Genomic DNA, 72,089 nt, shown 5'->3' with positions numbered 1-72,089 from the left:
ATTGGTATGAAATTGAATAGCAGTTTCTATAAGTTTCTTGGAACAAGGTACATATATTAATGTGATTGTTGTTGGTATAAATTGAACCTGATGTTATTTTTCATTTTTGGAGTTGTTTTGTGCCATATTTTATTTTGCATTTCATAATGATTAGTAATGTGATTGTTGTTTGGGATCAAAAAATTTAGTTGATTGCAATAAGACTCAATCACTAACATTTAACGTTTTTAATGATGACATTGAGCAATATAAACGATTGGGAATGAAATTGTAATATTACCCCTTGATCTGGAAGCAAAAATTGAAAAGAACCTTCAATTTAGGTTGCTGTCATGACTTGATATACCCAAGGTGAAAGATAAGAAAGATCTTGGAATCATGAAAGTCAAGGTCTTGTATTACCAGTTTAACAAGGAGGAGGAATTGGTTGCACTAGAAGAAAGGATGAAAAGTGTATGGGAAGGACCATAACATGATATAGTGGCTCAAGAAAGAATGAGCGGCTCTTTGATAATTGACAGATTTTTTTGTAATGTTTTGACTTGGATGCGTAATAGTAAGGTATTGTAAACATTCCTTATTTATTGTAAATGTGATTTAAAGAATAACTATTATGCTAATTCAAAAGAAGCTTAGATCTCCAATGCATATTGCTTATTCATCAAAATAAGAGAGATCTTCAACGATGTATTTAGTTAGTTTGTTGTTGAATAATTATTAATATATATATATATATATGACCACAATTTTTTAGGTGCGTGACCATTATATTCCAGAATTTATAGGTTGTTCGCCCACAGGCGTGCAATACTCGAAGCTTATAAAAGAAGTTGTTATCGGTCCAACATACCTTAACTTCCGTGATAAAACGTGATTCACCGTGCGATTGGCCAAAAATGTCATTATTTTTACCAGGAAAATGATAGTTAACCAAATATTTGGTTTGTGTGACCACAATATTTCAGGTCTGTGACCATTATTTTCCATAATTTATAAGTTGTTCGTTCATATGCGTGCAATACAAGTAGCTTATAAAAGGTGTTAATGACTCGACATACGACCAATTTGGTAAAGTTACGACCAATTTTGAACGAGGGAAAAAACATGGCGACGCGTTTGTAAAATTGTGGTTACACGTTTCAAATATTTGGATATATATAGCTTTCCTGCTAAAACAATATCATTCTATGGAAATTTATCACTGAAATATCAAAACATATAGATTCTATGTTTCTTGAACTCTTAATATCATGTGAAAACTATGTCAATTTAAGCCAATTTACCACATAATTAAATACGAGTAATGACTACCTTGTATGTTTCTTGAATTCCATTTCTATTAATTTTATGTTGTGAGATTGATAAACTTACAAATGAGTAATTTTGAACGAAGGAAGAAAAGATGGCTACAAGTGTGTAAAATTGTGGTTATCAGGAACTATCTTGTGAAAATCTCAATTCCTTTTACTATTAACACATGAATAAGTGAGAAAATCTCAAATTTATACTCTGAAAAATTGCTTTTATTCATTTGTTAAATAGTGGTCAATTGAAGACCAAATTTATTGAAATGAAGAAAAACTTGTCAAATATGGTTAAACCTTAGTTCAAAACCGGTTAAGTGCAACTCCTTTTTGGTCAGTATGCCTAAAACTTGTCAAACATTGAAAATATTGAAGATCATTCGCCTCACTTTATTATCATGACTCAAAAACCACAAGTGTGCCTCAAATATATTCCATTCACTAAAATCGTGTGGAGAAATAGTGATAAAGAGACAATTTGGTCATGAAAATAAAATGTGGTTACACCTTTGTTAAAAAATGGTTAAATGCAAATAATTTTTGGATAGTTTTCCTAAAGCCTGTCAAACAATGAAAATCATTCACCTCCCTTTATTATCATTAGTAAAAAATCACAAGTGTGTCCCATAAAAACATTCCTTTTAATATAATCACATGGAGAAATGGTGAGAAAGAGACAATTGATCATAAAACTAAAACTTGGTTACACCTTTGTTACACGTTTCAAATATTTATCTCTTCTCTCTCCATCTCTCTGTCGTCGCCATCTCCTCCCAGTCTCCGATCTCCGACCGCCATCTCTTTGTAGGAGAATCTTTGTCGGAATCGATTGATAGGAATCTATCTTTTGACAAAGTTGTGAGTTCACTTGGTTAGATGATGTGCTCGCCATTAAAACTTGACATAATTTGGGTTGCGGCTGTTTTGAACAATCATTTGTTTTGACTACACCATCATCGACATTGATTCAGTAAATCTGAAACCTATAAAATAACTTTAGCGTCATTTTTATCTCCTGAAATGGTCTTGATATCCATGTTAAAAGTTAAAATCAGCTAATTGCTAAAGGAAAAAAGGACATTTACAAAGTATAAAATAGGTTTTATAAGGTGCATGAGTGAGCGTAACAAAATGGGAAAGATACAGGGACTTCAAAAATGCAAAAGTATTAATCTTTTCTCTTCAAAAATAACGAAATTTCATGATAAAAATGTAAAATCTAATGAGTCCAACTCTTGCTTATCACGTTATAATAAAAATAGTAAACATAGCTTTCAGTTCAATGATATAAAAATGGGAAGTCAAACCATGTTGTTGGTATTAGAAAAATTAGACAAAGCATTTGGCATGAAAGATGTGAAGCGGAAGTGAAATTGAAGTAGTTTGTAAAACTTAACTTTGATGGATCTTGTGGCGATTTCTGTTAAGAGAAAAAAACGTGGAGTTTTTTTGCATGCATGGATACAGAAAAAAAAAATTGCGGCTTGAATGCTGCTGAATTGGGAGCAGAAACTTGTAAATAAGAGAGAAGGGAGGATATTGGAATCGAGTATCTAGAGATGGGAATCGGTGACTTCAATGTTGTAAATGCAAGAAAGCAAAATGGTGGCTTTGAAATTGGGGTATGGAAGTTAAAGAAGATGAAGAAGTGAATTGAATAAAAACATTTGAATCTGCATGGTGAAGGGGATTGAGTTTTTCTCTTTGGCTTTCCCTTGACTTTACATTGAAAACACGCGTACCGAACCTATGTTTCCAATGTAAGTATTATTTCATTGGGTAAATTACAATAGACTTTTCGATTCATGTATGTTTCAGATGTAAGTGTATTTTCATCAAATTGGTTGAAAAGTAAATAAAGAAACAAAAAGCAGCACTGAGTCTGAGAGTCTTCCCTCTAACGATGTGTCTTCTGTTACAAATTTCAAATCTCCTCCTCTCTATCCAACTCAAATATTAAACAAACCAATCTAATCTTTCTCTCAAGTTCATGTTGGTGAGAACTCAATCAGAACCGCTAAATCATGGTTGTTGACGGCAGAGCTGCCGCAGAGTAGAGGGAGGCGCGCTGGGGTTCGCGTCCTAGAAGGTGGACCGGCTGGTTAGACATAACTTGGACCGGTTTTCCCAGTTTTTACCGATTCAAACCGGTTTATCTGGTTTTCCCCCCGGTTTTTGAGACTAGCGGTTTTGTAAGGCTGTTCAGACCGGACCTTGATACGGTTCATGGTTGAACCGGTCGGTCTGGTTTTTAAAACATTGGTTATCACCCACTTTGTAAACAAAAACATAAAAGGAGAGAGGATTCCCTGCCTCAACCCACTCTCTGGCGAATTTTGCTTGGCTTGGTTAATCAAGATGAGAGTTTTTTATTTCTTTTGAACCATGGATCGATTTATTAATACTTGTATTTTCATCAATTTCCACCTTCAAATACCATGATGCACTTTGTTTTCTATATTGTATTCGTAAAACAGTACTCTCACCCGTTTATTTCTTAAGAGTCAAGCTTCTACGTGATAAATAAATAAGAATATCATTGGTGAAGGAATCCTTTTTCCACTCGTGTTAAACACGTGTATAGAGATGAAATAATGATAAGGACAGCATGGAAATGTTGTAAGAAGTGTAGGATAATTGGATGAAGAGAAATGATAGAAAGAGACCTATATCTTGTTAATTTGTCGTGTAATTCCCATGGTTTTGGTGCCACATGTTTTTCCCATTGCCTCTGGTTTTATTTTGATACGTAGAAGAGGGGACATCTAATTTAATCAAATTGTTCCTACTTCCCATTAATTTATTGGTACACGTCTTGGTCCTTCCTATATCATTTTGCATTGTATTTATTGGTGTTGTGTATATGGTTGTGAAATGTTCGTCTATCATAGAAAAATAAATTAACTAATTATCATAAGATCTAGTTAACCGGTGTTTCTGAGTCAATGAAAAAAAAATTCATAAGAAAATTAAATATTGCAATTTTTAATGTATTCATTACATAAAAAATTTTAAAAAAATTATTAATTAAAAATCTTAAATAGTATTTTGAAGATACTCATTAACATTTTCATTATCATAATCGTCCCCTTTCTCATTCTCTGCTTGTGTGTGGGTGATAAAATCTTAAAAATAATAATACAATGAAAAATACGTAGATGTAACATGGAACAGACTGGAGCAATACTGACGACTGAACCATTGCTAGCTAGACAGCACACCAGACACAAAATTCTGCTAGCTCACAACAATAAAAACAAATTAAATTATGACATGATATGCTATGATTTGAAGTGAATTGGTCAATATGACCCAACAAGCACAGTAGTAAGATGAAAAATCCTACAAACGTCGCATAAAACGATGAAAAATTAAAAAAACAAAAAAAAAAGTCGCAAATATACGTGGATAACCACTTAATTAAATAAATAAAAAAGAGAAACAAATAACTATAAAAGGTAGAATACGGTTAACCCTTGTTGATATATAGTGTTAACAAATGATATTTGTACAATTATTTTTTTATAACTTTTGAAACAATTTTCTCTCTCATATTCATATAGTTTTTTTTTCTCTCTCTATTATTTTTGTCCAATAAAAATAGAGAAAAAATGGTTGTCAGAAAGGTTGTACAAATATCACTCTTCGTGTTAATATTGCCTCATCCGTCATTGAAACCCAGTGTAATTTTCTTTTAACCAACATTTTTTTTAACGAACATCTTGAGTACTATAATATTTTGTTTTCGACAAAAAAAGTATAATATATTGTTTTTATAAATTTAATTTTCTTTAAGATGTTCTGATTTCTGAATGTATATTTGAAAGACTTTGTTGTGTCATTCTAATGGCTATCAAATCAACGAAGATAAGAATATTCTCCCCTGAGACCCTAATCATAATTTTTTTATTTGTTTAACTGTCGTCGACCTAATTTCAAAAAAGACTCAAAACAAGAAAAATAAAACCTACTATAGAAAAAAGAAGTAAAACTGCCTTTTGCCCTTTTTTCCCATTTAGGATTAATTAATTACTGGTATTAATCATATAACTAAACAAATTTTAATTTTACAGAAACTAAAAACACTAACGAAAAATTTTGTAAGGACTAAGAAATGTGATTTATTTTTATAGAGATTAAAAACAAAACTGCAGATATTTATAGGGACCAAAAACTTAATTAACTCAAAAAAGAAATATTCAAGCGAGTGAGATTAAGAGAGGCCAAAGAGTTAAGAGAGGAAATGAGAAAAATGTGAAGGAGTGAATCAACTTATATATCACATATCGTTAAAAATAAAATAAAAATACATCACAATTTGTTTTCTCATATTTTTGACCGGGTCACATTAGTTTGATTATTTAGGATGTTGTCAATCAACCACATATCAACAATTGTGTGATTTAGAGAAGACTTGTGAACGATAGTCGGAGCTGCTGATTTGTGGTAGAAGATAACATTGATCCACCAAAGAGGGTGATTTGCAAACAATGACTCAATCATTCAAGTAATTGAGAGTTCATGAGAATTAATGAGAATTAAAAGGTTCAACCGAACGAGATAGTGTATCTTTATACGAAGAATATTGTATAAATAAATAAGGCATTTGTTACAAATTTGGTGCAAATTAGTGATCAGGATATGAAGAATATCACAGGGTCATGACTAATGAATTAGTTAGAGAGCGCTTCGCATGTCAGTATAGGCTCTAGTCATCTATTGCTAATTGCCAATAATTTACCTATATTTGACCATATATTAAAAATAGTTTGATGAATGAAACGAGTTAAGTTTATTTCCGTAAAATAAAGTACACAAATTAAAGACAACTATTTTTTAGTCATATATTAAAGAGAAGTTATTTTTGTACACATATCATCCATTTAACACCATTTAGAGGTTCCGTCCACAATAGCTATTCATGTTTGAGGCACAATCAAATAAATATAAACATCCACTTTACTTAAAATTCAAGATTTAATTCGTCACGTCGTAGAAAACTATTGTTCTAAAGAAATAAAACTTTTGTTGGTTGATGTTTTAATATTTAAATGAGGAAACTTCTACGGTACATCTGCAAATTAAAGTGTACCAGTATTCTTACTTCAAAATTCTATAAATTAATTGTTATTATTATGAAATAAAGAGTTGTTTGTTGATATTTATATTTTAGAAAATATTATTTCATAAGAAAAAACATCATTTCATTCAGAAAAATAAAATTTTATTTCGTCGACGTTTTTGATAAATAAAATTTATTTATTATAATTATAGGTGATAGTAAACAATTTTTCTCTTAAAAAATACTCCCTCCGTCCCTAATTATAGGACCCTTTTGAAAAAATAACGGGAATTAAGATAGTGAATATTTGTATTAAATATGTTTGTAATTACTATTGTTTTTACAATTTTATCCTTTAAGAGAGAATTAGTTTATGTTTTCAATATGATATTTATTGCTGATTGAAGAAAATTATGTATAATAAATAGGGGCATGCATGTAAAGAAATATTAATGTAGTTGGAAATAGCAAAGGGGTCTTATAAAAAAGGACAAAAAATTTTCTCAAAAGGGTCTTATAATTAGGGACGGAGGGAGTAACACATAATTTATATATTGAATATCCAATCAATCATAAAATTTTTGTGTGTATCATCATCAAATTTGTCTTTAAGGCATTGTTTGGATGAGAAAAGAAAGTATAAGGAAAGAAAGTAAGAGGAAAGATTGGTTAAGGAATGAATGTGAGTAGAAAGTAAATGGAAAGTATGATAATTATTTTAGTTGTTTGGTATGAATGAATGTGAGTAGAAAGTGAAAGGAAAGATATAAGTGCATTTAGAAAATGACACATATATCCCTGGATTAAAAAATTAAAATGAGATACTACAAATTAAAAGTATAAGGGGCAACATATTCGTAAATAAAGTGGCGCCGTATTGGTAAAAAAATCTCTGACGATACAAAATAAAATAGAAATTTCTTTTTGAAAGAAAATAAAAATACAACTATTAAAAACATAAAAATGAAAAAAATAAAGAAACACAAACGTTAAACCAAACTAGTGTATTTATCCGGCGTTGTCCAGGTTAGACATATTCAAGAAGATAAAAAAATTGTATGTATGATACCCGCAAATAAAATTTATCACGGATTTGTATATGATGAATATCTTAATAAATACACACAAATATAATAAAATATACCATATTATAAATACTCGTAAATTTATAGATGCACAAACAGATAAAATTAATTGAATTTAGTAAAAATATTAACACATATAGAATAAAATTAACTTTTCGAAATTTGTGTTATTTCTGTTGAGATATTTCTGTTACATAAAATATTAGGAATTCAATGAAAAAGTTAAGTAAAATATTTAATAGATAAGATAAAAAATTTGTTGAGATATTTATGGCAAATCAAATATTGATTTTAAAAAATAGAAAAATAATAAAAATAATGCGAATAAATGTGAAAGTGACACGTGGCATAAAAAACCTTAGTTTATATATATATATTATTGATTGATTGATTGTTGATTTATAGTTGAAGGGTATCGTATGTAATTTGTTGATATATTTATGTTACATAAAATATTAGGAATTCAATAAAAAAATTTAAGTAAAATATTTAATAGATAAGATCAAAAGTTTGTTGAGATATTTATGCCAAATTAAATATTGGTTTTGAAAAATTAGAAAAATAATAAAAATATTGCGAATAAACATGAAAGTGACACGTGGCATAAAAAACATTATTTTATATATATATTATTGATACCTATCTCCCTCACAAATATGTCTATAAAGCAGGGGTATATACGTCATTTTGCTTAAAAAGATGCAAGTTCCTAACTTTCTTCCCATAATGATGCGGAAAGTTTTCTGAGCATGGGTCCCACTCAAATCAATCTTTCCTTCCTCAATCTATGGAAACCAAACGATGGAAAGCCTACATCCCAAAAAACTTTCCATCTCATAGGCTTCCATCCCTCCACTTTCTCTTGAAACAAACAAGCCCTAAATGATTGCATCAATATTTGAAAGAAAAAGATTTGATCGATGATGTGTACATTTATCCAAAGAAAAAGATTGAGAATAAAATTTAGAGCAGTGATATTTGAACAATCATTTTTGACAATTATCATGACAAATTTTTTTTTCTCTTTTTATTGGTAAAAAATAATGGAGAGAGAAAAAGAAAGAGAGAAAATAAAAACTTAATGTGAGTATTAATAGAAGAGTTGTCGAAAAATTATCACAAAATGGTTGTACGTCAATTTTTCTAAAATATAATACATAATTTATATATTGAATATCCAATCAATCAATCAATTATTAAAAGTATGATTGTAGTGACAGAATAGTCACCCATCCATTTTACATTTACCTTTATCAAAGCAGAGGCAGAGCATGTGTAATTTGTCACCAAACACTTGTTACTTCCACCGCCATAGCTCTTCTGCGTATATATAATAAACCTAAACTTGTCAAGAATTTCAACAAATACTCTCTTTGACTATAGGAAGAAATAGAAATAGAAATAGACATAGACATAGAAATGGGAAGCTTAGAGGAAGATGAGTTGGTACAAATGGTACACGACTTTATAGAGTCTGATCATTCACCTAATTCAGCTACAACTTTCATCACTTCCTCTAATCATCACCCTTTACACAATCGATCCCAATATTTTATTTTGAAGGTACCTTTTGAATTCAAAATCCTTGAAAGAGTTTTTTTGTATCTGGTGCATGACATGTTTTATGTTTTCAGGATATTCTGAGGAGTGATACAACATCAACAGAAGCTAAAGTTATGAAGTATGTGTTGAAGCATCTTAGAGGCAAACATGGTTCTGATAAAACAACAATTCTTAGTAGATGGCTTGTTAAGAGAATGAGAAAAGATGGTCTCATTGCTTCTCTGTATCAAACATCTTGGTCTACCTCCTTAGGATGTCCTGCTGGTGAGTCTTACTATACTTTTTTACCATTAATAATATTATCTTACTATACTTTTTTACCACTAAACATGTTGTTTATATAACAGGTGAATACGAATATATTGAAGTCATAATTGAAGATGAGAACAATATTGATGATCCTATGAGGCTTATAGTAGATATAGACTTTAAGTCCCAATTTGAACTTGCAAGGCCAACACAATACTACAAAGAATTAATAGACTCATTACCATTAATCTTTGTTGGGAGAGAGAACAAATTATGCAAGATAATTTCTTTGCTATGTTCAGCTGCCAAACAGTCCCTAAGAGAAAAGGGTTTACATGTACCACCATGGAGAACAACTACATACATGCAATCAAAATGGCTCTCTGGATGTCGTAAAGAGCCTAATCCTGTTGGTGATGGTTTTGGAATTGGAGATAATATTATTAATGGTAACAGTAACAGTAACAGTAACAGTAACATGGTAGTTTCTATAGTGAAGCCAAATAAAAGAGATTTAGGTGGTGAATCTGGATTGTCTAGTCAATTGTCTAACATGAGCATAAATTGTTGCTAGCTTCTATGTTAGATGATGAGGACTACTCGATTTTGGCGTTTTATTGCTATTCTTAGATCAAATAGTTTCTATCTAATGAATATCTTTTTCTTATGCAAGTCAATTTTTTGTTTTGTTTTAACTTTGCTTAAGAGAAAGTGTGTTAATAATTCCACGTTCGGTTCGGTCCGGAGGTAACTAATTAATGTCTAAAAATTACTCAAGATTCAAAACTTGTATGTTTCAAGATTCGAACAATTCGTTTGACACAAGTTTAATGGATATCATCTAGACTCAGATTCCCTACATTTTAAAAAAATAATTGCATTTGGATTGTATTTTTTATTTTGTATTTCCGAAGATTTTTCTTTCGATGTAGTTCTATTCAAGAAGTGTTGAATATTTTTATACATGAGATTCAAATCGTAATTCGCCCCATCATAAAAGTCTAGCTTCTTATGGGCCAAAGATGCAATTTAATTATTCCAATTCAAGGATCACATTTTTTTATTTTTAATAAATATTGAACTTCTTATATCATTTGTACTGTATTAATCTATTTAGAATTAATCAAATAAAATCACTTACTTTGCATACATAGTAAAGATAACTGTTATTTGATAACTAAGATCACTAACTTTTTGTCAAAAAAAAAAAACTAAAATCACTAACTTTATAATAGAAAATCGTAAACCTTTTTCACTTTGACCCTAAACCGTCACAGTGATGAAATAAATGAAATATGTTGTTTACGGAGCCAATGCTCAATTTATCCTAAGTAAATTGGATCCCCTTCAAGAAAAAATCTTCCAAAAATAAAATAAAAATTGGATCCCCTTCTTCTTCACTAGTCTTGATATCATAGTTTTAAAACCCGGCTCGGACCAGCCGGTCCGACCGTGAATCGGTGGTGTATCCGGTTCGAGCTGTTAATCAGATCGATCATACAATTGAACTGGTTAACACCGGCTTGGCTCGGTAAAAATCGGTGGAAACCGGTGACTCGGCCGGTTTTTTGAGTCAATCCGATTTAGTTTTTTTTTTTTCAATTTTTGTGATAATAATCATTAAGCACACGAATTAATGCCGATAAATGCTTCAACATCTTGGACTTTTGTAGAAAAATCTGAAATATGAAAAAATTAGGGACAATAGGAATCGAACCATGGACATTAAAATGAGTAGTTGGAAGCTTAACCACTACAACAACTTCTAATCTTGATTATAAATTGAAATATATTCTGAGATTGTCTATGCACATCTAAAGGCAACTAAAAGTAATAACTTTTTATTGAAACCAACAATTAATTATTAAAAATCTACATAGTTAATATAAAATGCACAAATTCCAAGTCAAAGTTACTACTTTAAACTTCTTATCATGTGCAAATTTGCACATGATAGAAAAACCCATATACTATATATGTAAATATATTACATTTTAATTTTATAAGAGGAAAGAACACATCATTTTTTTTCTTTTAAAAAGAGAAAATTATTGTTAAAATCTTTACACAATAATAATAATATACACGTCATATTTTTTTAAAAAAAAATCTACATACTATATTAATATTGATATATATGCAAAACAAAATTGATTTCATGTCATTAAAATATAGCTGTAAAAATATTAATATACATATTACATGTTAGTTTTTTTAGTTTTTAAATGAACGAGTGACCAATTAAATTCGATTTAATCGGTTAAATAGCTATATAAATTTAATCTCAAGACCGAGTTATCTAACCAAGTCATCCGAATTGATCCGGTTCAGTCATGCGGTTCGACCAATGACTCAATGACCCAGTACCCCTGTCGAGTTGATGACCGAACCAAGTTTTCAAAATATGCTTGATATCTTTCCTAACTCTCTACATTCACGGATTTGTATATGAAAGATGCTTTATCTTCATCTCTTTCGATCAAAAAGGAAAAGAAACGAGACATGCTTGTATCTTCACGTTTTCTTAAAAACCAGGCTAGTATGTATGTAACTTGTCAGATTGACAAACACACGATTTTGATAAATATTATTTTTTGTTCATCTGGAAATATGACATCGATTTTTTATATAAAAAAAAAAAAAAAATGACGGATAAAAGCATATCTCTTTGTACATTTATCGACCAAAATCTATAACAGTATTGTTTGGAACTGGCTAGAGGTCCATGTCTGATGCTTATGAGGCTCAAATATTACTTCGCCCATGAAGCACCTACGAAATAAAAATTAATCCTGTGAAATTTCATGTTCGAAACTTAGACCCATACGCTCCATGTCAAAACCTATGGATACCAAATCTTCTTCAAAACATTTCAAGGGTTAATGTCAGGTCCTTCGATCTTGTAACCGTGTCCAATGGCTCTTAATTGACATCGTGAATCTGTTGATGAGCACCGATCGTAGCGCTTTCCCCATCATTACTCTATCAAGCTTTGCACCAATATCTATAAAAGGTATCCATCCTTGTCGCCATAAGATACACAATTTCTATCCAAAATAAAAACCTCATATTTTTTTTTATTGTTCTTAGTTATTTAAGGGTTGGAATGTTTGCAGATATCCCCACTCGCATACGACACCATTCTTTTGGTTCAGTCAGATCAGCCACAATTCCACAAAAGTTCAACGAATTGCACATTCATGCTACTCGAAGGGGTAAATTCTCGAGTAGAATGATTTTCATTGTGTTAATCGATGAGTAATGCTAGCAACACTATTTTTTTAACACTCTCTAATACTCATTCTCTTATTGGTGGGACATACATTGATTTCATCCAATAAATAAATGAGTGCTAGAGAGACCGTTAAAACGTGAGTGTTGTTAACATTCCTGATTAATCGATATAGCTAAGACTAACAAGGGAAGAAGACCCCACTCCACCGATTAAAAGTAAACATGTGTTAAATTGCTTATGAAATGATTTATTGCGAAATCATTCAAAGTATATTTAGTCTTTCATTTTTGGCAAAAAAAGTATATAGTCATGGAGAACGTGGAAGTGACATCGAGAGAAATTCATCTAAATCTAATTATGCAATGCTTTGAAATTTCAACAAATAAATGTGTTCCCTCTTGCTAGTAAATGGTACATCCAAAATTTTATTTATGGCCACACATTGAACGATGGTGAGCCAGCTTAGATTACTCCATCATTTATCTCAATTCCATCATCCGGTTTTCTTAATTTGACCTATGACACAAGAATCACAAGGGAGCGGTTATGGTGCATAAGGAAATTCTTATACACCGTGTATAAATCTCAGACTATTAATCGGTAGCTCAACATAATTGCTTCCTACACCCCAAGTGAAACTGAACGAAACAAATCGAAACAACACTACAACCGCAGAAATCATCATTTTAGTTCAATGATGATTTCAGAGTGTTGATTTGATTCAATGACAGTCACAAATGTTCTTATTATAGTATGTTTTGTATAAAATTATTTCAAAACTATTTTGCTGTGGAAATGGTTTCTGTGAGTTGTACTCTAAGACCATTAGATGTACTTAATGGTTTCCAGCAGGTTAAAAAAACTAAGGACTTAGAGCCATTGCCATCATTCAGTTTTGGACTGAAGCAATTGGAGGAGGAGGAAAGAAATGGTTTCTGTGAGTTGTACTCCAAAACCATTAGATGTACTTAATGGTTTTCAGTAGTTTTCCAGCCATAAATCCATCTAACATCACAAAGATTTCGAATCCAGTAACAACTTCATATCTGAAACCGTGAACACAAACACTGACGAAACATTAACATATAGCAATCAACACAGCGCCACTGGATCGAAGAAGAAGAAAACGCGAGGGAAGAAGAGGAGCGAACTGACTCAACAGCAAGTGAAGCAAAGAAAATTTTGTTTGTGTTTTAATCTTTAGATCTACTCTTTCTCGTTGTGTTTTTGCGTGATCCGAGTTCGGATTTGGCTTTAAAACGAAAATGGATGTTGAAAAATGACTTTAGTTTTTAAAAAGGGTGAGTTTGGTTCTCCGGCACGGCGTCGCCGCCGCCTCTGGCCGATGACCACCGCGTCGGAATCATCATGTGTGGCCGGAAGAGATGAAGACTCATCTAAGTTCTTCGTTTTCTTTTCCAGAATGTTGAAAATTGTAGAGAGAGAGGGAGAGCTTTATGTTTTAGTGAGATAAATGTTTGAAGCAAATGAAGTTTGATTTGGTGTAGTTTGAGAAGCCTAGGATTATTACACATGTACACTAGATCTGATGATTGTGAAGTGTTTATGCACGGTGCATAAGGATTTCCTTATGCACCATAACTTTTGCCCAAAGCATACACTTTAGGTACCGCCATTTCTTCTACTTATGATTTTAATTCCTGTTATCAGAAATCATATGCATTCACTCAGTTACATAACAAAGATCGTTGGATCAAAATTAAGCGGTTTATCCTCGTAAATTTAGCTCAGTTGCAGGAACAATACATAATATATACAAGGTTTGAGATTCAAACATTAACCACCGCCAATAAAAAAATTCAAACAGTTCAAACTTAATAATCATATTTTTATATGTACAAACAATAAAAACTGCAATAAAATTTAAACCTTCCAATCTCAATCTAACGGTCATTGATGTGGTGATTGTGTGAGATCCTTGATTACAGGGAATCCGAATTTCACATCCACTTTTCCAGATATGAAGCTCTGAGTTTGTGTGGGGTAGCTTTGGCTATCCAAAAAATTTATTTATTTTTATTTGAATAGGATATTACATTTGATAATTAAGAGAAATGATATTTGTACAACCATTTTGTGATAACTTTTTGACAACTCTCTCTTTCATACTCACATTATGTTTTTATTCTCTCTCTTCATTTTTCTCTCTTCATTGTTTTTGACCAATAGAAATAGACGAAAAAGAAGTTGTCATGATAGTTGTCAAAAATGGTTGTTCAAATATCATTGTAATGCCCTATTTTATTTATTTAATTATTCTATTGAGTTTAGAGTCCTTTAGAGTAATTTGTTTAATTTACTGTGATGTGTGTTATTTTGTGTTATATGTTGGTGTTTTTAGTAGCATATTATATCATATTATATTATGTTATCTGGTGTAGAAATATATTTGTTATTTGGTGTAGAAATATATATGTTATGTGGTGTAGAAATATATTTGTTATTTGGTGTAGAAATATATATGTTATCTGGTGTAGAAATATATTTTTTATTTGGTATAGAAATATATATGTTATCTGGTATAGAAATATATTTGTTATAGAAATATATTTGTTATTTGTTATAGAAATATTTTATATAATTAAAATAGAATATTGAAGCTTTGGGGGCAGATTTGGAAATAAGGGAAAATAAGTAGGTTAATGATTTATATAAAGGGGAGAGTTAGAATTAGAAAATAAGGATTACGTGAAACCTGATTTTAGAGAAAAAGGGAGAAAACTAAGAGAAGAGAAGAGTCAGAGTAGAGAAAGCGGTAGAGTCCTTCGTGTAACGCCCTATTTTATTATTTATTTACTTTAATTGAGTTTATATGTCTTTTTATAATTTAGTCGATTTATTTTGATGAGTGATATTTTGTTATGTTATATGTTGGTATATATTAGTATAAAATATTATGTTATTTGGTGTTGAAATATTATGTTATTTGGTGTGGAAATATATATGTTATGTGGTGTAGAAATATATTTGTTATTCGGTATAGAAATATATTTGTTATTTGGTGAAGAAATATATATGTTATAGATATATATTTGTTATAGAAATATTTTATATTATATTATATATATTAGGATAGAATAATGAGACTTTGAGTAGATAATCCGATGAATTAGGTTGATAATTGATGAATTTCTAAAATAATATTTTGGGTCAAGTTTTATATGGTTTTGAGTGCCTAATCATGTATAGAAATGGTTAGACAAGTTTTTGAATCAAATTTGGGCATTGGGAAGTCAAAATTGGGATTTTGGGGTGAAAAATGGGTTTTTCCCGAGAGCTGCACAGTGACAGCATCTCTTGTTTCATGTTCACACGTTTCTGTTTTGAATTGGCCTTTGGTGTAAACATGAAAATTGTAGATAATTGTGTTAGCTTTCCAGTGGCTTTGGTTTGACTTGAAAATGATTTTTGGTTTTTAGGTTATGATGAAAATACTCCAAGGAGGTCTTAGTGAAATTTTATGAAAATTCCGCATAACTATTTCTAGTTCAACCCAGAACTTATGGATTGTCTCCAAACTTCAAAGCTTGTGTACTATAAGTTCAATTAAGGTGTTTAAGAGTATTTAACCTATGTTATGATGTTATATGATGTTGTTCATGATTGATGAATTATTATATGAATGTATATGTTGATGAATATGATGTTATATGATGATGTTCATGATTGATGAATTATTATATGAATGTATATGTTGATGAATATGATGATGTTCATGATTGATGAATTATTATATGAATTTATATGTTGATGAATATGATGTTATATGATGATGTTCATGATTGATGAATTATTATATGAATGTATATGTTGATGAATATGATGTTACATGATGTTATTCATGATTGATGAATTATTATATGAATGTATATATTGATGAATATGAGGTTACATGATGTTGTTTATAATTGATGAATTATGATATTATGATGCGAAGTCGTCGTTGTTGTCGTTGCCGCTGTTGTCGTCAATGTCGTTAAAGTTGTAAGTTGTTGTCGATGTCGTTAAAGTTGTTGGTAGTTGAGTCCATGCATACTCATTAAAGTTGAGGGTTTGATGCCTTGTGAGCCTTTTTCGCTCTATAAGTTGGGTGCTTGATGCCCTGAGAGCTTATGCTCTATAAGTTGGGGGCTTGATGCCCTGTGAGCCTTTTTCGCTCTATAAGTTGGGGGTTTGATGCCCTGGGAGCCTTATTCGCTCTTAAAGTTGGGGGCTTGATGCCCTGATTGGTACCACATGCATGTTTAAGTCGTTGTCGTTGCATTGTCAAGTTGATGTTGTTGTTGTTGCGTTGTCGTAATGTCGTCAAATTGTCGAAATAATTAGTGAGTTGTTATTGAGAAATTATGTGAACCATTGTTGATGATGATTTGCTGTTGCATTGTGTTGATAAATTCTCTAACTTAAATTATTGTTTATTAGTTTTACTAATGATGAATAGATGTTGTTATGTGTTGTTAAATTCTTTTAAAGAATTATATGCTTATTATTATTATTGAATGTGAAATCTCACCCCTTCTGTTTGAATGTTGCCTCTACGTGGGTAATGTGCAGATAACCAGGATTAGTTGTTGATGTGAGTTGACTCTCTCACGCGTCGTCTTAGGGTCGCTCTGATACGTAACGGGATGTGGATCTTGTTTGAATGTTGCCTCTACGTGGGTAATGTGCAGATAACCAGGATAAGTTGTTTATGTTGAGGCCGTTGTACCATTACGTTGAATAAGAAATGTTTTCCGCTCCGATGTAATTTGTATTATTGATAAAAGATGTTTTGAATAAATAGTAATTTTACTCTATTTATCGTTTAAAGAAGTGTGACATCCTGTTTAAGTTGATTACTCTGATTATTATATAAAAAATTTCAAATTGAAAAAACGGGGTGTTGCAGTCACTGCTCGGTAATTAAGTACCCCAATATATATCACAAACTAGTTTTTTTTTTCTTGAGAGGAGTATAATGAGTTGATTTTTCAAAAATTAATATAAATAAAACATTCAAAAGACATTCATTTATTTGATAGATTTATATTATTTTATTTTGAGACTTCTCATCTCTTCAGTAAGTGCATTTTGCTCGTTACACCATTCAAACTTGCATCATAGCTCCGAGACACCAACCCATAAGTTTAAAAATTGGTTTGGGTGATAGATTTAAGATATTGGTTTGGTAAACCTGATTTATGTACTCTCAAAATGTAATATTATCCAAACTTTAGCTTATTTAGCTATGTGCGCTATCTTTAATGTGTCTTTGGAGAATGTCTCAACAAATAGAATTCAAATAATTTATAATGCTCTTTGTTTCAGTTCAATAAGATTACGTGTTCACCGTAAAAAAAAAAAAAAAAAAAAAAAAATTGTCACTTAACATCAACATAACACACTGCATGACCGCCACAATGAACTAAGATAAACCACACTAGCAATTTAGACTTCACATATTCGCCCAAAACTAAAGGTGTGCCATTATCACTACAACAAACTCGGTGTAACAATTAAAAAGACATAAACCAACTTGTTAGATATTGACCCGAGGACATGTTATTTGATGACATTTTAGCCATGTTTTTGAGTCGTTTTAGAAGAGTTTGAGGTCAATTTAGATATGTTTTAGAGGTGTTGTTCATGGTTTAGGGATATTTCACCTAAGTCCTTGTAATTTTATTTCTTCCCAAAACCGCCAACTACATAGTTGTTTTGAGTCATTTTAGTGAGAAATCATTTTATTCGGCAAATCAAGATATCTCATGGAGTAAGTCATTTTATTTCAGTCTTGTTAGATTATGATTCATCCATTGAGATCTTACTTCCCACCACTCTTGTTAAACACGGTTATCATAAGTAAGTCTATAGATTTAGTCTATATATAGATTTATCATTGTTTCATAATTCAACCATCATTTATCAAGTAGTAATTGGTTATAATTGGTATTGAATATTGAGTTAATCTGACAAAGAAGATAGAAGAGATTCGAAGAATCATTATCACAGTCAAAACTCTGAAACAAAACCTTTATCTTCTACAAATAAACTACTGCTCGCATAGTGCAAGGAATTCAAACTTTGCATCCCTTGATCACATTTACTGTTTTTTTTTTTTTTAAATTTAGATAAGTTTAGTAAATTTTTAAGTTGACAACAGTCCTTGTGAAAATCATAACTTTCGATTTTATTACTTATTATGGGTTTGGTTTGATGTACTTCTCAAGATTATCATCATGACCCGGTCTATTTTAAAACTAAATTATACACAAAATTAGTGTTTATAGTAACCGACAACATATCAGGTCCACGTTTACCCAATTATTTCAGAACAATCACAAACCTAAATCTCAACTGTGAAGAATAGAATCATCCTAGACAAAAGGAAAATTGTACCAAAGTTCATTGTGTGAGATTGCTTCTTAAAGAACCATAAACACCCTTTGCAAAGAACCACATCATTGTCGTTAGTCATTGTGAACAAAGCCTCATAGCGGTGGTTAAGTCGAGTGAAAGAGTTAGTAATGAGTTAGAGAGTTTTAGCGAACGAGTGCATGCAAGTCCGAGGAGGTGGTTATCATCATTGGAGATGGTTTTGTGAACGTCTGAGTTTGGATTCACTAAGAAGTTTTTTATTTGAACGATGGTGATATTTGAGAGAGTTAAAACGACAACATTCGTTTTGATTTGAATGAAGCTTTCTTGTTTAGAAGCTAAGGTTGAATACAAATACCATTCTAGATTCATTAAATCTGTTCAGGTTGTTTTAAACCAATTTAAAAAGGGTTTCAAACGAAAAAAACTACTAGTTTTTTTTTTAACAAATTCAACTAAAATCTGTTTGGTTGAGCCTGATTTAATTTAAACTTTGAACTTGTTCACGTTCCCAAATAAGTTTTTATGATAATGGCTTGGTTTATCAAACTAAATCCATATTGTGGGTTGATTCACATGTTTTCGTTAAACTAGAATACCTCCTAAAATATTAGATATACGAGTTATCTCATTACATAGCTTCAAATTCGATTTTTTATCCAATGTGATATTGTTATTAACGCTTTGATTTTCATGTAATAGAGACTCCTCCTAGGGAGCTTTAAAATATTCTCTTTGATGACAGATACGACGCTTGTATGGCTCAGAATGTTCGTTTAACTTTGTAGTTTTCTTCTTGAGTTTTTGCCCTTTTTTATAAATAAAAAAAAAAAAAAAAGATCGAAGTAATATTTTTCACTTCCATTTTTTTACTTGATCGTGAAATTATTTACAAGTTCTAGCTCCACCAACACAAACAAAGTGCTGCTCGGTTGTCTTGAACATAATCAATCTCTCATTTTATTTGGATTGTTGAATATTTTGGATTTACTTTAATTAATTATTAAAATATAAATGAATTATATAGTATTAAATATTTAAGGTTATTGTATTTGGTATTTCTATTGGGTTTATTGTGAACAGACCGTGATGGGTTGGACCGTTCTTATTAGTCGGTCCATTTGAGAGGTCCTGCCTCCACTAATGAGTATATAAGCTAACTCTCCCATTAGGTTAGCCATCCTGAAAACTGAAAGTACGCTCAATCAGGCGGCAGAAGAGCTCTCAAAATCTAATTCTCTCAAGTCACTTTCAGGTCTCCATGGATTCTTCTTCAACCATTCAAGGTACACAGTTTTGAAGTCAATTAATTAATAACATGCTATATTTCATATCTATGATTTAGGTAATTTTTTTCAATTGGTATCAAAGCCAATTAGATATCTTATATGGCTGCTTGAATAATTATAACCGGTGCAAAATTCTCAATTGAAATTCTCTGTTATTATCACAATTGAACATTCTGCCTGTTTATGTATACATGTCGATAGCGACGGTTACGATAGCAATTACAAGCCGTTATTGAAACTTGAATATTATAAAATATAATTGCCATGTACAGTAGTATGAGATATGCACAATCCTGTTATCCATGTGACCATGTCTACTAATTGAACGATTTGTTTTCTTTATTAAAATCTCTATGTATATACATGAAAATCGATTGCCTGCATTTTTTTCGCATATTGCATGGTACGACTTGATTATTAAAACTTTTGATTCATGTACTCCTTGTTTTGATTGCTATAGTCTGGCATAATCAAGCTTTGCTTGTCATTAATTATAATGAATTTTTTGTTTCAAATCTATGTTTCGGCCTTGCCGCACCATGAAAGAGAGAGATCCAAACGGTTCGATTTTGGGTCGTTTCGACCCGTTTCAGAAAATAATATTGTGAGACGTGTGTATCACACGTGTAAGAACCCGGACGCGTGTAACCGTCCAAAGCGTGTGTCACACGTGCGCACTCTTCCTGACGTATTGACATTTGTGGAGAGTGTTTGTGCTCTACACTCACTCAATGAGGAATTTTATATCTATAATTAATTAGTAAATATTATATTATTTTGGGATAAAAGTATAATTTCTCTTGTATCCAAAATATTCTTAAGAATTTAATTTATTTTATACCCTTAAAATTTGGGATTTAAATTACTTTATGAGAATCGTATACTCTTTCAAATCACATATTCTCAATATTTGAGTCTAAACTGTTTTGAAAATCCTCTCTTATATTAGTAACACTAACTATCTAATCAATTAAAATGTTACTATTGTGAATTTATAGTAGGCTCAATTTTATTAATTTTAATGTCAAATATAATTAATTTAAATCTTATGATTTTAAATATTTTTGGCATTATAAATATTCTAATTTAATCTATTCTTTAATTTATATTTTCTTAGCATAAAGATCCAAAGTTTAGTACTTAATCATTCTTTTGGCGACATATTTAAACTTAGACACTTGTCTCTGATTTTTGTCACAAATTAATTTAAAGGGTCCTAATAATATTTTGTTTTCAAAATGAGGATAGTGAGTTGTATATTATATATGTTATTTATATTAATTGAATCTAAAATTGACATATTTCTCTTTAATATACATTCTTATAGTTTCTACTATACTCTCTAACCCAGACCTGTAATTTATCACTCTAAATTTTGTGACAAACACTATTACCTATCTAATTATGTGTCTTGTTGCAATTTTGAGATGACTTATTATCTGTTCATGATTATTTTGAGATGACTATATTATAAGATAGGGTTAATATGTCTTTACCCCCCTGTAATTTGGGCGAGTTCCGGTTTTCCCCCCTGTAAAAAAAAAAGTTTAGATTCCAACCCTGTAAAATAAGATTCTTTGATTTTAGCCCCTGACCCATGTGACTGTGCATAATTGCTGACGTGGCGAGCTGAGTGGCATGCTGACTGTGCATATTTGATTATGTGGCGTGCTGACTGTATAATTAATTTTTTTATTTATTTAAAAAATATATAAAAATTAAAAAAAATCATTTTTTTTTATTACGAATTTTTTTTTCTGAAATATATATTTTTCGAAAATTCCAAAATTTATAATTTACGAAAAAATATATATTTCAAAAATTTTTAAAATTATTTTCGAAAATGTTGAAATATATATTTCAAAAAAAAAAAAATCAAATTATTTTCGAAAATATGGAATATATATTTTTTGAAGTTTAAAACAGATTTTTTTTCGAAAAATAAGTTTTTTAAATTTTCTCAACAAAAAAAAAATCTGGATACAAATTTATTTAAAAATTTAAGAAAATTTAGATTTTTATCACGATGTGTTACAGATTTGAATATTTTTTAATATTTAAAAATTGAGGATAAAAAAAAATCTGGAAATTTTTTTAATATGTGTTATTTATATTGAAAATTGTGCGTATTTGTGAAAAGAAACAGGCACAGCCAACCCAAAAGCTGAAAGAGGTTGTTTTCTTTATATATATTTCCAAAAATATTATGTAAAAAAATTCATACACTTACTATAATTTGAAACTTTCGAATAATTTAAAAAAAATCCAAATTAAATTAAAATTTTAAAAATATTCGAAAAAAATAATATAAGCTAATTTTTGAATGTTTTGGTAAAAAAATTAATATTTTTATTTTTTGTAAAAAAATCCATTTTTTTTTTTTCGTTTTTTAAAAAAATTGTTTTTTTTTCTTGATTTTAAATTGTTGGAAATTAATTTTAAGTTTTTTTTATCTTTTTAAAAATAATTTATTAAACAATTACACACATGTCAAATTTAAAAAAAAATTAAAATTAAAATAATTACACAGTGGCGTGCCACATCAGCGTTTGAATGGGGTCAGGGGTGTTTTGTGAAGAATCTTCATATTACAGGGGTGTTTTGTGGAGAATCTTTATATTATAGGGTTGGAATCTAAACTTTTTTTTTTACAGGGGGGAAAACCGAAACTCGCCCAAATTACAGGGGGGTAAAGACATATTAACCCTATAAGATATTCTTGTTAAGTCATCAAAAGTCATTGACTCTAAGCATAAGGATGAATGTCACACACTACGAAGTAAGTCATGATTTAATTATTTTATCCTCTTGTGATTTATCGTATATTATTGCACATATGAAAACATTTATTCATTTTTCTCATTTGTTGTGCAATTATGATATCCTATATAGAAGTGAAATCCCTTTTCCATAATTGACACACTTGTGTTCTAAATAATAACCCTTGTTATTATACTATTTCATATAAATAAATTCTAAAGTCATATTTATGATGTTCTAATTTAAAATATTGTTAAGCATGTCTTCCTAATATTTGAATTTGAATATGACCGAAGTTAAGTAAATTAAGTACAATTATTTATGCATGATATTATTTTATCATATTCACTTAAGCACAAACATTATTGATTTGTATAATTGCAATCTCACCTATCGTGGATACAATTATGCAAATTTTGTTAAATAGATTAGCAGTATATTGGTGACATTCATACTCTATCGGTGTATTGTTATTAATATAATTGCTATTATTCAATGTACCTTAATTTTTATACTTATGTCAAATATAATTAGAGTACCCTATCAATATTTAAATTTTTGAGACATAAGAATTGTACATTGTGATGATATAGTTCTTACTTGTTATCCTTAAGCTCCTTGAATGGGATTTCAATAAGCAAGTTACTTTGTTAAAAGTCATGTAGAAAACTATATTTGCAATCCAATATTATTCTAATTTTGAATTAAATTTCTACTAAAATGTTTTTTTTTAGTATATATATATATATATATATATATATATATATTTGGATTGCTACTTTAGCTTTGTTATGTGAGTGACGGACATACCTTATCGGTGTGACGTTACTTAACATATCATTTTGTGATAGAGAAATAGTTGAATATTTTATTTAAAAGATCTTTCAAACCTTTTAATTCAACTCTCATTATTCATTCTCTATCAAGTGGGAATTCTTGTTATGTATTGTGTAATGTGGTGGACATACCATATCGGAATGACATTACTTAACATAATCATCCTTTATGGGTAAGAATCATTCTTCACCAAGTGGAGAAAAATATAATTCTTCAACAAGCGAGGAAAATTCTACATGTTTAATTAACTATATCTCATAAACAAATATATTTATTCGTTTCATACTTCTAGATATAAAAATATTGTAGAGACTTATATTTAGGATATTAATTATATTATTTTCTCATAAATTATTATACACTTCCATATCCTTTGATATTATTGTAAACTTATTTTGTAATTGCAAGATGTCGTAATCTCAAAGTTCTTAACAACTCTTTTGAGAACAAAAAAAAATAAAAAAAAATATTTTACCATTATTCTATATAATTATAAATGGTATATCTGGGTTATTATCATTTTGCTATTTTGACATATTTTATATTATTGCTATTCTTTAATACTTATGGAAGTTTATGACTATTTTCTCTTATATCCTCAGTAATAATAAAATATAAGTCTTATTTATTTCCGCTGCGTGTAACCTAATCTTTTCTCAGAGGTAAGTATAATTGTACGTAGCATTTGAATTTTGAGTGAGTTACTAAAATTGTATAGTCTCATATCCTATTTTATGATTTTAGAGACTAAATCTCACTCATGAGTCTCATATCCTATTCTAGAGATTTAATCTCACTCGTACGATGATAAACCTTTTATATAATCATCACACTCTATCATGTAAAACTATATTTATAAAATTCTTGAAAATTTTACTTGTGAAAAAAGGAGATTTTGTGTTATAAAATTCTTAAATGAAAATTTACATTCTCGTTAATTCTAAATGTAGAATATGTGGTTAACTACGAAAATCAATTCTTAATAATATCTGCCATTAATAAATAATAGGGTTAATAGGTTTTTACCCCCTGTCATTTGGGAGTCTTTTGGTTTACCCCCTATAAAAAAAAAAAGGCTAAAGTGCACTTTTCCCCCCCTAACTTTCAAAACGTTGCGATTTTGGCCCCCCATGTATGAAAACCACAATTTTGGCCCCCTATGTTTTAGCCCCATTGCAGTTTCAGTCCTTTTGGGCAATTTTGAATTGGTCAAAGCTGATATGTCATGCCATGTGTGTATATACTAATTTTCTTTTATTTTAAATGCCATGTATTAAATTACAAGAATTAAAAATAATAAAAAATAAAAAACAAAAGAGACTTGGCACGTGAGAAGAGAAGCAACGGTCATAATTTAGGGATTAAGAAGCCCCAATCTTGACCCCAATCTCCATTGCTCTTCTTCCTTTCTTCTTCCTTCTTCTTTTTCGATTCACCATAATCGATTCATCTTAACCCAATTTCCAGTGCTATTCCTTCTTCCTTCTTCCTTCTTCCTTCTTCCTTGCTTCTCTCGTTTATTCTCCTTCGATTTGTGTTCATCCTGTTCGATTTTTGGTAACTGAAAATGCTTGGAAAATCTTCATCTTCAACCGTGAGTGGGTCATCATTTTTGGTATGTTACTGTGGCGTTGAATCCCCTCTAGTAACAGCTTGGACTGATGAAAATCCAGGAAGGAGATTCCATGGATGTGGGAAGTATTGGCAGAGAAGAAAGTGCAGTTTTTTCCGATGGTTTGATCCAGAAGTTCCTGATAGGCAGAAGAAAGTAATTAAAGGACTGTTAAAGAAGAATGATGCATTGAAGAATAAGGAGAAATTGCTTGTGTTAACTATTGTTATTTTAGGAATGTTGTTGTTTGTAAGTGTGTTGGTAATTATCATAAAGTTTGGATAAGTTATGTAGTGATGTTAGCTTATGTTGTTATGTAATGAAAAGTTATGTACTTATGATGTAAGAAAAGAAATGAATTGAGTTCAATTGTGTTAATGAAAATTTATCAGTTATTGTTATGGTGTAAACAAACTTATTACTTCTTGGTATGATGTAATAAAACTTATGTATTGTTGGTATGATGTAAATTTATAAAAACTTAAGCATTAAGAAATGATATAACCAATTGAAGTACTTGTCATAAACATAATAAAAGTACTTGTCATTGACCAAGTAAATTAAGAGTACATTACCAAAAGTGCATTACTAGAGTATCAAAGCACTTCACATTCAGAGTGCATAACCAAAAGATACTCTTTTGAGTACTTAAACTAAAACAAGCAAAATATAAATATGAGTACTTGACATTACATAACATGACCAAAACCAAAACATCAGTATCATCATTCTCCTTCCTAGCTTCTAGCTTATGTCTTGTTCACAGACTGTTGAGTACCAACATTTCTAACCCCTGTTGTTCTAGATTTTCTAGGCACAAACAAAGCTACCTCACCAACAACATGGTTGCCACCTCTCATTGAACCAGATATGTTGCTTGCAGCAGGGAAAACAGCTGTAACATTTCCAATTGCAGCTTGTGTACCAGTAGCAATGTTGTTCTTAACAGAAGTTGTAGCAGGTCCATAAATGTTGTTGACAGAAGTTGTACCATTTGCAGCACCTGCAGGTGTACCAGCAGCAGTTGATTGCACATTAGATGTGTTAGCTTGTGCAGATTCATTGTTGTTAGGCTGTCCAGCTTGTGCATCAATACCAGTTTGTGCAGATTGTGAAATAATATCCTATCAATTGTTACATAACAAAGTTATTTTAGGGACATTACATAACAAAGTTTATATAATGAATGAAAGTTTAAAAAGAAAATTACATAACAAAGTTACCTTGTTCCCTCCAACAGGAATCCTTCTGTCAGCACCTGTCTTTCCACCACATGTCCTGGTATTATGTCCAAGCTCTTTACACTTTCTACACCTCAAAGTTACCTGATTTCTTTTGCCCTTTTTGCTTGCTGTTTTGGGCTCATCATTCTCCTTCCTTCTTGCCTTTTTAGGCCTCCCAGGTGCCCTTCTGGCACCAGGTGGGAGTATTGGTTCTGTGTTAACTTCTGGCCATAGTTTTGGGCCATTAGAAGGAAGGATCAAATGATCATAAGTATCCAGAAATTTTTGTTTCCTACCAATTTTATACAAACAATTTAAATATTCAGAAAAAATGTAATGAATAATAATAAAGAAACAATAAAAACTTATAAATAAAACTAACCTATACCAGTGTGCCACATAATCATCAACATTAGCTTGATTGTAATAAATTCCAGCAATGGCATGAGGACAAGGGATACCACTTAAATCCCATTTTCTACATGCACATGTTTTGTCTTTGAGATTGACAGCATATGTGTCAGTTCCATCAGTCACAGAAAACATAGAAGACTCCCTATCACCACACCAAATTGGTGTCCAACCAATTGTATCTTTCTTAGCCTTTTCCACAATCTTTCTTATCATTGGACAAATTTCCCCTTCATACCTTAACATGTAATCTCTTAACTTAACTATCCTATTTGTGATATAGAACTTCAATCCCTCAACAAGTGATATAATTGGTAAATCCCTTAACTCTAAGATTGCAGAGTTAAATGCCTCACACATATTATTGACTTGCAAGTCACAATTTGTGTGAGTGCTATATCCTGCCCTAGACCACATACCTGGTGCATACTGCCTCATTTCCTCCCAAGCTGGCACACTTAATCTTTTCAGATCCTCCATAGCTTTGTTGAACTCAGGCATTGTGCAGGCCCTGGCAGCTTTCCACAAAGCTTCTTTCAATTTCTCTCCAGCATGCCTTTTCCTCCAGTTTCCATACAAATGTCTAACACATAACCTGTGTTCAACATGCTCCCCAATAGCAGCTATGGTATTCACCAAACCCTTCACAAAACAATTTATCAATGTAAATCAAAACTAAATTTAATATAACTAAAATTAACTGCATAAATGAAATAAATATTACCTTTTGTTGGTCTGATATGAAAGACCATCTTTTGAATTCTACTCCATTCAAGTCTGATAGAAGCAGATCCATAAACCAATCCCATGAATCTTTTGTTTCAGCTTCCACAACAGCAAAGGCAATGGGTATCATTTGATTGTTACCATCTTTACCAACAGCTGATAACAGATGTCCACCATACCTCCCTTTCAGAAAACATCCATCAAGTCCTATCAATGGCCTACAGTTACTCACAAATGCCCTTTTACAAGCATTGAAACATACATACATTCTCTGAAAAAATACCCCCCCAACACCAGGCTTGCATTGAATCTTAACACTACTCCCAGGATTGCTTCTTAGCAACTCTTCAGCATAGTTTCTTAGATGAGCATATTGTTCATCACAAGCACCATGAATCATTTCTAAAGCACTTAATTTTGCCCTATACACCTGGAAAGAGCTCAACATCACATTCCACCTATTCTTACACTCATCTTTTAGACCCTTAAGGGTCATAGTAGGTGTATGCTTAAGTAGTGGAACCAGTTTTTTTGCCAACAACAGTCCAGATAACACCCTAATTTTACCAGTTGGATAGCATTTGTGCACAGACTTCAAACTAGAGAGAACATAATGACTTTGAGGAGGAACCCTACTAAATCTAATATGATATGGACAACCTTGCATACACTTCACCACAATTCTTTTCTTCTCATTTTTCTGTAGGTACACATTTGTCTTGCTTTGCAAACCATACTCTTTCACAGCAGTTTTAACTAAAACACCACTTGCAAATATCTGACCCTCCTCAAATACTACAGGGTCATTGTTATTGCCCAACTTAAACCTATTCAGCTTCCTCTTTCTTGATCCCTCTTCTTCCTCAGATGCATCAGGACTCTCTAAGAAATCTGAGTCTTCATTCTCATCTTCAAAGTCTTCCAAACTAGTCACTTTAGGGTTCCTAGACACTTCAACTCCAAGTACAGCTTGATTAGAGTTATCTGCTTGACTAGCAAGGGTGGGGTTCAAAGTCTGGTTAGGCAAAATAGTAGTCCAATCAAAGTCTTCATCAAAGTCACTATCATCAACTGAAACATCACCAACACTTCCCTCCTCATCTTCTACTTCATAGTCAGGAATATTTCCTTCATCACCATCACCATTGAAATCAGGATCAGATTCATCCCCTTCATCACTCTCAGCTGCTTGCTTGCCTTTGTCAACTACAACAACCTCTTCAACATCACTATCATACCTGCAATCTTCAACTTCAACATCTTTGGCTTCAACATAAAACTCAGCTCCTGATACATTCCTATGCTCATTTATGAACCTAACCACATCCCTATCACTATTCAGCAACCTTAGGCCATCAACTATGTCAAAACCTGGACATTTATACCACAACTTGTACTCCTCTACCACCCCAATATCTCTGATCAGATTGTCCAGATCTTTTAAGTTCACCTCATCAATGTCCCACTCACCACCATATTCATGTATTTCACCTTTCTTATAAGATACCACAGGGTCAGAAATGAAGTAACCCTTGTAGTGAAACCTTATCTTCAAATAGTGGTTCTCATAAGACCTAAAAGGAAACAAGGAATGTTGTATGATTATTTAATTAATTCAAAGTGTATTTGTACTCATGCATTATACTGTATTCAACTATATACATAATGTATTTATATACACAATATACATACGGTATATACATACTATATACATACTGACATTTTCAATTTTTTAAATAGTCTTCAATACATCCACCAACCCTATTTTATTCACAAACAAACAACAAGCATGTGCTTTCAGGTATAAAACAGACAAAAAGGTCACTTACTTTGATACATTATTGTCACCTCCATTAAACACGTTTTGTTGATAAACCACGTTTCCTTTAGATGTAGAACTCATCTTCTCTGTACCCTTCTTCCTCTTCGCTGCTACTGTCTTCGACTGAATCGTCTTCTCCGAGCACATACTCACCTTTGAGCTTCCATTTTCGACCCACTTCATTTTCGCAAAGCAAAACAACCTACAATCTGGATTTCGTTTTTGGTAAGAACAATCAAATTTGGTAACGATTTTGTTGTGATTAAGAGTTGGATTTGGTTGAATTTTTGATTGATGAAGATAATGCGATTTTAGGGGACCAAAATCGCACTCCCAAAGTTAACCCTAGATTTTGATTCAATTGCTTCTCTTCTCACGTGCCAAGTCTCTTTTGTTTTTTATTTTTTATTATTTTTAATTCTTGTAATTTAATACATGGCATTTAAAATAAAAGAAAATTAGTATATACACACATGGCATGACATATCAGCTTTGACCAATTCAAAATTGCCCAAAAGGACTGAAACTGCAATGGGGCTAAAACATAGGGGGCCAAAATTGTGGTTTTCATACATGGGGGGCCAAAATCGCAACGTTTTGAAAGTTAGGGGGGGAAAAGTGCACTTTAGCCAAAAAAAAACTTGGAGATTCCCCCTTGCAAAATGAAGATTCTTTGATTTTGGACCCTGAATCCATCTGATTGTGTAATTTAGTTGATGTGGCGTGCTGACTGTGTAACGATGGATGAAGTGGCACTGACGCGTCATATTTTTTTAAATTATGTTAAAAATGTGAAATATCTAAAATACCCCTAATGATAAATTAAAAATTCCAAATCTTTTTCTCCCCTTCTTCTCCTCCAGCAGCGACCCTCTTCTTCTATTCTTCTCTACTTCATCATCTACATCAACACAACAACACAGCAATTCAAAACAACAACAACAAACATCTTCTTTTCAAACTCACAGCAACACATCATCAACAACAACCCAAATCACAAATCACAAACATTCATCTTCTCACCCATAAAAGCAAAAGAGTCTCAAAATAGGTCTGAAAATTCTAACCCATAAATCCGAAGAAAAAAAATCCGAAAAATGTTATTGATGTTGTTTATGGGTCGAAAAATGGGTTGGATAAAAAATGGGTTGTTGTTTTTTGAATCTGAATCTGTTTGTATTTGTTTGTGTGTTATTGTTGTTTGATTGGATCCAAAAGTTGTTTTGATTTGTATTGTTTATGTTTTTGGCTATGTTTTTGCCCATAGAAGAGAATAGGAAGGAGGAAATGGGAATGAGAGAGAAGGGAGTAAAAAGAAGAACATGGAGAGAAGGAAGAATGGGGTCGAGAGAGAGAAGGAAGGAGGAAATGGAGGAGAAAAGAAAAAATATTCTTTTTTTTAATGTTTTTAATTTATAAAATTAAGTTTTTAATAAAAGAAATTCAAATAGAAAAAAAAAATTGGAAAAGAAATAAAAAAAGCCACGTCAGCATGCCACCTCCTTAATTAATGCACAATCAGCGTGCCACATCATCCTATTAATCTAGTCATATGGTTTGGGGGGTGTAAACCAAAGAATCTTCATTTTACCGGGAGAATCTCCAAGTTTTTTTTTGACATGGGGGTATACCAAAAAACCCCCAAATGGCAGGGGGTAAAAACCTATTAACCCTAAATAATATATACATAGGTTTCATACTATCATTGAGTTACCATTTGTATTAATAATTCTGCTATACTCATGTGCAAAATATGTGGTTGAGTTCATAAAAGTCTATTATTTAAAATTATATAACCACTCATGTTGATAATCTTGCACTCAAGTATCCCACTGTTGAATTGAATATTACATTATTAAAATATTTCTATATATCAGTGATCACTAATGAGAATTCTACTTACTCTTTTATATATATATATATATATATATATATATATATATGTGGGATCAGTGAGAGTGTGTACACAACACTATATACTATGAGCTACTATGTACACAATATTATACACATACAATTTAAAATTCTCATCATTGCCATATACTTTTGTGTACACTATAAAATATGGCATAACTTAAAGAGACTTTAAACTTTAGTCTCATTCTATTATATTGAGATATATATTAAAATTCTTTTAATCTCAATAAGCATTATAATTTGATGCTTAAATCAATTTTGTTGGAATATGCACAATAACATCTTAGCATGCAAATAAATATTGTGCTTCTCGTTTACCAACATTCCACATTTTATGAGGTAATAAATAATAAGTGCAATGTATAATATCAATACTCTTATCGAGTATGATATTGTGTTTTTGAAGTACTTATAAACTGAGATAATCATATATGTTCTTTCATTATTGACATTCTAGTGGCCACATTAATCCACATTTTTTTTTCTTTAAACTAAGTGTCTATGTTAATCCAATTTGAAGATTGTTGAATTTCCTATTTTATTTTATTTTTATGGATTTTCATATTCACACTTTTGCTAAAACTTGGATTAATTGAATGTCGTAGAACATTTATTGATTTTTGATTAAATGTAATTACACTCTCTTAATAGGCAAACCCTGTAAGTAATTACTATTCTTATACCTATGTGGATATATGACTCTATAAAATTGAAAACTCATTTGCAGAACTACTAACCACATATATATATATATATATATATATATATATATATATATATATATATATATATATATATATATATATATATGAGTATTGTAACTCATTAAGTCTATGATATTTTGGGTTAGTGGGAGTTTATCATAGCATTTTATATCCATGGACCTTTATTGGATTACAAATTCTCAATTTATAATGTTAGTCCATATTCTTTATTCTATGTGAAATGTAAGGTTTAATATGTATGATTTTGTTAGTCCTATCGGATTCAATTTCTGCATTGTTGAATCTTGTGTTTCTTATACTACCTTGATGACAAGTACTATTATAAATATTTGATATACTTCTACAACCATTCTTATATTATCTTTTTAATATTTAATTAAAGTAATCCAAGTGGGAGATTGTTGAATATTTTGGATTTACTTTAATTCATTATTAAAATATAAATGAATTATATAGTATTAAATATTTAATGTTATTGTACTTGGTATTTCTATTGGGTTTATTGTGAACGGACCGTGATGGGTTGAACCGTTCTTATTAGTCGGCCCATTTGAGAGGTCCCTGCCTCCACTGATGAGTATATAAGCTAACTATCCCATTAGGTTAGCCATCCCGAAAACTGAAAGTACGCTCAATCAATAAGGTGGCAGAAGAGCTCTCAAAATCTAATTCTCTCAAGTCACTTTCAGGTCTCCATGGATTCTTCTTCAACCATTCAAGATACACAGTTTTAAAGTCAATTAATTTAATAACATGCTATATTTCATATCTATGATTTAGGTAATTTTCTTCATGGATTAAATGTGTAAAGAGTTGTATACGTTTTTTTTTAAAATAAGTTTTATACTCCCGCTGTATACCAATTGAATGCATAAAGTACAATTATGCACGATTTAATCTTAATAATGGAACTTCTATAGTACACTCACAATTTTGAGTGTACCGGTACTCTTGTTTCACAAAATATATAAATTAAAGATCACTTTAATGAAATAAAAAGGTATTTGTCAATATTTATATTTTAGAAAACATTATTTCATAAGAAAAACCATCATTTCATTGTTTATAAGGATCATATTACAAAATTTACATTTTGTCATAAAAAATAATCAATATTCATTGTTATGAGTAATAAAAATTCTTAAAAATTTTATTTTATTTCGTCGAAACTTTTGGTATATAAAATTTAATTATTTTAGTTGTCAATGATAGAAAATAATTATTTTTCTTCAAAAAAACAACTCATTTATTATTAAACTTACGACTAGGTGTACCGATACAACCAAATTTATTGGATGTATCGTAGAATTTGCCTCTTAATAATAGCATTAAATTAAATTAAAAACACGTTCAAAAAACCGTTTCACATTTTGTCTTGCAAACAAAGAAGTTAACTGAGTTCAGTTGTCAACCCAACCATATCAAGAACATGTGTTTGACTGAAACAACACTCTGTCTTTCTTCTTGGTCAATAAAATCACCATCTATTTCCTTGTTCCTTCGTACCAAAATAAATATATATTTCCCTATTTTTTTATTTCCATTTTAATCACTACAAACTTAACTTATTATTGTGCCTCTTTGCAACTACACACTTTTTTTCTTCTCCTCTAAAAACTCACCTTCTTCTTCTCCACCACCACCATGAACCCACCGGAATTTCCCTCCGGCGTCGGAACATCAACGCCGTCGCCTAGGAGAGAGCTTCAAATACAAGGCACACGTCCACCACCACTTAGAGTCAGCAAAGAATCTCGCACAATCCGTAAACCACCGCTTCCACCCGCCGCCGCACACCACCACCAACCAGCAGGAGCCTCCCAGCACCGACAACCACTCATCATATACTCCGTTTCTCCTAAAGTCCTTCACATCCCTGTCAGTGACTTCATGGACGTTGTTCAGCGTCTCACCGGACCTTCCGCCGGCGAAGAAGCACCTCAACAATCCGGCGCAGTTTCTCCGGCGGCGAGACTCGCTTCCATAGAGAGAACAAGTCCAACAGAGAGAGAAAGGATTCAACAAACCGTAGACGAAGATTTAACGTGGTTGTTAGAAGGAGTTGAAATGGGTCAGTTTCCGGGGATATTATCTCCGGCACCGGCGACTCTACCACCAATATCACAGGGATTCTTTTCACCTATGAATGAACCACAAACGACGCCGTTTTGGCATGATACGAGTCCGTTTTGGTATGGGAATAGCTTTGTGGCGAGTCCGTCGGGTTTGCTTTCAGCCACCGTGGTATCGCCGTTGCCGTCGCCAGATCTGTTCAGTATCTTCGACTAATTATTATTTTAATTTTTGTTTTTTTTTTTATTAATTTAGAGAAAATGTTTTTTTTTTGACTTTTCATTGATGATGATGATTTGATTAGGAAGGTTGAAAATTCAACATTCACTGACTTTTGTGCCATATCAGCCATAAGTTTTGGTCTCTGTGTAAGTATATTAATATTGGTATGATTGAAAAAAAATACTCCATCAACAAGCTTTGGTCCACTACTGTGTGTTAGAATTGGCTCGTTTTATTTGTCACAACCACTTGAGTTTATTTGGATTGGTCTATGGTTTTTTATTTTATTTATTTATTTATTTATTAAGTGCAGTTTCTTTTTTGGGCCAAACATAAATGCAGCTTCCAAAAAGTAGTTTTCAGATTTTCTGATTGAATCATAATTTTACACAATTTTCTTCTCTTGTTCAATCACATTGGTTACGGTAAGTGATGTATTTTTATCCTGAGTTGGATATATTGTTGAAATCTTTTTATGTTCAAATAACATTATTTTAAAATTTTAAAGATAGAATTTGGTCTTTCAGTTTCAAAAATAATAAATACTCCAGTTACTAAAAAATTACAGTGGAATTTAACTCAAAAGCACTTTGGGTAGATTGCAGAAGATCTATTTTAGCTTACCTGGAGCTTCTAGATTTTTTGAGCATACAACATTGTTAACTCTTGAAGAAGAGACTTGTCATTCATCCATCGTGGTTCTATAAAACTCTAACGAGAAGTCTATATAATTGCATTGTGCAAAGGATATTTGATTTTGGTTACCAAAAGTAACAATGAAATTTTTGTCACGGTGCTAACTAGCCTTAAAATTGAACACAGTGTCAATTTCAATAGCTATACATTTAAGAGGCTAAATTGACGGTATTCGATTCTAAGAGCTAATGTATTTCATAAATTTATAAAACCAAGCTATCCAATTGAATTCATACAAGTTTATAGACCAAAATAGTGATTTACTCCAAATTTTTCAAAATAACTTGATGTTTGACATTCCTTAAAATATTTACTTTTATTTATTGAAAAATGTTAACTTGAGCCCTTAAATCACAAATTAGCATAACCCTTACTTTTGATGAAATCTAAACAAATAATTACAGGAGTTACATCTAGTAAAATCAAATACCTATGTGCTTTGTTTGTGGGATTGTGGGCACCGTTCGATCAAGGTCCAAGCAAGTTTCATGGCTAGCGTCGAAAAAGTCTTCCGAGGCAAAAGAAAAAGCTTTTCCGAGAAGGATCCACTCCAACGTGGTTCCCTTGACCAAGATAACAAGAACTTAGAAATATAGAATAGAAATGAAAATTATAAAGCTGGATGAAATGTCATCGGTGTTGACATGTTTGTGAAATGTTTATTCCTTCACTTCTCCGACTTTTCGCTTTGGATAATCATTTTAAAATTGTTCAGTGTTCTAGACCAAAATGGAAATGACATGATTAACATCACTCTGTTCCTAATTTCCTAGGAATTACGATTAAAACCAAAGGGCATGCTTGTTTTGAAAAAAGATGTAATACACCAGTACAGTGAATGAAACACAACATAACATGCATTGAAAAAAAAGAACCGGGGTTGAGTGCTAATGTAATGGAGTCACCAACCAAGGTTGAGAAGTCAAAAAATCTTTTTCAAAAATTATATAAAACCACACAAGATGGCAAGATAAAATTAGGCCAATGGATGGGCAAATAAAAAAGGGTCTTGCTAACAAGCATAGTTTTAAAAATCAGACCGATCATTGACTCGGTAAGGGTAGTGGGTCATTGGTCGAACCACTGGATCACTGGTTGAACCGCATGAAAGAATCGGATTGAATCGGATGACTCAATCGTACAACCCAGTCTCCATAAAGTTTTCACCTTTGTATTAAATAAGATGACTCGATCTATAAAAAAAAATACTAATAAATATTTAAAAAAAAATTTAAATTATGATGATTTTTCAAATGTTTTCTTTAAATTTAAGTTCATTTACTATAGCATAATTAATTGATCAAACACGTACTCTATTTAAGAAATATATATATATATATATATAATTTGAGTATAGTAAATTAAAAATACTGACCAAAAAATAATCGAAACACTTGCTTTTACACTATATTATGAAAAAAAAGAAAAAAGAAGAGATAACGATACATTTATGTTTCTTTGTTTTTGATTAAAGAAAAAATACAAGTTAAAATGTCAATTAAAGTGTATGTAGTTTTAGTATTTGCTAGTTTTAAATATATATAATTAATAACAACAAATCATTTTAAATATATAGAATTAATAACAACAAATCATTTAGCAAAAAAGAAATGACTGGTGCAGCGGTTATGGAGAGCAATTTCATTTAGCAAAAAAGGAATGCCTGGTGCAGCAGTTATGGAGAGCAATTTTCACTTCCAGTACACCAATTCGATTCTCACTGGTTGCTGTTTTCCTTTTTTTCAATATAAAAAAAGCAATAACCCGGTTGGCTCTCAAAACCGCCGGTTCGCCGGTTTTTCACGGGTTTGTCCGGTTCATACCGGTTCGATAGCATAACCGATCCAACGTATCAACCGATCCGGTCCGGTTTTCAAAACTATGCTAAAAAGAAATAATTTTTAAATCAATATGTTGAATGCATTATTTCCGAGATAAAATTTCTTCTTTAAACTTCTTAACAAGTGTCCTTACCCTAAGGGCACTTGTTAGCATTTCCCAATAAAAAATAATGTTAAAAATAATACACCTAGTTATATTTACAGATTTTGACTTAAAACAGTGTCCTTAAAGTACATCAAAAGCACCAGCTGCAAAATAATGCACCTCCATTTTGGTATCCTCAGGTGGATGATTGCATAACAAAACCACGAGAAAGAATCACTTGTAATTGGTCTTCAAATATTTTCACGTTCTTGATATGGTAGAATTCCACGTTGCCCCAATCAAAGTGCCAACTCTCTCACCTTTAATGGCCTTCTCTATGTTACCTGGTTTGTTTAGATTGAAGACTACAACTGTTCCAAGGCAAGAACAGGTACAGTTCATCAGAACAATAAATATAATACTACCTCCGTTCCTAATTATAAGGCCCTTTTGAAAAAATAACGGGAATTAAGATAGTGGATATTTATATTAAATATGTTTGTAATTATTATTGTTTTTACAATTTTATCCTTTAAGAAAAAGGGTTGGCTTATGTTTTCAACATTCTATTTATTGCTGATTGAAGAAAAAGATGTATAATAAATAGGGATATGTATGTAAAGAAATAATTCATGTAGTTGGAAATAGAAAAGAGGTCTTATAAAAAGGGACAAAAAAAATTCTCAAAAGGATCTTATAATTAGGGACAGAGGTAGTAGGACCAATCTGAGTTAATTTCAATCAAAATAATAAAAAACTCATGTTAATGTTTGTCTGCTTTATTACTTACCAGGAATATTATTTTCTTGACACAACGTTATGGCAGTAAGGTCCATCACTGACAGATCTTTTTTTATTACGTCCTGATAGGTTAGTGTGTCAAGAAGACGCGCTTGAGGGTTACGCTTTGGATCATCATCAAATACTCCATCAACATTTGTAGCTTTGAGTACAACCTCTGCATTAACTGAATAGAAGTAAATAGCAATAAATATCGGTTTGAAGCACACGATTAATTCATAAATTTAGCACAAAAATATAAACTAATGAAAAGGATTTGGAATCTAGAAATATACACCCTATATGAAGATGCGAGAATGAAAACAATATGAACTAACAATCAACTATAACGGATAAAATCGCAGCAACGAAAAGTTAACTTACTTTCTGCACATCTAAGTGCTGCGGCAGTGTCTGTGGTAAAGAATGGATTTCCAGTGCCGGCAGCAAAAATGACAACCCTTCCTTTCTCCAAATGCCTCACAGCCCTTCTGCGTATATATGGTTCTGCAACCTCAGACATGCGAAACGCAGTTTGTACTCTAGTTGGAATGCCAATACTCTCCATTGTTGCTTGAAGAAATATAGCATTCATGACTGTTGCCAGCATCCTACTCGATAAATCAAATACAATTACAAAAAAGCAGGACACAATTTACACTATATTAAACATTTTTAGGCAACAGAGGATATTTGGACAGATTTGGATTCCCCAAAGTAAAAAATTCAGCATTTTCTACACTTGGACAAAAGTTTACGGTACTTTTGTCTTTACAACTATAAAGCCACATACACACCCAACGTTTTGTCTCTTGTGACAAACTTTTTCCTCCTAAATGCAGGAAACTCAAACGTAGAGAATCCAAATTTGTATTTGGATAAGATATGTGTACATATACAAGGTAGACAAACTCGAGATCCTAAGTAAGATCGGGTAGGACCCATGAGATCGTGAATCGGGGGATCGTAACACGGATCGTAAGATCCTACCAAATTTAGAAATTCATATATATTGCATATGAATTCATACATACTCATGAAGCAACATAATTTAATAGAAAAAAAAATCTTTAAATAAAACTCAAATTCATTTCATTAAATAGAAAAAGAAAAAAAAAAACACTTAAAAACTTCAAAACAGTACTCATACATGATACAACTCCATAACAACAATAAAACTTAATCATAATTATCTTGATGGTTAATAATTTCCAAACAATTCATGTTGAAGGAGGTCATAATCACCCAATGGGTCATCATTTCCTCCTTCATTATCTTCTCCATTATCTTCCCCTTCATATTAAGAGAGGAAGTTGAGTGCTGGAAATTGCATTGGTAAGGGGTTCCATGATTAATGGGTTTATTGGAAAATTACCCTAATTATTGATAGTGGTATATTGGGAAGATCTTCAATAATCAATGGGTTTAATGATAGGATTTGAAACCGTTTTAGAGATTAAGAAGGGTGAAAAACGTTTTTTTTTACTTTCTGATTGAAAAAATGCGTTTTTTGCGAACCGGGTCACGAACCCGACCCGGTAAACCCGGATTTTTTGAAAACGAAACACTAACCGGGTCGCGCGAACCCGGTTTCTGGGTTTTCAACCTAACGCGGCTGGATCTACATTACCACCGCTTCCACGTTTTTGCGCGGCGATCCAAGCCGTTCTTACCAATTTCCGATTCCGGCCACCTGTGAGCACGAAGAGGCCAGGCAAGATCGTGTCTACGGTCCAGATCGCGAGTTTGTCTACCATGTACATATATACTGCTCTACATAAAATTAAGACAGACTTCTGCATACATGCAACAAGTTTTGACTGAAGATTAAAGGTATTCTTGGTTAAAAGAGATTAAGGGAATTATCACCCAATATAATCAGCAGATGAGCGGTCAAGACCACTACTTCCAGCCCACGAGGCTCCACGGAAGATGTTACCCCCACCAACAACTAGTGCAACCTGAAACATCAGCCCAATCATTATAAACCAAACTGTGAAAACCAGTAAAAAGCATTGAATCATTTCAAGTCAAATGGTCTAACATGCAAAGATAATAAACTCCCCAAATAATACTGGTGACTACAGATTAAAAACAGCTGCCGGCAGAGTTTCCCCTAAAGATTATATTGCAAAGTACATTATAACATTAACAATAATAATTCCCCAAACCTACTTCAAACCATGCATTCAATTAACCAAGGGGTCTCAAACAACTTGAGAATGCAGCAGACAGACAACAAAAAATAAAACCGAAGGAAACTAGTGAAAAAAGAATACACTATAGTGTAGTCACCTCAATGCCATGGCGGGTTACAGCTGCCACTTCCCTCGCAATGGACATAGTTACCTGCATCCAAGCCCACAAAAACAAAATCAAAATCAAAATCTCAGAAACAAAGTCAAGAGCAACATCGTATAGCAAAATATTTAATTTGGTTTCATTCATTGGTTATGTCTCCCAAAATTGTTCATTACAAGTTCTATATTAATATTTTCTTCTTTTTGTGTAATAAAAAGTGAGATGAAATCTGGGGGCTTCCAAAGGTCAATACAGTCCCCATGTCTCAGAGACAGACAGAGAGCACTAACCTACGTATTTACAAATCACCCCCCAACAAGGTCCTCACGCCAACAGCCGGAGTTGAACTTTGCACCCTTGTGGTTTACGTGTCAACTCTTGACCAACTGAACCAACTTCCGTTGGCACTTCTATATCTATCTTATCTATATTAATTTCTAATCAACAACAATTAAACAAATATCAAGTGTATATATATATATATATATATATATATATATATATATATATATTTTAAAACACGGTCTCCGGCCTAGGGACCTACTAATCTGGGAGGACCAATCCTACCGTCTACTTAGGACCCTATTTAAAGCTAGAGCAAAGTTCTGTATGAACTAGCCCACAAAAATTGGCATTAGGAGGATTCAAACTTGAACTTGAAACCTTGAGATGAGCACAGTCCAAGGTCCCAAGGTTACACCACCAGACTAACCCATGTGGACCGAAAAATTACTGTGTAATCATTAATACTAGACAATTTTTTATTAATACAGGCCGGAAAAACTAATGCTGAAAGTAGTATTGTAATTGAAGAAAACATTGTTTCAGTATGACTGAAACTCATAATATTTAATCAAAGACCATATTATAACTGAAAGCTCGGAATATTTGACTGACACACATAATATTAATTTAGTTGAGCAGATTGAATACAAAGAATAAAGATATAAATTGCAGGTAGACCTTAGGGTCAATATTCTGAGCCTGATCTCCAGCAAGTGCTTCTCCGCTAACTTTGAGCAAAACCCTTCTCCATTTTGGCTTACTAGATTCATTCATTGACAGTGCAAACGGAGACATCGATGGAATTTCAGAATTCCTGCCAACAATTCAATTAATCAACTAAACCATAAATTAACGGTAACGGAGACATAAAGGATAAATAAAAAGGTGAATATTAGATGAAAAACCTGGAATTGAAGGCATTAGGGGAAGAACCATTTCCAGAATAAGAAGAGCGAATAACGAGAGAAGTTGAATTACGGCGGAGTGATGAAGTGCGAGAAGCGAAGTGAAGTTTTGAAGATGAAGAAAGAGAAATAGAAGAAGAGGATAAGGTGGAGGAGAATAGAGGAATTGAAACTGCCATTATGCTGCTGCCGCCAAACCCACTTTCTCTTCTTCCCTTCCTACTACGCTTTCACTTCTACTACTACTTAATAGTTGCCGCTAAAGATAATTGTTTGTATTTTCTTGTTTTTTCCTCTTTTTTCTTTTTAACATTCATATTTTTTGTTATAAAAAAACTTTAATTCCACGGTGTAAAATTATTTTCCATGCACCCTATGCACCGACGCGTCAATTAATTAATAGAATAAGAGTCGTGTTAACCGGTGCTCCGGGATACTAGTTAAGGAATTTAAAAAAGGAAATTAACATTTTTTATGTTTTGTGGAATTGACAACACAAATTTCAATACATTACTTACTACATTTACTTTTTTAACCACTGACCCGGGGCCACCGGTTTACATTGCCTATAGAATAGAATGATTTAGTGTTTTCAACTATATTAGATGATGTGCCTACACATCATTAAATACATGTAAATATAATTTTACATGGATAATGCATGCTAATTAAAAAAAATTGGTCAAAAAAAAATTTAAATTTTATAAAAAACTAGTACGGGTTTAATAACGTATTCGATAAAAAAAATTCTTTGAAAGAAGTGATGTTAAAACGACGGAATATTGTGATTCATCATAAAATATACATGGGCTGATTAAGAGAGCATATAATCAGTTTATGAGATTAGGAATTGACATAATTTTTAGGATGAAAACAATTGGAACCAATAAATGAACCAATAAAGGAACCAATGATGTGTGAATTTACATATTATCCAAAATTATAAAAAAGAGTGTTGTTGTTATAGAGTTACCAAAAAATGATTGATATCCATATTTACATCAAATAAAATCAAGCAAAGAAGTAGCATCAGTGAGTGAAGGTAATCTAGTCTAGGATTAGAGTTAAGGTGATCTGTTGAAAGTGCGGATCATGAACACCAAATCTTTATTTGGAAATGACTTGAACGTGCATATTTTTAGGTGACTTCTCTAGATCAAAAATTAACTTATCACCTACCTTTAACATATGTTCTCGGCAAAATTTGAACCATTGGCCACCTAAGTATTTTTTGTAACTTGCTCTCTTTGTCGTTATCAAACGACACTTATACCTTTTTTGAGCTTGTTTGTCGATTAGTGTGATTGTTTTCCGTGTTCCTTTTATAAATGTCATTGATATCTCATTTGAGAAGTGATAGGTACAAAAAAAATTGCAGTGTTAATTAGAAGTTATATATATGTACATTTCTAAAACATTTACCAAATCATTATAAAGATTTACTGCAGGAAAAGAGCATGTTTTATTTTGTTCAAGAGATTAGGAAAACAACATTACAATTAACATGATACAAATTGGAACCAATGAAGGAACCAACAATGTACAGATTAACGTTACATAATAGTTATGTTTATAAAAGAGATTGCAAGTTTCATAGACTAACCAAAAAGGAATTTTTGCCAATATTTACACCAGACAAGATGAAAAGAACAAATGACATCCCAAAGTCAAGATAGTTTATGACTCAAAACGATACGTCAAAATAGTAGAAGTTCAAATAGTTCAACAACAAAGATCTACTTTGGAACAACTCGAATTTGCAAGTACTTATGTGACTTTTCGAGATCAAAGATGAGATCACCACCTTCTTCCATCACTCGTTATCTGCATAAATTGAACCACTGCCCACCCAAGTAATTTTCATAGTTTGCTCTATCAACGGTAATAAGGTGACAGTTATACTGTCTCTCTGTCTGGTCATCAATGAGAGTGATTGTTTTGCGCTTTCCTTTCAAAATTGTTCTTGACACCTCGTTTGGGAAATGCTAAACAGAAAAATAACTGCAATATTAGTCTAATGCATATTTACATGGATAAGATGTATGCGAATATAGTTACATATAATTTATAAAATAAAGGTAGCATAACTGATTTTAAGCTAAATAAAATATAGCATGACTTCTAATTTATCTTCCTATTATCTTCCTATAAAGTCTAGATAAATGCATGCATGTAGATTATATGTACCCCGTTGATCAATTAACATTGTTGAAACAAATGAAAATTAAACATCACTTTCGCATATGCATATATAGCTAGCACCATTTGACATTGATGTCTTCAAACATTTGGTGCAACTCTCATAATACAATCCAAACTGATTAGGATTGAATTTAGTTGTTTTCCAAATAGTAGGTTGATGAACAGCCTCGAACCTGACCAATTGTTACATATATTTGGGTTGCCATTGACTATAAAATGGATGCAAAGAACTCAAGGTAAATAGATGTTAAATGATAAAGTTACAAAGTATTTTTCTCATAGTGTTACATCAACTATATTCCCACTACATAAGGAAAGACATCTTTCGGATCATTACCAAACTTATACAAAATCCTATCATCTAATGCTGACAAAATAGAAAATAATACCTTTTCTATTTAGCAATGTTTAGTTTTTTTTAATAAGAAAAAGATATGCATAATTTGTTACGATATAAAGGTGCTATATATATATATATATATATATATATATATATATATATATATATATATATATATAAAATAAGTATAGTTTTTTTTTCCAGGCATCTATACCTTTTTTGAAGAAAAGACATATACATTTTTACTTTTAATTAAAATCAAAATTTTATAAAAAAATTATACGCATTGGCGTAACAAAAAAACAGACACACATGAAGTATTACTTTAAATGCTAATATGTGTGTCTACATATTTGCGAAGTTGAAAAAGAAAATAAAAATATTTTATATCATTAAATGATAGCGTGAATAAAAATATTTGTGAGGATGTTATGATTAAACGATATTTAAATTAAATATATAAGTGATAAAAAGATAATAAAATTTCTTTGAATAAAATGTAATAAAATTAAATGGAACCTCCTTAAAAAAATTAAATGGAACTGCTAAAAATAATTAAATGGAAGAAAAAAACATATTAAAATATAATATTAGAAAATAAAAGAAAAGGTTCCCAACGTGAATTGAAGAGAGATGTTTGTGAAATAAATTGTCGAGAAGTAGTTTTTTGAAGTAGCATTCAACAACTATTGGCCAAAGCTCATTCCATTCAATTTTATGCATTAAAAAAAAAATGTACCTTTTTTGGTAAGTACTTAATTGATATTGTACTTGGCCTAACTTCTCCTTAAAAATGTAGAGACAACTGAATCTTAATCTCCCACAACGGTAGTGTAGAAACAACTGAATTTGAGAGAAAAAAAAATTAGAAAATAGTTAAAAATAAAAAAATTGGAAAATAGTTAAAAAAAAATCGGTGAGGTAGCACTCAACCAAGCAATACTAAAAAAAATTATATGCATTAGCGTAACAAAAAACAGACAGACGGACATAAAATATTACTTTAAATGTTAATGTGTGTGTATATTCGCGAGGTTGAAGAAAGAAAATAAAAATATTTGGTATCATTAAATGACAGCATGAATAAAAAATTTTGTGAGGTTGTGATGATTAAAAAATATTGAAATTAAATATATAAGTGATAAAAAGATAATAAAATTATTTTGAAAAAAAGATAATAAAATTAAATGGAACGGTTCAAAAAAATAAAATAAAATAAAGTTAAATGAAAAAAAAACATATTGAAATATAATATTAAAAAATAAAAGAAAAGGTTCCCATCGTGAGTTGAAAAGAGGTGCTTGTGAAATATATTGTCGAAAAGTTGTTTTTTAAAGTAGCATTCAACAACTTTTGGTCAAAGCTCATTCCATTCAATTTTATGCATTAAAAAAAATTCCCTTTCTAGTAAGTACATAAAATATTAATCTAAACGTTAATGTGTGTGTGTAAATATTTGCGAGGTTGAAGAAAGGAAATAAAAGTATTTGGTATCATTAAATGACAGTGTGAATAAAAATATTTGTGAGATTGTGATGATTAAACAATATTGAAATTAAAATAATTGATAGTGTGTTTGACCTAACTTCTCCTTAAAAATGTAGAGAAGTTGAAAAAAAGTCGTGTCAAACAATACATTAATCTCCCATAATGGCAATGTAGAATCAACTGAATTTGGGTGAAAAAATTGAAAAATAGTTAAAAAGATAAAAATTGGAAAATAGTTAAAAGTTATTAAAAATAAAAAAAATTATAAAAGTTATTAAAAATATAAAAATTATAAAATAATTTAAAAAATGGTGAGGAGCAAAATGGGAAATGCACCCTAAAAATGATGCGGTGGCACTAACGACACCTCATCAATAGAAAATTACTAAAATACCCCTCATATGAGCAAAATGGTAAAATCATAGGGATTTATCTATATAATATAGTAAGTAGATTGAGTGTTTAGAGTATGTCATGTTAGTCCTAAAATTAATGATGTGTCACGTGGGTGCTGATATGGTAAACTCTTTGGCATTCTTCTTCGAAACTCTTGTGTTTCAAATATTTGATATGTTTTGTCTATTAAGTAAAAGGTCATACTAACATGTGTTCAATAGACACATCATAAGATTTTTTCAAATGTTAAATATTTGTTTAAAAAGTAATTATCAAAAGCTAGAGAGATACTCCCTCCGTTTCAAAATAATGTATAAATAAAAATATTAATATGTAAGATGTTGTTTGATTTGTCTCGACAAATATTTTTAAAATATTAAATTTTTATAACTTTTTACTTTAGATAATTAAAGATATTAATAGTCAAAATTGTGCATTGACATATGTGAAGTGGTTGACTTGAACATGTGTTTTGAAACGAAGGGAGTAAATTGGTACAATTTTCAATATATAATTTCCATCTTTAGTATGTTAACATCTGCCCTTAGTGTACATGTTAGCATTTTCCTTAAGTAAACCAGTTTCTCAAATTCATCAACCCATATGATGAAATTGTAATTATATTTAGAGAAATGATAATTGTATAACAATGTTTGACAACTTTTGTGTCAACTTTCTCTTACATACTCGCATTATGTTTTTACTTTCTCTTTTTATTGCTTTGGTTTTTGTGTTCATACCTCATTTTCTTTGTAAATTGATGGTTGTTCCAAAAATTGTCATTAAAATGATTGTTCAAATAACACGACTCATATATTTATGATCCTCCAAATGTTTTATAAGCAAATCAAATACACTTGAAAATACATAAGAACCCATGAATCTAATAACCTTGAACATTTAGGTAAATCCCTAAAATTGGAGAAAGGTGGAAAAGAATTTGGAGGAAAGGGAAAACCAAAATTATGCTTAAATTACCATTGAAAATTGATAAGAGAAGAATTCTTAACCAAAATTAGCATATGTTTCTGCAACTATTCTTTTTTAAAGAAGCTAAATAGTCCACCAAAGATGATCAAACTTGAGACATTGAAAAGAGCACACCACCAGACTTGACTTGAGTGAGTGCCCAGGATTTCCCGTGGTGGGGATTCATGAATCTGACTTCAGAGTTTCTTAATTTGGTTCAGTTTCACCAACTCTAATCACATTGACATTTTATAATGTTAGGGTTTCCCTATGAAAGAAGAGCTTCTAGATTCTTTCATTTTTCTTCGATTTTAATAACCAATTCCACCTATGAAAGAAGGATTTTGTAGGAAATGTGAAGGTGAGGAAGAAGATAACGTAAAGTTATATGGTGGGAGGAGAAAGAAGTTACCATTGCAAAATTCAATAAAAAAAAATTCAAAACAAATGCAAATACCTTCTTATGACGTGGCATAATCCTTCAGAGTACGTGGTGATGTCAGGTGGACAGATAACAACCACATTATGTTGACAGACAGAGTAACTAATATGACATACACTTAATAATTTGATGATTTTTTTTCTCCCCTTTCTTCAATTTCGAGGGTATTTAAAAGAATTTACAATTTTAGGGTTTTTTTTAACTATTTACTTAAAAAAAAATATGCGAGTTAGATTTTCACTTTCTAGAGCTCATCAAAAGATCAGACAAAGTCTTGAGAATTACATTTACCAACAAAATCTTTACAATGCGCTTTAGAACTAGAGATTTTTAGTTGAGGTATATGCGACTCATAATTTTCAACTATGATTCCTTTTCTTTAAGCACTCGGTTATAGTTCTTTAACTATTTTCTCCGTTTCAAAATATATGTCCAAGTCAAGCACTTCACACATGCCAATGCACAATTTTGACCCTTAATATCTTTAATTATCTAAAGTAAAAAATTATAAAAATTTAATATTTTTAAAATATTTGTCGAGACAAATCAAACAACATCTTACATGCTAATATTTGTATTTATACGTTAGTTAAAAAATATGGTCAAAGTAAATCAAGTTAATAGTGCACATTGCAAAAATTGGACATATATTTTGAAACGGATGAAATATTAACTATTTCATAGAGCCCTTCAAATAAAGTAAAAAACTACTGCAGTAGACCGTTAAAGAATTTTATATAACAGAATGACTATGTTCTACTTAATCCTCGTTCATGGTTACTTTCTGCTCATGATCAAAACACGTTCGATGAAGAAAAAAAAAAAAAGAAATGTTAACCAGTGCCCTTAAGGTCTTTAAATGATAACTTATCATGAAAATATGTGTAATCAATGCATCGGAAATCGAAATATTTGACTTTTTTATAAATTAATTACATCTTTTAGAATCCTTAAAAAGAAAAAAAAAAAAAAACATGAGCAGAGTAGTTGCAATCAGTTTAGGTTTAGAGAGAGAAATATTGTCGCGGCTACCAGCAAAATCACTGATGTGTTGCAAATGTGTTCAAAGATCATGGAACAATCTCATTAAAACTTCCTACTTTGTTAGTAAAAGAAGTAAGTTGCACATCTCTCGTAGTCTTTTAATCACTGAAAAATCCAATAAGAAACTTCTCTCATGTGATAGTGACAATGAGAAACCAATGCTCGTCAAGTCCCTATTTCCCAACAACGTAGCAAGGATCGAATCCTATGACAGTTGCACCGGTGTTTTCTGTCCCAAAGGTATTTTACCCACACACTACTAATCATGTAAAGTTGATCATGTGGAACCCAACAACTAATGTAACGAGGTTACCTCATTCCTGGTGCTCCGTCACTCGGTAATTGTTACATTGATGAATCATTGTATTGTTTTGGAGTCGTTAATAATGACTTCAAAGTTGTTAGGCTTAGTTTATCTCATATCAATCCGGCGAATACGTTTTATTAAAGAGCAGATCAACTGTATGAAATTATAATTATAATTATAACAACAGAGAGTGACACTATGAAATTATAATTTCATCATATACATACATATCTACATCACTCTCTTAAATAGACATGTACAAAACCAAACCAAAGTCACCAACATTTAAAAATTAAATCAGAAACTGAAATTTCCTATTATAGGCATCAGAAAACAGTACAAAAAAATGGGAATATCTAGTGTACAGAGACATCTTGTGATTAAATTGGCTTAAATATGTATTTGATCCTTGCAATTAGGGGTCGTTTAAAAATTGGTCCCTGTATTCGCTAATCCTTGTAAACTAGCCTTGCAATCATTAATCATTTAAAATTTAGTCCTTTGATCAACTTAATCACTGTCACGTCACTAATTTGATGACGTGGCAATCACTGCCAAACATGAAATTCCAATTTTGCCCTTAAGAAGAGGACAAAATATTGAAGAAAGAATTGGAAACCCAGGGGTAAAATTGGAATTTCATGTGGTGTGGCAGTGATTAAGTGAGGAGAGGGATGAAATTTTAAATGATTAAACAATGCAGGGGTAAATTACCAGGATTAGCGATTACAATGACCAATTTTTAAACGATCCCCAATTGCAAGGATCAAATACATATTTAAGCCGATTAAATTACTAGTGCAGAAGCAAATCATATCATATATAAAAAAAACTAAAAGTTGAAATGGGTTTCAAGTAAACAATGCATATTAAGGATGCTAAACAAATCAAAAAAGAAAATGAGATGCAATACAACACATCACAATAAAATCACCTACCTAGTCAGAGCCTCAGAGGGACTATGACTATGAGAAGGCTCATCCAGTTGTTCAGTATCTTTTCTTCTAATTTTTACTCTTCATTTGAACTAGTATCTCTTGTTACATAACTATATATATATTAGAAATCAAAAGAAAAATTTAACTAAATAAAATATTATATTTTGAAGAAGCTTCATCTCAAAAAAAAAACTAGGATCTGTGCCATAACAATAATTTAGCCATGCTGCAATAAAACCTAAAGCAAGTGCTTAATTAATTGGTAAGAAAACTCCAATAAAAATCCCCGTGAGCTTAACTCAGTTGGTAGGGATATTACATATTATATGCAGGGGCCGGGGTTCGAACCCCGGACACTCGACTTCTCTACAATTAAATTGTGTGAGCTCTATCCACTAGGCTACTTGACAAAAAAAAACTCTAATAAAATCACATTTAATCAAAACATCAATTGCACTTTTCATTATGCACCTGTTATATAAATCAACTAACAAAATGTTAGACGATGAAAAAAAGGATTCTTTGCATGGCCTGTGGCCTAAATTTTCCACCCGAACCATATTGAATTGAAGGCATACCTAAAGTGTAAATATAGAAATCCTGGAATCTGTCAAGAACTTGACATCCAACACGGATTTGACAGTGATTTTACCTGTACGCAGATGATACAACCACAAGCTTCAAATCCACCTTCCATAATTCTAAGCAACTTATTATACTTAGAATCTAAGGCCACCACGTGAAAATTTACACCTTTACCGAGCCAAAACTTCTCATGAAAAATTGAAAACAATCAACATGGCATTGTCCTAGAGCCTAACAGGCAAGCCAAAATTGTGGAATGTCTTGATAGTTCCATCACTGCCAGCTGCTACTATTGTTAGACCCCATGTTTCTGATATATTCCTTCCATGGCTACTATCTTCGTGACATAAATTTTGATGATCACATTCATCTTCTACAAGAGGTAAATCCCATGTTGGAAGTTTCTCCTCAGGCCATGTCATAGAAGTAGAACCTCGGCATGTACCATCAATGAAGAACCAATTACCAAGAGAAAATCGTTCTGTATCTCTAACCTCAGAAGCAACCTCTAGCTTGCTTTTTGCTTCCGGAGAATAGTGAGAAAAGTTAATTCTACAGCCACGTCTATCTGTTTTCATGCCACACCAAGGTATTGCAACAGTTACACCCTTGAAGGAAAAGTACTCACAAGAATAGTCCGATTTCGTTTTTTTCGAAGAACCACTTTTGAAGTCATTGAAGTTCCAAATATACACGTGTGAGTCCTCTCCGACTGAAATTATATGTTTCCCACTTGATGTAAATGAACCGGACATCTGACTTCCTGACCATGGAAGGCCTGATAAAACAAGAAAACTGACAGACTTAGAGTTTTTCTTGCAAACCAAACACTATCGATAGAAACATACTAAAATTTATCAATGTGTCAGTGAATACACATTATGTTTAAGATTAGATAATTTATCATACAATGCACATAAAATACCTAAGCAAAGTTCTAAACAAGTTTAAATTTGTGGTCCAGATTGTGACCGCAACATTAAGGTTTTTGATCAGGACCGGTGCAACCATTAAGTGTTGTACCTTTGTATTTCTGAACAATCTCAGTTTGATCCAATATGCAGATTTTGGAATCTTCAGATGTGATCATAATTCTCTGACAGTTGTTTTGGAAGAACTGCAAACAACATGGATGTGATAAATACAACAATTGAAGTACAAAATAAGGTTTTTTTATTTTTTTTGGGAATACAAAATTAAAGTGTTTTGATAGTAAAGAATTTCTAGACTCTAACCTGAATGCCAGTAATCTTGTTGCCTGATGCTTTCTTCTTTCCAGGGATATCTATCTGCCCCTCAAGCTGGAAATATTTTCCTAAAATCATTAGAAATCTGATTTAGAAACTATTTTATCTATCCAGAAGTCTTAGCTCAACTGGCAAAATGCCGAAATTGTTAGGCCGGATGTCATGACCGGGGTTCGAACCCCGGTACCTCCACTTGTGTGTGTGAGTTTATAATGGCTTTGCCATTTCGTCTATCTACCAAAAAAAAAAAAAAAAAAGAAACTATTTTATCTTCGGTAAAGAAAACTAATGAATGTAGCAGCAATTGGTGGAGCTGTCAAAAATGGGCCGGGCTGGCCCATTAGTACTATTTAATTTAATTTTTTGTTAAAAAAATAGTATATTTTTAAAAAAAATTATCAACTATTTTAAAATTTATCAATAAAAAAATAAACTTAATAAAAATGAATGAATTTAGCTTAAAGTTTTAAAATTTTAAAGTTTATAAACTATTAATTTGATTTAATTGAATGAATAATAGAGTTTTATTAATATTCAACGTGAATGTAAAAATTACTTACACTTTTATGTTTATCCAATCATATTTTAGGAAAAAAATAGTGGTGAGTGACTAATATATAAAAAAAGTGAATAAATTTTAAAAGTAAAAAATAAATAGGCCGGAAGGGGCTGGCCCATGGCCCACACAGGCCGGGCTCTAGAATAGCGGCCCAATTATAATTTAGACGGGCCGGGCTGGCCCATTTATGTAGTCGGGCCTCTTGGGCCCGGGCCGGACCAGCTCATTTGACACCTCTATTGGTGATCCACGTCTACATACCTGAAGCAACATAAAAACGGCATGTGCCTGTAAGAGAACCAACTACAAATCCCTGCACATGTAAAATGTAATAGATTCATCAATCTCATGGCCGCAAGATTTCTTTGTCAAAGTATGCATAAAGACGCACAAAATCGTGAAAATCATTGGTCATGAGTATTGATAGCATACTTTTCCATCTTGTTGGTAACTTATAGCACTTATGACATCTCGTATATCTGCCCAGTCAATAACTCGTTCTTCACGTATTCCCCATATTCGAACTTTACCATCAATGGATCCACTGATAAAGTAATTTTCATTGACAGGGTTGAATTGAATGCATGTCACTGTATCCAATTATAGAAGAGGGCACAATTATGATCATGTTCAATGTCTAAAGGCATGGCAATGTTATGAACAAAGCATATGGTCTAAATTTATTAACTAACTAAACATAGTTGTGGAAAATACAGGTATAAAAGCGTGATTCTCTCATACTTACCAAAGCCTTTGTGAGGGAAAACACTTAGACATTGATCACAACTGATTTTCCAAGCACGAACAGTTTTATCCATCGAAGACGAAAGAAGAATCTGCAACATGTATTTTTTTTATCAGCTTTAAAATATATCAGATTCGCAAGCAGAACAAACATATAAAACAGATTGCAACATTGGTTCTGCAAGTTAAACTCACATCTGAATTAGACCAGGCCAAATCCAAGATATCACTGGAATGACCAAACAATTCTTGAAGTGGCGATTCCTCAATTTGAAAAATATCATTTGGAAGGGAAACAAAGGGAGGATGGCTTTTGTTACGTGAGAAAACGCGCCATATGCGCACAACACCATCTTCACCTCCACTAGCCAAATACTGACCATTGGGACTGAATTTCATAGTCCATATTAGTCCTTTGTGAGCTCTAATTTCTTGTCCAATGTATACCTCACTGAACTCCATCCACCTCTTTTTATTCTGCTTTACCTTCACTCTACGAGTTTTGTTCGTTGCTGCATTCAGTTTTGATCTAAAATTTCCTTTGTCGCCTTTCCTGATGTTCACAAAACGCTTCAACCAGTTTTTCCTATTAGCTTTACCATTATCGAAATCCCAAAATTCTTCTTTTGCCTCACCTTCTCTCTGTCTGTGCTCTTGAAAACTACCGTCCACTTCATACTCACGACGCCTTTTAAGATCTTCCAACAAGACTTCAGCTTCAGAAGCTGCATTCCATCCAGAGAGAACCAACTTCCCAGATACTTTACCAGAAGGTGAAATGCTTGCATTTGAGACTGCTCCACTGCTCGCTACGATCCTCTCCGACCCCAATGTGACCGACCAGTCATCAAAACACGTTGTTTTCTCTTGTGAACAAACCTTGGAAGAAGAGTAAGCTAAATCCATACCCTGCAGAAAACGTTCCCTTCTTTCCTTCACACTAATAGGCTCATTCACCCAAATTTCATCATAAACAAAACAACCTCTCCTTTCAGAACCAAACCCTTCTTCGTCTAAAACAGAATCTTCACCTGTTAAACTATCCAATGAGTCATAGAATAGATCAATATCTCCATCATCATGATCATCATCACAGCTCAGCATATCTTAGACTTAGAGTAGAGACAAACCTTCCACATGAAAATCCCACTTTACCACTTCAATCCACTACTTTTCAACGCCTTGAAATTGTAAATCCAAATCAAAAGACCAAATATCTCTCTCACCAATTATGCAACAAAATCTAGTATAATATTAAAAGCTACAATTTAATACCATATACTTAACATGAGAAAGGAGTCAACTAACAACCATTGACACTAATAGAATAATAATTAACTCCACCAACCCCAATAGACTATAGATTATTATAGAATAATCATAAAAATCAAATCAAATTCAAACAATAAACTAAGACCATGCTTTTGAATTCAATAGTGGAAACTATACTACTATTCCAGGAATACATGTCACTGTCTAGTCAAACAAAGTCAAAATTCAAAGCAAAGCTCTTCAACAAGTGTTTGTGAAAGCTCAAGATCTGAATTTTGTGTTGTTTACCTCTGCATATGCTTGGTAACCAAAAAGAAACGGTTTCCTTTTTCTAGAGAGGAATTTTAGTGATTCTGAATCAAGACAAAGTTGAATCATTAGACAGAAATAATTGAAATAAGAGAGAGTATATGGAGTATTAGTATGAGTTAATTAATATTAATATGAGTATAAATCATGGTTATTAGAAAAAGCACTCAAATTTAAGCTAGTTAGTGCTGTTTTGTAGGAATAGAAATGGCAAGGAATTAAAAGCAGCATTAATTGATGATTTACCAGTTACTCTACTACACTCCTAGTTAGGCAGAGTAATGTTGTTTTGATGAGAAGCATTGATGGCTAATGGAACAGTATAGTAGACACAACATAACTAGAGCTATGCATATTCATTCATGGCTTAAGGAGAATGAAAGCGATAACTCTTTACTCTATGGTCTGTTAGGTGGTCATAGGTGCCCACTTTGGACCCTCATAGCCCTTCCCTTATTACACCTAACCTACATTACATTAGTACTAGTAGTTTTTACATTGGCGGTGTAGATTCAATACTCATAGTTCTTATTGTATAGCAAATGTGAGTTAAAAGTTCGATGTTGAGTATTGAGATCCATAAACTCAATATCTTAAAGTTATGCATTAAGATATGATGTCCAACTCAATTGTATAATTGTTTTTGATCAAATGTGGTTGATCTCTCATACTCCCCACATACCCCCAACAATTTCTACGTATGCTACTATTTTTCAAATCAAGATCAAATATTAATAATCTCAGTCATTGATTTAAGATCGCATGACTCAAATTGTATGGGTTTGACCCTTAATTTAGATCATAAGGTCCATATCATAAAATTTGTTTTCCTAACTTTCTTTGCATTGCATTAATTTATACTTTAATTCATTCATTGGGATTTGTGGTATTCATTCTTGTACTTAACTTAGGTTCCATAGCTCTAGCATTGCCTTTAATTTAGCCACTGCCTTATCTTTAAGGGCATTTTATAATTAAATTTCATATTCCTATGGTATTGGTTATTGTAATGTGGATAACAAATTAAATTAAATAATATGGTTATGGATTATAACATGCATACCTTGTTATGAGATGGAAAGTTTGCTATTTTTAATCACTAGCAGCTATCAATTGAAGAAAAGTCAATACCAAATTTCACTCTTCAAAAAAAAAAAATATATATATATATATATAAATTGAAAAAAGGAAAGTTTGTTTGTTCTTTTTTGGGGTTTAAAATTAAAATGAGAATGTACTTTTTAGTGAGTTATGGAGCAACAAGAAACTCAGATAGAGTTGAAGTGAAACGACACAGTGCAGTGTGGAGAGTGTGGGGGTGGGGGGTGTGGTTGGGGACCGGTGAAAGGTACGGAAAGATAAATGGGGGTGCATGAGCATGAGCTGACATGTGTTTGTTGCATGAAGAAAAAGTAAAGGAGAGATAATGATAAGATAGATCAGATCATATCATATCATAGTCTGCATTATTATTAGCACTTACTACTATCCACCGTATCTTTCAAAACCTTCTTTAATTTGCACGACCTTAATTCTCATTTTTTACGTTACTTATATCAATGCAAATCGGATATTAATTACCCTTCTTACGTGATTGCAATTAAATCGATATGGATTTCATGATTACTTTCTTGAGAAATGTTAATGACACTACACCCTTCGATCATTAATATAGGTAAAAAAAATTACATTTTAGATTCATTCATTTAATGATGCACATGATTTTTATTATATACCACATACATCGTTAAATGAACAAATCTAAAATGTAGTTTTTTGTTTATATTACTAATCGGAGGGTGTACATTTTATCATTTTCTCTAATAGTCACCTTGTTATTTGATTAAATTAAATGTGGGTTGTACACTTTGAACATAGACTCGTATAAACGGTGAGAGCTAGATTAATTTTACTGGGTAAGAAAATAAGTATTAAAAAGAGTGTCGAAAAGAAAATGTTATGGTGACATTTAGTTTGCACCACTAAATAGATTGTCCCAACTTACACCACTTAAATAATTCATTATAGTAACTTTTTCGTTATGAGATCTGAATCGTTAAAATAAATTTAAAATATATCAATGACTTATATCAAAGTAGTGTAAGTTAGAGCAATGTATTTGATGATCCAAACTAAATTTTGACTAATGTTATTATGACTCCTCTTCTTTTGTTTTTCATCATATTAAATATATTTTTGAACTTCTTATTTTCATTATCTTGCAAAATTGGTTTCATATTTTAAAACTAGAGAGTTTTGATCCTTTATCAAATATTTAATGTAAAATATAGTGTTATGATATGTTTTAAACGAAATTTTTTTTAAAAAAAATTGTTACAATTTCATTGATCTGGATATCACTCCATAATAAGATCATATGCCACATCCTTTATGCTTTTGGATATGTTGTTACTAGGAATAATTTTTGAGTCTGAAACAAACGTCCTCATACCTCTTTAAAAACCATTCAACTTGATCTAGCCCATCGCATGATATTTACAAAAGCTAAAACAATTGAGGGGTGTATACAGCAAAAAGATGTTTGTAGTTAACACTGGACTTTCATTAATTCCCTATCAATAAAACAGTACAAACGGGCTTTTTATTTTTGGAAACACATTTTAGAAAGTAACTCTCTTCCGTTTTCTTTTAGTTTGTTCAGTGATGAAGAGAATACTATTTTTTTTTCTATGTAAATCAAGTATCATCTACATATAATTATCGAAATGAAGTCTTCAAGTCGCATATGATTATAATAGATGACAAAATTCTCACTTAAAAGATTTAACACCGATGTCTTTTGAGGACTGAAATTGAATTGAAGACCTCTCCTTAGACTGAAAAAGATCATTTATCATTTTATCTTGGGTTTAGTGACTACACTCTACTAACTATAAAAGCACTTTTAAATATTTTATGTTGAATAAAAGGGGAAAATAACTAAAAACCCCATATGACAGCTACCAACACCATTTGAATGAGCTTTTGCTACTTTGTTCACTTCTCTAGGAGCAAGCAACAATAGAAAGAAAAAAGTTGATATATTCTGGGATCCCATGCTCCAAGCAATGTTTTTTATCTTGTTAAAATGATTTTGAATTTCATATCAGAAATTAGCTGAAGGGATGAGAGCGTTCAATCATATTCATACGTCTAATAAATTGAAAACCTTAACAATATGGAACTCCAACTAAATTTCAAACAACTATAATACCGGACCTACTATCACATCTAGCATAAGTCTGGGTCCAAAATTTATATTGCAAACCGCAACCACAACTCTAATTGGTTATGTTTTTCAACAAAAAAAAACCTATAAATATATTAGAAAGTAATATTTCAACTCCTTTATAGAAAGTAAATACTTTTAAATATATCATAAACTTATTAGTATCATACTTCCATAATATATTATATATTAATTAGTATAAATATATAATACTTGTTAATATATCACAAACTTATTAGGATTATAGTTCCATAATATGTTAGTTTTTTTTTTTTTAATAAATAGAGGAAATAAAAATCGCGATTGGAAATTCACACACACATGTGAAAAAGTCGAGGTTCGAACTCAGATTATGATATTCGGCCTGACAATTTTAACATTTTATCAGTTAAGTCAGAACCCGTGAACTAGAATATATTAAAATTTATTAGCAAGAAAAAAAGAATATATTGAATTTCTTATTTTATTTTACTATGAGGTAATTTTAGTTATTTTCATCAAAAAGATTTTCTTCGTTTTCTGCACTGTATTTTGATATTTCTTTTTTATCACACTAGGTGAAATCCTATCTTTTATCACCAAGCAGCTTTATGATAAGAAAGTTTTACTTTCACAATTTATGTAATCAGTTCTCAAATTTCCAATCAACATCAAGCATAGTATAATAATACTTCTAAATCATCAATAAACCAATACGATGAACATAAGATATCAATTGGATTTAAGTTGTCAATAAACCAATATTTAGCAATTTTCAAAATTGAAAACATTAGATATCAATTTTAAATTCCAAGTTTTCCATAAAAAGTTAGAGTTTTTCTATTCACACCCTATATATTTTTGGTTATATCCAGTTTTTTTAAAAAGTTTTTGATAATACCAAAATTGTCCTTTTATATAAATTTTCTTAAAATCTTGATTTCATTCATTGTCACTCTAAAATTCCACTTTCTTTCACCCACTAACGATCAAACAATCTTGATGTTCAATTAATCTCTATGGAAGATTAAAGAGTGAATCAAAACATCTTTCATTCATACTCAATAGCATATAAATAAGTGAATTTTTTCTTCTTTTTCAATAACGTTGGTTTCAATTTTCTTCTTCTTGTTCAACTGCACTGTACGACAGTTTCAGTTTTACATTGTTGAGGTTAACTTAAATTCAGTTTAAGTAGGTTCATGCAAAGTTAGTTTACATAATCTACTTAAACTTAGTTTACATAACCTACTTAAACTGAGTTTAAGTATGTACACTTAAACTCAGTTTACATGACCTACTTAAACTAAGTTTACATGTACATACTTAAACTGATATTAAGTATAATCATTGAACAAGGTTGAACTTTTAGATGTACACTTAAACTCAGTTTACATGAACTACTTGAACTGAGTTTACATGACCTACTTAAACTAAGTTTAAGTATGTATACTTAAACTCAGTTTACATGAGCTACTTAAACTAAGTTTACATGATCTACTTAAACTGAGTTTAAGTATGTATACTTAAACTTAGTTTACACGGCCTACTTAAAATAAGTTTACATGTAAATACTTAAACTGAGATTACTTAGAATCATTGAACAAGGTTGAACTTTTAAATGTACACTTAAACTCGGTTTACATGACCTACGTAAACTGAGTTTAAGTTTGTACACTTAAACTCAGTTACTTAAACTCAGTTTACATGACCTACTGAAACTAAGTTTACATGACCTACTTAAACTGAAGAGGAATTTTAGAGTGTAACCAAGAAAAAAGGATGCTTTTTGAAAATTAAATTTTATGGAAGGATAATTTTGTCATTTTAGGGTGCAACCAGGATTAAACATTGTGTAATTAGAAAAACTCAAAAAGTTATCATTATATTAATTTTCTAAATAAAATATAAGACAATTTCTTATCCTATCTTTTGATAATATTGCAAACCGAAGGGAGTATATTTTTATACGGTGTTAAATAGATCGTCAATTTTTAGGTATTCAAATAACACCACACCACTTATAAGTAGAGAGCACGTTGATGATGTATTATCAATCAATAAATCTTACAAAAGATAAAAGCCATTCCTGGCCAATTTATCCTGTAGATCAACATTCTGGTGGGATCGATGCAATTTAATTTCGAGTGCCGTCAATTCTCGTGGCTACCCCATGTGATTGAATTTGTTTGTATGTGGATTTTCGGCGTGAGGCATGGTTGTCTTTATTGAAGAATCCAGCGTGTTTGTACGTCATCTCATGTTTTGTTTTGTTGTGGATGTACTTGATCTGTGTGTGTCGGGTTTTTCGTCGTTTTGTTCCGTAGTTGTTTGTTGAACTCTGTCTTGCGGTGAAATCTCTATACTACCCCATGCCCTTTCAATATATATACGTTTTGTTCCGTAGTTTCTGTGATCAGTTTGCAGTTCCACTTTCGTTCTTCACATCTCTCATATCTGTGTGTATAATTTTTGTTTCTGAGATCCAGTTCCATTTTCTGTGATGGAGAACTCCTTTGATTCGTTGTCTGAGGTGATGCCCGGAAGGGAAAGTTGGCGTTTTAAGGTTAGGTTTCATCGCAGACTGGTTGCTGTGTTCGTTGTTTGGTTAGGTTCATTCTGTGATGGAGAAATCAGTTGATTGGTGGATTGAATTTCTCTGCTCAAATATCAAAACCTCACTGATATCACTTTGGTTCTGATTTTGAATTTGAGATGGAAAAATCCATTGATTGTTTGTCGAAACTCTTGATGTGGTTCATGGTAGAGAGACATGGAGGATTAAGTCCCAACCTTTTTGAAACCTGATCAACCAAAATCTGTTCAAGTTTTGCTGATTGATGAGAAGGTAATTACTTTCATTTTGTTATTCATACTTGGTAGTGATTTTCCTCTTTGAATTATGTAATTGTGAATCGTACCCTCTGTTATTGTTATAGGGTGCCACAACTAGGAAACAATTGTTGTATGTTTTTCAGAAGAATTGGGACCTAAATATGGAAAGTAATCTAAATACAGTATTGTATACTAATGGAACTACTGTATTGAAGGTAAGTTTCTTGCCGTCAGAGAAGGTGGGTTTAGGCATTGGGTTTGTTCAAGTCATTATCATTTTTTGTATTTGATTTTATGCTCATAACATGTTTGTGAAATTGACTCAGGATAAGAAAGTAAGAAACTAATGTTGAATCTACACATGATTTTTGCAAATTTTTCATTTCTCTAAATTATCATGTAAGTGCTGATCTTCTTACAATGGACTGTCATTTGCATTGCTGAATCCTTTGTTTTTATTTGGTTAGTATTTTTATGCTCCTCAAACTTTACATATGACAGGTGGAGCATTTCCTAAAAGCATTCAAGTTGAAGAGTTTTTATTTTAGTGTGATTTTGTCAACTTATGAATTTATAGCCACATATGAAAAATGGAGAATAATTTATGCAATTCGAGAAGGCAGGTTTGAGTTATTATGCCATAGAACCTCTTATTATTTGTTTAAGTCATTGTTTTGAAGTAGACAACCAAACTCAAGAGCTTTGCAAACAAGTGTGATGGAGTATTATAACTAGCTTATTTGATAAACACTTTAAAATGATTTCTCTAAAGTGATGACTTCAGCTTATTTGATTTATCTATTTATTTATAATTTATAACTAGCATTGAATTTCATGGAGACTTATTATATCTTTGTTTTCATTTTCTACCTTATAGATAATGAGTTTGAATAACATGAGATAGAAATCGAGGTTGGGATTAGTAAAAATCAAAGGGAATTCACGGATTTTGTTCTTTGCCCGTTTGTGTTGAGAGATTTCATTTTGGCAAATCTAATCCACGTCATGTATTTTGAATTTCATATTTGTTAGTGTAGATAAGTGATAAAATAATGTTGCTTTTCATATTTTGAATTTCAATAACTCTTTCAAAAGAGAATAGCCAAATTGTTAACTGTTGAAACACCAATTTAGTGAGTTCAGTTTTCACTCAATTGTTTAACTTGGTTTTGTCAGATTCAATTGCCTTTTTCTGCAAAAATCTGTTGTACTTCTGCTGTTGCATTTTGTCAGAATGATATCAATTTGATTTTGTTGTTTGTTATTGTCTAAGTTGCAGATAAAGCATTTGTTATTGTTGTTAATTACTATAAATATTTGCATCTGGGATGGATCTGCTCAAGTATCAAAACCTCGCTGATATTACTTTTGTTGTGTGTTTGTTATTGTCTGAGTTGCATATAAGGCATTTGTGCAGAATGTGATGAATATAACTAGGCTCTTGATCAATCCTGACATTCCAGAGGCTCTTCAATTGAAGAATGGGTATGTTTTTTTTTTATTTTTTATTATATATCTATATTACTTTGGAATTTTCTGATGTAGATGTTACTGTATATCAATTGTTGTGACGCGTGTGTTATATTTCTGGGTGGGCTTTGATGGAGTTGAGACATCCAAGACTGTTCCCATACTTGCTCCCCGTGTAAGTTCGTCTTTTGATGAAGTGTTTTAGCGATTGTATGCAAAGAAAACCATTGCTCAGCTGACTGATATACCTGACGATGGAACTTTTATTGTAAGTGCAACTGTTAATGGATTGGTTGAAGGAATTTAGTAGGAATGAGAGTTATGAATATGACTGTGGTTGGGTGGTTGATTGAATTGCAGGGTAATTTGGAATGGGAAGTGATTGTGTACAACTAAAGGAGGTGGGATTATTGTGGTAGTATGAATTGTTGAGGTTGTTGTCATTGTCTATTCTTTTTACTCTGAAGCCATTTCCTCTGTGTGTAGATTCAGTTGAGTTTTTTAGGTACAAGTAGATTCAGGAAAGCTTTTTGAAAAGGAAAACAGTTTTTACCAAATATTCTTTGTTATGAACTTATTACTTGATTTTTTTCTTTATATTTATTTTTTATTTTTTTGGGTTTTGTTAGGTATCATTCATCTCACATGTTATTTCTATTTGGCATTTTTTTTGTTGCAGAGGAGTTTCATGTTGAGCCTATTTGTCCACACCAGATTTGTTTTGCTTAATAATCATTCACTTTCACGATTGTTGTCCTGAACAAAGGTATGGGCAATGAGAAACAAACAACTGCATTCATACTACATTCTTATGAGTATAGCCACAATTGATATTCAATAAAGAGAAACATGTTTAGTTGACAATGCAAGACATCTATTGGACGATATTATGCTTTTGGTTATTTTGTTTTATTTCATTTCTTCTTGCATTTCAGTGATTGTGAATTGGTTTGTAATTAAAATAGCTTCTATACTTGCAGCCTAGTTTACAATCAATGGTCAACCACACTCTACAAGTTATAATGTATTTTGAGCACCATCATCATTATCATATATCAGACAGTGTTTGTTTTCCAGCTTGGTGTTTGTTTCCCAGCTTAGGATTTTCAGTAAAAAGTACAAAGGTATACCAACTCATTTCTTCATCTTATATCTTTCATTCTAGGGAAGTTTTTTTAGCTTTTAGAACTTTAAAATCTGATTTTTTTTTTGAGTTATAAAGCTTTATAATCTTAAAAGCATGTTACCTTAAAGTATTACTTTGTTAAAAGCAGGTTACTTTTTCAATAGGATTTTAAAGAAGTTTTTGAACTTACATATCTGACCTTTTTGAATCTATGAAGCTGTATTAGTTAGTTTAAATCTCCATGCCTTTTTACAACTTCGAAAACTGAACTCTTTTAACCGTGTAAAGTCTTGCTTGGTTTAAAGCTTCATTTATTTTTAAAGAGGGTTTTAAAGAGAAGAAGAAACTAACTAATATAGAAGATGAGGTTAAATTTGACACAAGTTTAAAGATTGATGAGACATTTACGTGTAATAGCTGCAATCAAAAAACATCTATGGAGAAGCACCTTATGCTTGATAAAGCAACTTCAGCTACAACATTTAATTTTAAAAGGTTTACAAGAGGTGGATATACTGTCAAATAAATTTACAGTCATGTTAGTTTCTCTTAGGATTTGGATTTTGACTCATTTTTTATGTAACACCTACTTCTCATACATTATCTATATGCAGTTATTGAGCATATATGATATACACCTAATTCATGACATTACTTTTGCTCTGTACATTCTACTCTAGAAATGACATTTGATGTATGATGACTCTTTGGTAAAATATAATGGAAAATTCTTTTTATAGCTTAGCTTAACCCCATTTCATAATTATATTTATATAGGTTATGTTTGAAAATTTAAAATTATGGTATATCCAGTATTGCTTCTTTCATATACCCATGGATTGTTTGATTAATGCACGTGGTTTTTGCAAAAATGTAAGCGGATAGCACTAATGAGTTATAATACTTTGTAAATGATATATACATACATGTATCATTCTTTTTGACTCTGTAGAAATTTTCAACAAGCCGTTCATAATAGTCTATTTGCTTCACCAACAAAAGCATTGAATAGCAAGCTTTCAATTATATTTAATTGATATTCGTAATTTAGCTTTGTTTTCGTGGATCGATTGGCATTTTAGATTAAACTGGACAGTGCAATGTCTCAATATAAAAGAAGAAAAAAAAATTGCTGTCATCCATTTCTAAGGACAAATGTATTGTGTAAATGTTGGCATTCTTTTTTTGACCATTGGACATATTTGCAGGAGCACACCTAAAGGATATAAAAAAAAAACTTGACCAAAAAAAAAAGAAAGAAAGGAAAAGAGAAATTTTGGGTAGCCGTGTTAAACCAAATTATTTGACCCTATTACATGAGTACTTATTTTCTTGTGTTTTGATCATGAACGGCTATTAAGAAACATTAAATAATCATCATAAAGATTAAATTGATTTACTCACTTACTAATAGGACCAAACATATTATTTAACTAATAAAAATGAGCATGGATTTTTTTTTTTTGGTTTATACGTATGAAATAGAGAATTGATGCAAGAATATTTTGTAGATGATTTTAAAGTTTTAGTGTTCTTAGCTTTTATGTTCGTGTGGTGTGCACATCGTTTGGTATATATCATGTCGTCGGCTGTAACATGCGTAATATTTAGTTCTATACATATTATTGTGTAGATTGTCGACGACGTATAGTCAAATGTCAACCGTTTTCCACCCGTGCGTTGCACCGGCACAACAATAGTGAAAAGACAATTCCAAAAACTGAAATGTCAAATTTGAAATTTAGTAAAGTTGATAACGATGATATATTGCCCCCACACACAGCCTTTGCCGCAAGGAACCATACATAATAAGAAGATAGGTTTGGTTTATTCTCCATATAAACCTTATAAAACTATCACGTGATTTGTCCACGCTCACCCAACATGGTACCCCCAAAGAATAATAATCACATTCACACGTCCTTTGCCCTAAATCAATCACTACTTGCACCCCTCACCATTTACACTTTTGTGATTGGCGCCATTTCGCATGATCCAATACGTACAATACACATAATTTGATATACAACCCCACTTTACATTGAAATTAAAAAAATAAAAATACATTCAACTAGAGAATGAGTGACGATATAAAAAAAAGTAGCCTAAGAACATGGAAAAGAAAAGAGAAAGATAGTGCTTTGAGGAACTATGCTTTCTTAACTTTTCATTAGTTATTGCTACTACTTGCAACCTCACACGCACAAAAATCCAATAAAGAACAAATTTTGAATAATGTTTTTTTGTTTGTTTGTTTGTTTATAACAAATCCCATGTCTACCTCATTGGTTGTAATGAAACCCGTCCTTTTCTCAAGATTTGTGGATTAGTTAACTAAATGGATTTAATTAACAAATCGGATCAATTTATTTTATGATTGAGGGTTAGCATTGTTTAAGGGCCCTTAAAAGTTTTTCAAGTTCATGTATGACATGGTCAAACCTATAATGTATCTTCCTCCACTCTTTTTAACCAATTTCCTTTTTCAGTGGGATTCCCATCCTTTTCATTCTTTTCTTTGCAAACAAACAATATTTAATTGAAAGAGAAAGCTCTCATGATTACAGTCAGCAAAGCATAAGTAAATTTCAACATTTTGCGCTGAAATTGTTTGCCAAAACCCAATGCCAAGGCAATTCCATTATTCTCTTCCTTAGTGGATTCCTCTGTATAGTTCCTGAATCTCGGTTCTATTCAATTATGGGTTATGTTAGGAAGCCAAAAGAAGAATTTGCAAAGTCAAAAAAGACACTTTTGAGGAATTTTAATGCATTGATTACACATCTTTCAATGAAAAAATTACTATATTTACTCTCTTATCCGGTGACGTTAACATTTTCCTTCAATTATTAACTCAAAGAAAAAAGCTTTTTTGAAAGAGAAATGATATTTCTACAACTATTTTTGTACAACTTTCTCTCTCATACTCACATTATGTTTTTATTCTTTTTTTTCTTTTCTCTTTCTATTGTTTTAACCAATGAGAAGAGAGAACAACAAAGTTATCTCAAAAATTGTACCAAAATGGTTGTCAAAATATCACTACCCCTTTTGAAATATGATACCAAATAAAGCTTCTTCAATCTATTAGTTTCATATGAATAAAATTGATTTTATATTGAATTTTTATTGAAATTGAGTTGATTGTAAAATAAAGGCTTAAATATGATAATCGTCCCTGTAAAAAAAAATTGAAATGCATCCCTCCAATTTTTTTTTGTTTGAAAAAGGTCCTTGGCCCCGCTTCATGTCTGACTTGGTATGTTATTCGCCACGTGGCAGTCCACGTAATTAAAAAAATTTAAAATAAAAATAAAATTTTGAAAATTATTTTTTTTAAATTTAAAAATCATAAAATATTTCAGAAAAAATCTGAAAAAAAACATTGAAAATTAAATTTTCAAAAACTTACTTTTTTGACATAAAAACCGTTAAAATTAAAAATTTTGAAAAAATATGTGAAAATATAATTTTCGAAAATAAATTATAATTTAAAAAAAAATTCTAATTTCTTGTTATTTTAGGAAAATTTTAATTTAAAAAAAAATCATTTTTTTTAATAAATTTTAGAATATATAATATTGAAAAAAATTAATTTTATTTTGAAAATTGTACAAAAAAATAAATCAGAAAATTATTTTAATATTTTAAAATTTATTTTCAGAATTTTTAAATTGTTTCTTAAATTTATTAATTTTCAGAATTTTTTAATATTATGTGGCACGCCACATGGCAAAAGTTGCACAGTCAGTAACTGCCACGTGGCCAAAACCAAGCCAAATCAGCTGAATAGTGGGGTTATAGACCTTTTTCAAACAATTTTTTTTTTGCAGGGATGTAATTCAATTTTTTTTAGAGAGACGAAAATCAAAACTGAACCAAATCAAATAGACGATTATCTTAAAATAAATCATACAAATGCGTTGTACAATACATTTGAGACTAAAAGATATATTTCTCAAACATATCAAAACTAATTTTATAAGTTTGTTAAAATAATAACTTAATAGTCAAAATTCGTCCATGAACATTATACGTATGAAAGTATAATAAGGATTGGAAGGTGGAGGTCATGTGGAGTCTGCTGTCCTTAGTTGGAGGTTGCTATATTCAGATGTAGAAATTTTAAGAGATCGAGCATTTACAATGGAGACACTCATTTTTGAATTTTTAAATGGATCTTATGTGTACATATCACTTATTTATAATTTTTTAATAGTGACACCTAATAAGAACTCAATCCCTCCAACACAACATCTCACACAAAGTTTTTAAATAGGATCCACAAATCAACTATCAACAACTTTATATCATCACATATTAATTTTTTAATATTAAAAAGATGTGGGTTCCACTTAAGATTGGGGTCTTAAGTAAGACTCTGGGTCTTATAAGACTTCCAAAAAAGAAATTTCACAATGGAGGTACCTATTAAGTACCGAGTCTTAAATAGTTAAGACCCTACCATTGTAGATGGTCTAATACCTGTTGTTTCTACGATGGTTTGATATTAAACCCGCTTACATATTGATGCTCCTTTCCATCGTGAAACACGAGTTTCGGAGATTGGACGCTATTCCAAACATACACTTATACTTATCTTGAGGTGTTAGTGTGTATGGTAAAAGTTGAGTAACCTTAATCGGTCGCCTAATTAAAATATCCTACTACTAGTGAGAGTTCAAGGTAATGAAGCTCATCTTCTATGACTACTGACCAATATTGGTACCAAATATAAACAAAGTAGAGATGAAGTATTTCATTGACATGCAGTTCATCTTGTTATCTGCATTTTTATTCCCTTCTGCTATTATGCTTGAACACGTCGACATTATTGGTTTTTAGTTCTCACCAAAACAAAATGTTAATATTTATTGGTAGAAACAAAAATCTCCTCATGAGGATTTAGTAGCTCATACAACACAAAAATTATAACGATTTGTTTAGGTGTAGTGGAAAACTAGTAAACTCTATAAAATAAAAAATACTAGAGGAGAGTAGAATTTTTTTTTTTAAAGAGGAGAGTAGAAAATTCTTAAAAATAAATAAAAGAGAAAAGAGGATTTACCAAATGTCTGCATTTTAGCAAAAAAAAAAAAAAAAGAGATAGTGCAACCATTCTATGTAAGATATTTGTTTCTTCACTTTATGAATAACAAATCAAATCCGGTCTTTCAAAAATATCCTGATTAAGCAGCTTGCTTCAATTGCTAGGGATAGTAGAGTGTCTCTCACTTATACAGGAAAGGCCACTCTCTTTGCTATTTTTGAAGAGAAAAAACAAGATACCATCACATTTTGAGTAACTTAGTGATCAAATTCCTTCTTCATTAGGGTAGTGGCAAACAACCACCAAATAAATCACAATGCAGCCTAACTAGTGACAAGTCTTTTTTGGACACTCAGAAATTAACTTATGTTGAAAAGTCAATTACTCTCTCTATTGAACACACCTTCTAATTTTTACTATCTTGTATTCTTGAACCAAACAAAATATAATAATAATCCGTATAGAAACTGCACACTGAAAACTCTCCAATTTTCTCATATCATATACCTTCAAGTAACAAAAAGAGAATTCCTAAACATTAATATCAATTTTCTCTATTCACTAACAAAATTTTCTTTCAATTTACAAAATTAATAAAAATCAAAATGGCATAATATGAGTAGTTTTGGTATCATACGAAGAAAGACAAGACTTAGAATTAACACGAAAAATCTTAAGCAAATCTACAGACATTTGACGAACTTGTGGCGAACAATTACTTTGCATCAGAAGCAAAATCTTCGTTAATCCATTCGCTTTCGTAACAGCTTCTTGCGCCTTTTGATCACGAAATAAATAACACACACTCCATAGTATTGTAACCGCGTGCTCCGTCGCTACGGTGGATACTTTCAATACTTTGTTCACTATCGCCACCACACACGACGGCGCTTCACATATCTCCGACCTCCCCTCCTTCGTCGACGACACCGTTTCTAGAAGTTTCAACACCTTCTCCGTCACAGAAACACACAAACTAGGTGACGCGGTTAGAAGGTTCGAGAAGACCTTCACTGCTCCGAGATGAACCAGTTTCGCCTTGTTCCGTTTCGGCGTTGAGATTGCTACCAAACACGAAAGTGCGTTCTCCATTAGGTTCTGATCTTTCTTCGGCGTGATTTGATTGAGCAATTCTGATAGTAAACCTTCTTTTTCAGCTACTAGAAGCTTCGATTCTGCGTCCACCGCTATGAATTTCAACACCCTAACCGAAGCAATTTTTGATTCGCAACTTCCTTGTTGAAGAACAAGAAGCAAAGAATCTAGTATACTCTTACTTTCGTTCTCCTTCTTGCTCTTCAAAATCGATTCGCGATTCTCAATTTTACATAGAACCAAATCCAACGCAATAACAACCTGTTCAAGCAATTCCACACTCCTTTCAACTCCACCATCAACATTATCAAGAAAACTTACCAGAACGCACACGAATCCCTCCGTTTTGGCCAGAAAAACACAATTCTCTTCAGAATCTTTCGCGAACCGTACGATTTTCACAAGCGAATCGAACTGGTTCTCACTGCCTGACTCAAAATCAGTGATAGCAACAATTAATTGATCACGTCTATCAACCGACTCGGTGGATAACGGAGATTCCGGCGAGTCGACTCGGTGGCGAACCGAATCGGACCAGATCTGGATGAGCCTCTGTAACGTCCGGTTCGGAACGAAATCCTTTGTTTGAAGAATCTGCATAGTAGCTGGACAAGTGTTGTTACCGTTATCGAGCCAGCGTTGGATACTTGAACGGTCGTAGGTAACTCCGGTGCAGAGACTCACCGGAGATTTCATGACATCGAGGGAAATAGGACACCGGAATAAACTCGGAACGGTGATGCATAAATCGTCTCTTACCATCGTAACCACCGTAACGGAAAGAAATTTAAATATTAATAAAAAAGAAATATGAAAATTCGAATTTGTAAAGTGTGGTGTGAAGAAATTAAGAAACAGAGAGAGTGAGAAGACAAGAGAAAGAAGGGTATAAAGGGGAAAGAAAGAGAGAGGGTCAAAGGTACGGTGACGTAAGATTCTTACTTTTGAGTTTTTATTTTCGCACTGAATATATAATTATTTTTATTTTAATAATAATATTCGTTTGCTTGCGTTTTTGGTCTTTGGTCAAAGAGAAAGTGGTTTGTTATGTTACTTTATTTGGTAGTGGTGGGGGCATGTATCGTGTGTTGCTGGGGAATTAGGGGAAGAGATCATAACCGTTGGATTCAAGTGGTAGATGGTGGTGGGGGAAATGAAGGGATGGGATCACAGTAGAAGAGAGCGTGTGGTGGAGGAGGGGGGGTCCAGAGTGAGAGAGGAAGAAGGTTTTTAATTGAAATTAGGTTTGGTGGTGCGGGTGTGGGGTCCATTTAGGGTGCTATGAGTACATCATTTGTAAGTTGAGGGGGAGTCCAACCGTGGACAAAGGAGGTGCTACCTGCAAACTTCAAAGTGTAAGTCGGCAGTGGCACAGAGCCAGTAATTTTATGAGCTTTCTAAGCAAAAATTGCAGCGGATAATTTTATAAATTTTTTATATAATGTTATTCATTCCTACGTCCTGCAAATATAACTTCCTGCGGATTCTAAAATTCTAAGGAAACAATTACTCATGAAGGTATTACAATTACATTTATCTAAAAATCTAAATCTTTGATAAAATCTGCAGGAAGTAGTTGGACTTACTACAAAAAAAGTAGAAGCTGAATCTGGACACTAGCTGGGAGTGGCTCCGCATATTTCGGTTTTGAGGTTAAAATTATTTTAAATTTAAATTTATGTTTGAATTGATGGAACATAATATAATAGGTGAAATAAAATTTAATAGAATAAAATGTAATAGATTAAAAGGAATAGACTATTTCACTATTCGGATATACACTATCATAGAGCTGAACAAATTTTTCGGTGAGATTGTCGGAATTACATTGAGTTGCTATGACTTTGGCAAATATGAAACATGTCTGAAGTTTTTCTAGGGTTTTACTGTTGGAGTAATAAAATAATTCATTAAAGACTCCTAATTTATATGGATATACCGTAAGTAAGTAAGAAAAAAAATAGTGAAAAGTAAAAAATGAATTTGAACATTAGAGATGCTTGGTCATACGCTTTAAAGTTGAACTGCCATGCATAATGAAAATTAAATTGCAATCTACATTTACCATATATATATATATATTAAAAGTTTTCACAAAGACATATAAAAAAAGAAGAGATAGGAAATGAATTGCATTGCATGCATGATGCATTGCTGGGACAGTCAGGAAGCACTGAGCTTACAAGCCATGCCCCATCCTATATGGAAGGGCATTGAAAGAAAGAGGAGCATTGCCTGTACGTGTCACAAATGAAAGGGCTAAGCTTTTTTTGATACGAAGAAGAAGAGTATGTATGGGTCCACACAAAAAGCCCTGACATGTTGCATTTAATTCTCTTTTCTGTTTGAAGCTGGAGTGTGTACACTTTTCTGTCTTTAACTTAGTAGAACTCACTGGTTCGTAATTGGAAGCTAGTAGCATTCAATTCATGCATGTAACACAGAATGTTATAATTTCAAGAAATTTTGACCAAGTAAATACAAATAAGTTTGAATTTAATTGGAGACTGCACTGCAATTTTAAACCTTGCTTGTGAGTGACGACAAAGTGGATAGAATAGAGCCATCCTTCTCTTTATTTAAAAATCCAAGTATTGTGGAAAATCTCAATATCAAGAGAGAAGAAAAGAAAGTTTGTTTGAGGTCAGTAGTAGTTCACTTACTGTGTGTGTGCATAAGCATAATAATATATATATATATATATATATATGACAGTAGTATTATAGGTAGCATGCACCTTTTAAATTAGAGGAATGGGTTAAGACAGAGAGAAGCAGAGAAAGTGTTAGAAATCAGACCCTACAAAAAGTTCTACGGCAAATGGACAATTTTTCCAGTAATGGATAGATAGAGGGGTCTAAAACTACAGTTCCTTCTTTCTTAGTCGGCCATTCATAAATACTAGGTGGGTCCAAACCATAACAAAACAAAATATATGACATAACACAAACACAAACACAAACACACATATCTCTTTTGCTTCATTTTTTTATTATTTGCTTTTCCTTTGTTGTACCTCATGTACTGTTTCACTTTAATTTATTTAATTAAATAAATATTCATTTTTCTTTCTT

At 31.6% G+C, this 72,089-nt stretch overlaps 6 protein-coding genes and 1 long non-coding RNA gene across 13 annotated transcripts; 3 read left to right on the top strand and 4 right to left on the bottom strand.

The window, feature by feature from the left end:
* The first annotated feature begins 8,683 nt into the window (after positions 1-8,683).
* On the top strand, positions 8,684-9,958 carry LOC11442612 (uncharacterized). Its single transcript, XM_003630199.4, has 3 exons — positions 8,684-9,014; positions 9,086-9,278; positions 9,362-9,958. The coding sequence occupies exons 1-3, from the start codon at positions 8,871-8,873 to the stop codon at positions 9,835-9,837; spliced, it is 813 nt and encodes a 270-aa protein (XP_003630247.1). The 5' UTR covers positions 8,684-8,870; the 3' UTR covers positions 9,838-9,958.
* A 16,168-nt stretch (positions 9,959-26,126) lies between these two features.
* On the bottom strand, positions 26,127-29,742 carry LOC120577587 (uncharacterized). The gene is made up of 4 exons (XM_039829191.1): positions 29,567-29,742; positions 27,736-29,311; positions 26,601-27,653; positions 26,127-26,501 (listed from the first exon to the last, which is right to left on the bottom strand). The coding sequence occupies exons 1-4, from the start codon at positions 29,740-29,742 to the stop codon at positions 26,127-26,129; spliced, it is 3,180 nt and encodes a 1,059-aa protein (XP_039685125.1).
* A 3,919-nt stretch (positions 29,743-33,661) lies between these two features.
* On the top strand, positions 33,662-34,783 carry LOC25501950 (protein MKS1). Its single transcript, XM_013591414.3, has one exon. It carries the CDS (start codon positions 33,846-33,848, stop codon positions 34,488-34,490), a length of 645 nt encoding a protein of 214 aa, XP_013446868.1. The 5' UTR covers positions 33,662-33,845; the 3' UTR covers positions 34,491-34,783.
* Positions 34,784-37,132: 2,349 nt separating this feature from the next.
* Positions 37,133-41,647, bottom strand: LOC11437214 (uridylate kinase). The gene is made up of 7 exons (XM_024773885.2): positions 41,390-41,647; positions 41,163-41,298; positions 40,194-40,247; positions 39,768-39,859; positions 38,283-38,509; positions 37,909-38,085; positions 37,133-37,489 (listed from the first exon to the last, which is right to left on the bottom strand). The coding sequence occupies exons 1-7, from the start codon at positions 41,566-41,568 to the stop codon at positions 37,380-37,382; spliced, it is 975 nt and encodes a 324-aa protein (XP_024629653.2). The 5' UTR covers positions 41,569-41,647; the 3' UTR covers positions 37,133-37,379.
* An 8,048-nt stretch (positions 41,648-49,695) lies between these two features.
* On the bottom strand, positions 49,696-54,698 carry LOC11436750 (WD repeat-containing protein 44). Of its 6 annotated transcripts, XM_024772275.2 has the most exons (9): positions 54,478-54,698; positions 54,211-54,275; positions 52,846-53,893; positions 52,652-52,742; positions 52,339-52,496; positions 52,168-52,219; positions 51,336-51,415; positions 51,124-51,217; positions 49,696-50,878 (listed from the first exon to the last, which is right to left on the bottom strand). In XM_024772275.2, exons 3-9 carry the CDS (start codon positions 53,752-53,754, stop codon positions 50,325-50,327), a joined length of 1,938 nt encoding a protein of 645 aa, XP_024628043.1. In that variant the 5' UTR covers positions 53,755-53,893; positions 54,211-54,275; positions 54,478-54,698; the 3' UTR covers positions 49,696-50,324. The 6 variants fall into 6 exon arrangements, with proteins under 6 accessions (XP_024628043.1, XP_024628042.1, XP_024628041.1 ...); XM_024772274.2 differs by having other exon boundaries at positions 54,211-54,698; XM_024772273.2 differs by having other exon boundaries at positions 52,846-54,275.
* A 7,067-nt stretch (positions 54,699-61,765) lies between these two features.
* LOC11428944 (uncharacterized) lies at positions 61,766-63,620 on the top strand. 2 transcript variants are annotated; one of them, XR_003008063.2, is made up of 5 exons: positions 61,766-62,012; positions 62,105-62,177; positions 62,424-62,510; positions 62,725-62,868; positions 63,288-63,614. It is a non-coding gene; the product is annotated as an uncharacterized lncRNA (long non-coding RNA). The 2 variants fall into 2 exon arrangements; XR_005643595.1 differs by having other exon boundaries at positions 62,725-63,620.
* A 4,831-nt stretch (positions 63,621-68,451) lies between these two features.
* Positions 68,452-69,929, bottom strand: LOC11426092 (U-box domain-containing protein 27). The gene has a single exon (XM_003630151.4). The coding sequence runs from the start codon at positions 69,775-69,777 to the stop codon at positions 68,521-68,523; it is 1,257 nt and encodes a 418-aa protein (XP_003630199.1). The 5' UTR covers positions 69,778-69,929; the 3' UTR covers positions 68,452-68,520.
* Between the last annotated feature and the right edge of the window lie 2,160 nt (positions 69,930-72,089).

Source organism: Medicago truncatula, chromosome 8 (genome assembly GCF_003473485.1).
Source record: "Medicago truncatula cultivar Jemalong A17 chromosome 8, MtrunA17r5.0-ANR, whole genome shotgun sequence".
Classification (NCBI taxonomy): Eukaryota; Viridiplantae; Streptophyta; class Magnoliopsida; order Fabales; family Fabaceae; genus Medicago; species Medicago truncatula.
The sequence above is the reverse complement of the archived record's forward strand: the minus strand, read 5'-3'. Positions and strand labels throughout refer to the sequence as shown.

Coding starts and splice junctions, on each gene's coding strand:
- LOC11442612 (XM_003630199.4), top strand. CDS start 8,871: ATGGGAAGCTTAGAGGAAGATGAGTTGGTACAAATGGTACACGACTTT. Junction 9,015..9,085: donor CCCAATATTTTATTTTGAAG/GTACCTTTTGAA, acceptor TTATGTTTTCAG/GATATTCTGAGGAGTGATAC. Junction 9,279..9,361: donor CTCCTTAGGATGTCCTGCTG/GTGAGTCTTACT, acceptor TTTATATAACAG/GTGAATACGAATATATTGAA.
- LOC120577587 (XM_039829191.1), bottom strand. CDS start 29,742: ATGAAGTGGGTCGAAAATGGAAGCTCAAAGGTGAGTATGTGCTCGGAG. Junction 29,312..29,566: donor GGTGACAATAATGTATCAAA/GTAAGTGACCTT, acceptor GTTTCCTTTTAG/GTCTTATGAGAACCACTATT. Junction 27,654..27,735: donor TCATATCAGACCAACAAAAG/GTAATATTTATT, acceptor TGTTTTGTGAAG/GGTTTGGTGAATACCATAGC.
- LOC25501950 (XM_013591414.3), top strand. CDS start 33,846: ATGAACCCACCGGAATTTCCCTCCGGCGTCGGAACATCAACGCCGTCG.
- LOC11437214 (XM_024773885.2), bottom strand. CDS start 41,568: ATGGCAGTTTCAATTCCTCTATTCTCCTCCACCTTATCCTCTTCTTCT. Junction 40,248..41,162: donor CTCAGAATATTGACCCTAAG/GTCTACCTGCAA, acceptor GCTTGGATGCAG/GTAACTATGTCCATTGCGAG. Junction 38,086..38,282: donor AGCACTTAGATGTGCAGAAA/GTAAGTTAACTT, acceptor ACTTCTATTCAG/TTAATGCAGAGGTTGTACTC.
- LOC11426092 (XM_003630151.4), bottom strand. CDS start 69,777: ATGGTAAGAGACGATTTATGCATCACCGTTCCGAGTTTATTCCGGTGT.
- LOC11436750 (XM_003630153.4), bottom strand. CDS start 53,754: ATGCTGAGCTGTGATGATGATCATGATGATGGAGATATTGATCTATTC. Junction 52,743..52,845: donor TGGCCTGGTCTAATTCAGAT/GTGAGTTTAACT, acceptor TACATGTTGCAG/ATTCTTCTTTCGTCTTCGAT. Junction 52,220..52,338: donor GTTACCAACAAGATGGAAAA/GTATGCTATCAA, acceptor TTACATGTGCAG/GGATTTGTAGTTGGTTCTCT.